Below are 72089 nucleotides of genomic sequence, written 5' to 3' on the forward strand. Positions count from 1 at the left end.
GACAATTGTAAGTGGTGTTTTCAACTCGCACGAATATGGTCGAGTCTGGTATCTATGAAACGCAAATGACGAGTTTAGTAAGTGCGCGCAGTTTCACTGTGCTAACTTAAACCGTTCGTTTGTTATGTGGGTTTTTCATCTGTACCCACGGGTTCCATCTTAGATACGGCACCCATTTTGTTTCTTGCCCTCAAGTAGCCAGCGAACGGACGTTGTCCGCTTCGCGACCCTGGGACTCCCAAGATATTTGCGGAAGACACGTGTTCTTTGTAAGTGTCTTTATGACGAGGGGGATGCTACTGTAAGGCAGATGGCGCCGCTTGAGGCTCATCTTGCCGCACGGACTTATTGTCTCAGCCGTGCATCTCATTAGGCACGTCCCTTTGATGCCTGTATCTCGTGTTTCCCGATACCTCCCCTTTTACACCCTTTCCGATCTCCCCACTGTCTCCGTCTTCCTCTACACCTGTCCTTGTTCCTATTTCGATCTGTTTTACTGCCGATTGGAATTTGCTAATGGTGGGAAGATGGGTTTTTACAGTTGGGAACCGCCAAATGTTTCCGCACTTATGTTCCGGACCTCATGTGTTTCAAAGTGACCAAAGCGACCCCTCTGGGGGATAATGGTGGGAACCGGGTTGTAAACTTTTGTGTTCAATGTAACTCTATGGGTAAAAACTGTATAAAAGGAGCGATCCACAGAACCAATTTGAAGCAGTCTCCCCGAACTACACTCGATGTACTTCCTGTGACTTCTGTGTTCCCTGCAGCAAATAAACCTTGAATCTTTGACGCCGAAGGAAGTGTCCCGTGTCTCTGTGATTCGTACGCCGGAGCAGGTTACCCACGAAGGTTTCAGGTGTTGTGCCTTGGCACCGCTGGGTCTTAAAGAACCCAGTCCTTCACCACGGATTGTATGGTCTGATAACGGAAGTGAGTTTGTGGGGAGTGTGATGAAGAATGTGTGTAAGGGCCTTGGAATTACACAGAAATTCCATAGCGCCAATCATCCCCAGTCAGCGGGTTTGGTTGAAGGGTAAAATGGCACCCTTAAATTGAAATTAGCGAAGATTCAGGCTACGACTGGTCTCTCGTGGCCTGACGCTTTGCCCTTATCTCTTCTGTCAACTAGGGCGACTGTGCACTCTCGAGTAGGGCTTAGCCCATATGAGATTGTGTTCGGTCGTCCTGCCAATGTTTGGGGGGTCCCTAGACCCAGTGTGTTTTCTGATCTTGAGTACCCAATGTTGATCGATTATCTTCATGATCTGACTGCTAAACTGAGGTTAATTCACCAACAGGTCTTTGAAGCACTGCCGACGCAGACGGAGGGTCTAGGCCACCAGCTCCAGCCAGGAGACTGGGTGGTTACGAGGAATTTTGTCCGCAAAAGAAATTTGGAGCCAAGGTTCACTGGACCCTACCAGGTGCTCCTTGCCACAAGGACTGCTGTTCGTTTGGAGGGTCGCAAGCACTGGGTGCATGCCACCCACACCAAGAAGGTACCCATCCCTTTGCCAGTGGACTCGTGGGTGAGGAAGGGCATCGCCTCGTCTGAGGGTGAGGTTTTGCCGAACTTTGTCCCATTCAGTGACGCTCAGCCTGTCGGAGATACATCAGTGCAGCCGAACGATATTGTTGAACATTTGTCATCAAAGAACTCAAGATCTGAACAATTGTCTGGTCGACAGGATTCTGTTTCATCATCGGACCAACTGTTTGAAGATCAGACACGACCTGGGAGGAGCAGATATTTCCTTCGCTCCAACACTAGAGACTAATAAAAAAATATTTTTGCTTTCTCCCCTGACATCCACGTTACCCCATTGCCACTATTAAGTCTGAACATTTTTGAATAATTGTGATTTCTGTAAATTCTGGTCCTTTTCGGCATATGTCTTTGTTTCCACAGCTAGGAGATTTTGTATATATTGTCTAAATTAAGGTACCTTACATCCGGGTGAACCGTAGGGCCGTGCGGGTACTTCCTTCTGGTTAGTAGGTCCTGACACTAGGTTGGAGACCGTCGGTTCCTAGGAACTCCTGGGGATTGACCATTGCTACACAGAACAAAGTGCGTCAAGAACGTTGTTGACGGTTTTAGAGGATGGCTTTTTCGAAGCTGTCGGAATTGGAAAAGACTCAATCTCAAAGATTCAAATTGCATAGAATTGCACGAACAAAATGCTTCATGTTTCAGGTGTTCCTTCTGTTCCTAACTGTTTCTTCGTCATTGGTGGGTGGGGTATATTATATGATACAGTCGTTGTTGCCTTCTGCATCGCCTACCCCTTCTTCTGAATCTAAACTTACCTCCACTGTTTCTCCTCATTCCTTCCACATCTTACCACAACACGAGCAGGTTAGACGTGCGGAATTCATGAACAATTCCTTCGTTCAGCTCCTTCATCAGCATTAGTTGGTAATGAACACTACCAACTGTTGGGTGTGTGGGTTAATGCCACATACCACCGATAAGGGAATTCCGTACTTGGTCCTTTCTTACAGTTCCCAGGGTTCAGCTCGAGCATTCCAAACAATGTTTCGTAGCGCACTAGATTCTTACCCCAATCGAGAGCCACGTTCTCCAAACTTTGGTCCCGGCCCGTACCATAAGTCTTTGGCAATAGCGATTGCTGATTTAGATAGGGATATCTATGATTCATCGCTTATCCCAGATGAAGAGGTGCAAGCCTACAGGGATCTGAGTGAGGTTGAGTATAGCGTGCTAGTGGATGATAGACAGCTCAAAAGTTCATCTCCTATATGGATCATACCCCACCTTGGTAATTTCTGTTTGGAAGGTCGTGGCCGAAGCCCGAGAGCTCACCTTGGGGAGAGTGCTTGCACTGAAACATGTTTTACCAATGCTCTCTTCCCCTGTTCTCCTGACTGCTAAGGGTACGTACTTTGTCTGTTATGACCGTGCATATACATGGTTGCCCCTTGACTTCTCGGGTACCTGTTATATTGCAAATTTGTTGTCTCCGACTTTTACAGTCGCCTCCGATTATCACAAGACCAGAGTTGTGAGAGGCGTAATTAGCGAAGAGGATACTGCCGGTCAAGAAGCAGGAGACTTCTTTAAGGGTTTCCTGCCGTTTTGGGGACCTATGGTCAATAGTAGGAACCTGAGACAGTTGACTCGAGTGGTGGAATCGACCGCTAATATCACTGCGAGTGCCCTTGGCAACATTACAGCAGAGCTTCAGGCGGACAGGCTTATGACGTTACAAAACCGTATGGTTTTAGACGTTGTCTTAGCAGATAGAGGTGGAGTATGTAAGGTGATCCATTCGAGCTGTTGTATTTTCATTCCTGACAACGCTCCAACTGTCTATCAAGCCATCTCGAAGTTGCATAAGATCTCTGAGTCCATACACGTGGGCGTAGGGGATTGGACACTACTCGGATGGTTTTGGGGCTTGATGTCGACTTGGGGTTGGAAGATTCTGATGATCATTGGGGTTGTTGTAGCATTTCTGTTCACGTGTTGTCTTTGTGTGCAGTGTGGTCCTGCCTTATGAGGCCTCTGTGCTATGACGTGTATAAGGCGGCCGCCTGTTACCAAAGGAACGCTGATGGATAGAATGATGTTGCAGCAACATCTGGATGGTCTGATGAATATCGAAATCGATTCTGATTGCGACTAGTGCTTGCCTACATGAGGGCAAAAGGAGCGTCTGAGGTTCCGTGACAATTGTAAGTGATGTTTTCGAAAGCACGAATATGGTCGAGTCTGGTATCTATGAACCGCAAATGACGAGTTTAGTGGGTGTACGCGTTTTCGCTGTACTAGCCTGAACCGTTCGTTTGTTTCGTGGGTTTCTTCATCTGAACCCACGGGTTCCATCTTAGATACGGCATCCATTTTGTTTCATGCCTTCAAGTAGCCAGCGAACGGAGGCTGTCCACTTCGCGACCCTGGTATTCCCAAACTCTTGCGGAAGACACGTGTTCCTTTGAGGGTGTCTTTATGATGAGGGGGATGACACTGTATGGCAGATGGCCCCGTTCGAGGCTCATCTTGCCGTGCCGGTCTATTGTCTCAGTTGTGCATTCATTAGGCACGTCTCCTTTGATGCCTGCAACTCGTGTTTCCTGATACCACCCCTTTTACACCCTCTTCGATCTGTTCGCTATCCTCGTCTTCCTCTGCACCTGTTTCTGTCTCTTCCTTGATTCGTTTACAACCACACGGAATGCACTAATGGTGGGAAGATGTACTTTTACAGTTGGGAACTGCCAAATGCTACTGTAATTATGTTCCGGGCCCTGAATACATGAAAGCGACCCCCTATGATATTTACTGTGGGAAGTATGTATGTATGTATTTATTTTTATAAAGCGCACATATCACCGGTAGGTCTCACAGCGCTGGCAGAGGATATGAGTCATGCGAGAGAGAGGAGTTGTTATGCTGGTGCCTTGAATAGTAGAGTTTTGAGATCTTTTCGGAAGATTTTGTGATTTTGATTGGATCTTAAGGCCATAGGCAGGGAGTTCCATGCCATGGGGCCCACCTTCGAGAAACTCCTGTCTCCATTTCTGACAGTGCGGACTCTTGGTGTCTTTAGGAGATATTTATTTGAAGATCGTAATGTTCTTTCCGGGCAGTATTCCTGAAGTTTATTTTTTAAATATTTCGGGCCTTGTCCATTCAAAGATTTGTGCACTAGGCAACAGATCTTGAATCTTATGCGCTTTCGGACTGGAAGCCAGTGCAGTTTCTTGAGGCAAGGGGCAGAGGGGGTGCGTGGGGGTAGGTCAAGGGTCAGTCTGGCTGCTGCGTTTTGAAGTGTCTGCAATTTACTTAGTGTGCCCTCGTTTGCGTCCGCAAGGAGAGCGTTACCATAGTCAAGGCGGCTGGTAATTAAGCCTTGAATCAGTGGTTTACGATAGGACAAGGGCAGCCATTTGAATATTTTCCTCAGGCTCCTCATGAGGCCTATACAAGTATGTACTAATTTGTTCGTATGGGGGGCCATGGACAGCTTGTCATCGAGGATGAAACCCAGGTTCTGAACAGTGTCTTTTGGAGATGGGCAGGGTCCAAGTTCCCGTGGCCACCATTCTTGGGACCAGATGGATTTGGCCGCTCCGAAAAGCATTATTTCGGATTTGCCTGCGTTTAGCATTAGAAAGTTGTTGGTCATCCAGCTTTTTATTTCTAGCATACAATTGCTGAATCTCACTTTGGTCGCTGCTGGGTCAGAGCCAAGGGTTATAAGAATTTGGGTATCATCGGCATACGACAGAGTGTTGAAGCCGAAGTCCCTAATTATTTTGGCCAATGGTGATACGTAGACGTTGAATAAGGTTGGGCTTAATATTGAGCCCTGGGGCACTCCCTTGTCGTTATCAATGGCATCTGATGAAAAAGGTCCTGATTTGACCCTAGAGCTACGGTCTGTGAGATAGCTCTGGATCCAGCCCAGGGCTTTGCCCTCGACACCTATCTCCGCCAGTCGTCTTAATAAAACTCTGTGGGAGATGGTGTCGAAGGCCGCCAAAAGGTCTAGCAGGATGAGAACAGCCGACTGTTTGGAGTCTAGTGCCAGCCGGATATTATCAACCACCTCTATCAGTGTGGTCTCAGTGCTATGGGAAGCTCTGAATCCTGACTGAGAGGAATCTAGTAGCGAGTGTCTTTCAAGGAATTTTACTAGTTTTGCATTGATGATAGATTCCATTGATTTACCAAAGAGTGGTAGCAAAGATATGGGGCGGTAGTTCACCAGTTGCTTGGGGTCTGCGTTATTTTTCTTAAGGATTGGCCTCACAATGGCTTCCTTCCAGGGGGTGGGAAACAAGGCACGCGTTAGGGACATATTAAAAATAGAGGTCAATGTGGGAGTCAGGGCAGGTGCTAGTTTGGCTAAAATTGGTGCGGAAGTGGGTTGTAACCTTTTGTTCGTAATGATATCCTATGACAGAAAACTGTATAAGAAGAGCGATCCACAGATACAATTTGAAACAGTCTCCGTGAACTTACATGCTATGTACTTCTCGTGACTTCTGTGTTCCCTGCAGTAAATAAACCTCGAATCTTTGACGCCGAAGGAAGTGTCCCGTGTCTCTGTCATTTGTACGCCGGAACAGGTAACCCACGAAGGTTTCAGGTGTTATCCCTGGCACCGCTGGGTCTTTGAATAACCCAGTCCTTCAATGACAAGATTGTCTGTCTAATACGTTTTGTTCCTTAGAACTTTCTCCCGTTTTTAGGTCATCAATCGTCGTATTTATTGTTATTCCTTGGTCAAGCGGTAAGGTTATGATTGGTGAGCATTTAATTTAAGGTCCTTAGGGGCAGCGCCATTCTCGAATGGGGTCGCCAAAGTGAAGGACAAGTGGTCTCTCCAAGAACTCCAGGGGCAGTTACAGCCGGTTGGCTACATGGGTGCGGGGGAGGGGAGAGTCAAGCTTTCTCTAGGCTGGTTTGCCACCCTGCACGTGCACAATGATTCCAGTAAACGGCGCAGAGATGCAAGGGCCCCCTTTAATGGACTTAATAGAGCGTACGGGGGTAACCGGATGGGCAATCGGGGGGGCGGAAGTACACTCACGCTAGGCGGGACCCTTGCGCATGCGCACTTCTATGGAAGGGCGTGGGTAATGGGGCGTACGTGGGTAACCGGGGAGGGGTGTACCCCCTTGGTAAACAAGCCCTGTACACAGGTGCACTCCAACTGGAGGGCATGGTTCATTGGGTGTAGCCGGGGAAGGGGGTGTACCCCCACGGTAAACGGGCCCTCCGCGCACAGTGGAGAAGTGTGGCTCAGGGGTTAGAGGCGGCAGACCTGGAGCTTGAGTTTGGGCCGGGACCAGGGTTCAATTCCCCGCCTCGGCGGGTCTTGGGCTCAAAATTCCACGGACTTGTTAATTCTCGCTCCGGTGCCTTCTCGACTCACGGGTTCACACTCTGTGACTCTGGGCAATAGCTTGCTTAATCTCCACAACAGCCCCTCGCGGTGGGATGCCTGGCTTTCACCTTGTGGATACCCTGCCAGGGTATCTCACAGGGGAATACCAGGACGGGTTCCCTAAGCAATCGCTGAGATGCCCCAGGGTAAGTCGTGCGCTATATAAGTCTAATTCATTTCATTTCATTTCACTCCGACTGGAGGGTGTGGTTTAAGTGATAATGATCTGACACCAGTTAGTGACCTTGCCGTAGGCCCAAATAGGATACGCAGAAACAATTATTGTATAATGTGACTGTTACGTTAGATTCGGATAGAAAATACCTTCTACTAGAAGTATGTTAAGGTTAGCCATCTGATATCTGTCTATATCAAATGTAATAGAAAGTCATGGAATGTTTTCTGTGTAATTGTATAAATATTGTTTATTTAAATTTTTTATTTTATTTGAATGATTTAATAAATACGGCCTCCAAAGAAATCCCTCTCATGTCCTGTTTAATGATGTTGGTTAACAGAAGGGTTCGGGTCCTCCGGCAGTCCCTGGCCATACCAGCACCCACCCCTGCACTCTGCACCTGGCTGTATTAGTTGGAGACATCTTGCCTGAAGACTTCTCCAGTCATGGAGAGGGTGTTGCACGTGGCTGTGGCGGAGGGCAAACCACACGTTGCTGTGGCAGAGTGCAAACCACCCACCTCCATCTCACTGCCTTCACAGGAGAACTGGGCAAGGTGGCTGAAATGCCTAAAGGGTGTCGTCAGAGAGGTCATACAATACAGCCTGCGAAGACGGGAAGTGTACCCAAAGTACGTAATCACGGAGAGAAGGTCCATTCTTCCCAGCAGTGTGTGAGGCTGAATCCCATGTTCCTGAGGTCCTGAGGGAACACTGCCAGCCCCCCACATACTCTTTTACACTAGAGTGAATATGAAAGTGGGGGGCCAAATCAGGGGTCCAAATACCCAGTGATACTGACCACACTGAAGCTGTCAAGACCCACCCTAATTACTGCTGCACCTTGGATCACTGTGTAACTGAAACAAATGATGAACGGAATGATGAATGATTCAAACATTGCCCCCCCCCCCTCCCCCAGTCAAGAGATCTCGGCACAACCCATCATTCTTTTGCCCACCATGCCACCCCAATTTGGACCCAGTCATATGCAAATCAGTCTTAACCCTGTGCCTCATGGAAACAGTCCAGAAATAACTGCATGCCAGGTCCTCCCTGTACCAGAAACAAGCATCCTGGGACTGGTGTTGGGGTATGTCATCCTTCAGCAGCCAGGCTAGCTTGAATCGAGTGGCACAGTGAGCAAGGGACTCACATCTGGACATACCCGTCCCATTAAGGGCAAAAAGGGTAACTGCAACGAATGATGGACGAAATGCTGAATGATTCAAACATTTTCCCCAGTCAAGAGATCTGGGTTAAATCCATTGTTCTTTGCCCACTACGCCACCACAGTTTGGACCTAGCCGTATGCAAATCAGTCTTGACCCTGTGCCTCATGGGAACCGTCCAGACCGAACTTCCAAGCCAGGCCCTCCCTGGACCGGAAACAAGCATCCTGGGACTGGTTTCGGGGTATGTCACCCTTCATCAGATAGGTTAGCTTAAATATACTGGCACAGTGAGCAAGGGACCCACGCCTGGGCATACCCGTCCCATTTAGGTCAAAAAGTGTAACTGCAACAAATGATGGACAGAATGCTGTATGATTTAAATTTTCTCCCCCAGTCAAGAGATCTGGGTTAAATCCATTGTTCTTTTGCCCACTACGCTACCCCAGTTTGAACCCAGCCGTAAGCAAATCAGTCTTGACACTGTGCCTTATGGGAACAGTCCAGAACAAACTGCCTAGCCAGGTTCTCCCTGGGCTGGAGAAAAGCATCCTGTGACCGGTTTCGGGGTATTTCACCCTTCATCAGCCAGGCTAGCTTGAATCCAGTGACACAATGAGCAAGGTACCCACGTCTGGGCATAACCGTCCCATTTAGGGTGAAAAGTGTAACTGCAATAAATGATGGACGGAAAGCCGAATGATTCAAACATTCTCCCTCAGTCAAGAGATCTGGGTTAAATCCATTGTTCTTTTGCCCACTAAACCACCCCAGTTTGGACCCAGCCATCAGTCTTGACCCTGTGCCTCATGGGAACAGTCCAGACCGAACTGAAAAGCCAGGTCCTTCCTGGACCCGAAACAAGCATCCTGGGACCGGTTCCGGGGTATGTCACCCTCCATTAGCCAAGCTAACTTGAATCCAGTGGCACAGTGAGCAATGGACCTATGTTTGGGCATACCCATCCCATTTAGGGTGAAAAGTGTAACTGCAACAAACGATGGATGGATTGCTGAATAATTCAAACAATCTTCCCCAGTCAAGAGATCTGAATTTAAATCTGTTATTCTGTTGCCCACTATGCCACTTCAGTTTGAACCCAGCTGTGTGCAATTCAATCTTGACCCTGTGTCTCATGGGAGCAGTCCAGACTGAACTGCCAAGCCAGGTGCTCCCTGGAACGGAAACAAGCATCCTGGGACCGGTTTGGGGGTATTTCATCCTCCATCAGCCAGGCTAGCTTGAATCCAGTGGCACAGTGAGCAAGGGACCCACGTCTAGGCATACCCATCCCATTTAGGGCAAAAAGTGTAACTGCAACGAATGATGGATGGAATTCTGAAGGATTCAAACATTTTCCCCCAGTCAAGAGATCTGCATTAAATCCTTAGTTCTTTTGCCACTACGCCACCCCAGTTTGTACCCATCCATATGCGAATCAGTCTGTGCCTCATGGGAACAATCCAGTCCAAACTGCCAAGCCAGGTCCTGCCTGGACCGGAAACAAGCATCCTCGGACCGGTTTTGGGGTATGTCACCCTTGATCAGCCAGGCTAGCTTGAATACAGTGACACATTTTCACTCTTATTTTGCATTTTGGGGCATGTATTGATGTCAAGGTGAAAGGGGCAGGCAGCTAAATACCAGTATGCTATAAATATTAATATATATATTTTAATTTCTTTTCTTCATTTTAAATGTTTAGAGCATTTTCTGCTGCTAATGGCCTCTGCCGAGTTCACAGACCAAAATCTAGATTCGAACTGAAGGCATAGACAAACACTATGGGAAAGGGCAACTTGCAACTAATTATGCCTAGCACCATAAGCGGACAGCCAGGCCCATTACTCCTAACTTCTCTCTGCAACCAATTCACACTTTAAGAGAGCAGGCAAATATCATTAGTTTGTGTCAGCATTCTGCTAGGAAGAGGCTCTTTCAGCTTTTGATGCAGGGTGCTAATGTGTTTTGATTTGTATGACCAAGCAAATCTTTCCTTTTCTCTTAAAATCCGACACTTGCTTAGCCTTAGTAGTCATCATTTTCAAAATACATCTTACACATCAGACAAACGCTTTTCTAAAGGTCAATTGATTGACCTTTTCATTGCTAATATGTATGCATTGTTTGTCTTCCCAGCTGAATTTCAGAAATACCAAGTGTATGCATATGCAATGCAGAATTTGAACTTTAATTGTGCACATCTGTTGTAAAACCTTTGTAGGAATCAAATAAAGGCAGAATTGTTTACCAGGAACATTGCCATGTTTATTCAGATGAGTAAAGGAAAGTCCAACGGAAAAGAGAACTAGAGATACACACATATAGAATGGAGAATAATGCTTTTATTTTATTCATTTGTTTTTTTTATTTGTGTGTATTAGAAAATGTAACCCCAGGAGATTTCAGAGGATTCTACAGCACATCGGTATTATTACAAACTCTGGGGCAGATTTACAAGAAACTGACGCATCTGTAGAGATGCAAGCCTATACTTATTGAACTGCGACAATTCTCACGCCTGCTTGAAGCAGGCGTAAGGTTATGATGCAGTGGTGTCCTAGAAGTGGCGCTGTGAAATCTTGTAGATTTGACTGCATCACTTTTACGGGGCTTTCCTGTTTGCAAATGCCCACCCTGCATGCATTGTAACTGACGCAGATATAATGTGATGCAGGGCTTTACAACATCTCCCTAGATGTGTCACATAGTAAATTGGCCGCAAAAGTGACACAGCAGCAGTGCAAAAGTGTCATAAGGGGTTTGAAAATCTGCCTCTTAGACCTCTTCTTTTACAAATCATTGCAGGCTTTATTCATTAGTCGGTTATAAAAATAAAGCAATACAGTTTGGTTTTTTCAGAGTTGGAGAACATATTATTCCATCGGGCTAAAAGCACAATTAAACATAATCGGCCAGATGTAGGAACCCTAATACCGGTCGGAAACGGACGATTTTGGCCGTTTCCGACCGGTATTAGGGTTTTCAGATGTAGGGCATGCATTTACAGAATCAGTATTTTACCGATTCTGTATTTACTGATTCAGTAAAATTACCGAATCGGTAAATATAGACTCGGTAAAATACAGATTCTGTAAATGCAGATGTAGCTGGCACATGTCAGAGTGCCACAGTGCTTTAAGAATTGGTATTTTACCACACAGTAAAATACCGATTCCAGGTGTGCATGCACATCTGTGCATGCACTAAGCATGAGCGGATTTTGCGGATTGGCAATCCGCGAATTTGCGGATTTGCAAACTCGCAATCCGCAAAATCCGCGAATTCCCGCGAATTTGCGGATTTTTTTTTTTTTTGTGTTCGCCCGTGTTTCTGCCAGTTCGCGAGGGTTTTTACAATTTCGCAATTTGCGAACTTACCTGTCGGGTCGCAAGTTTTGCGAACTTGTTGTTTCTACGTGTCCAACCTGTTTGGGACACTCTTCTTCATCACTGCCACTCTCTGTCACCACTGCCACTCTCTGACTACTCATGCCACCCTCTGGCCCACCCATGCCACCCTCTGTTTCATCACCACACCCTCTGGTTGTCCAGTGTACATTATTTTTGGCAAAGCAAAGCACACCTTCCCTGCCTCAAGTGACCTGAATTAATTTGGGGCTGATTAATGTGTCACAGAATATTTTTTTAGCTGGCACCTGCTTCCTTAGTGCGCCCTGATTAGTGATCTTTTGCACTTGCTAAGTGCTTTCATTGTTGCAAAATTAGTTACAACACCTGCCCTGCCCCAACTGACAATAATGAATTAGGGGCTGATTAATGGATTTTAACTTCCAGCCTGGCTCCTGCTTGTCTCCCTTAGCTGTAATTCAGGATCTTTGTGGCATATGTGTAACTATTCTGAGGTTCAGAGCAGGGTCACATAATAGTTGCAACTGGCAACTGAACTCTGGAGGGGCCCCTCAGGAAGCACTACAGGAAATGGCTACTAATGATGTGCCTGAACTTTTGAACCTGGTAAGTAGTTACTTTCAGTTTTGCTTAGATCGTATTTCTGCAATTTCGCACTTATTCGCGGGGCGCGAACTCACGCGAACAGTGCGAGCAGTGCGAGCAAAATCCGCTGCTCGCGGATTTGCGGATTTTTCAGGAAATTCGCAAATCTCGCGGATTGCGGATTTCCCGAAAATCCGCAAAATCCGCGAGCGGAACGGATTTTCCGCCCATGCCTAGCATGCACACCTGTGCCATGTGACACACAGACATGCCCATAGGGCATGTATGTGTGCCACATGGCACCCAAGCCTGTAATTGGGGTGCCAGAGGGTGTCAAAGTGACACCCCCTGCACCCTTGCAAGAATAGGTAATTACCGAATCGGTAAATACCGATTCGGTATTCCACATTGATTCCTATGGGCTTCAAGGCCCATAGGTATCAATGGGGGATACCGATTCTGTATTTACAGAATCGGTAAATACCGAATCTTACAGATTCGGTATTTACCGAATCAGAGTTACCTACATTTCCCCCCCTCTAATTTACCACTTCTTAAATACCGAATCGGTATGATTCGGTATTTTAGAAGTGGTAAATTAGATTTACCTACATCGGGCCCAATATGTATACTGAGTATTAGGTATAGACACAAATAAGGTAGGGATATCATGAGATATAAGTACAAGTGCTTGTATACTGTTAAAGTTATAAACCTGAGGAAATTATTTCATGTGCAGAAGGTGTTATCAGAGATACCATGTGTATGACAGGGCACACACTTTTAGGGGCTAAAGGTTACCATTTTATTTTTTTCATTCAGCTTTAAATAGTGGTTCAGCATTGCTGGTTGATTGAAGAGTAGAACCCAAATAAAAAAAGTGAGGGCCCATCATAAAGACACTATTACACTTGCAAATAATTCTTGGGAAATGGACAAATGGTTAACTCAGTCTACAGCAGTCAAAGATATGAAAGTCTTCTAGGACATCGTAAACACAGGTAGTAGCAAGGTAAAGGCGGCTTTGGAGCAAAACATAGTGGCTGACAGTTGGAAAGAGCATTTCCAGCCCCTTTATTCCCAGTTGGAGGCAGAGGAAAGTACTCAGAGCCTAGTAACCCAGCCATCACACCACTCCTACCCAGAGACCCCTGAAATAACTCTGACAGAAGTTATTAGAGCATTAAGAGAAAAAGCTCCAGGCAAAGCCCCAGGATTTGACAAGATATCTTATATCTGGAGTTTCCTACCTGTGGGTGCTCTTCAATGCTGTATTCAAAGGAATGGAACTTCCTGCACCAAGGGCTGGTGCTGAGATTTTTACAGTACACAAAAAAGGGTCCCCCTTACTACCCATCAACTATAGACTGATCGGTTTGATATATGTATCACAAAAAGTTTTTGCCAGGATGCTACTGGATCGTTTGGTTGGAGGAACATAAAGTTATGAGTCCCTTACAAGCTAGCTTCTGGGAAAAAACATCCACTATTGACCAAATCTTTAAGCTCCAACATCTTTACTGGAAATCAGTGTATGTGGAAGGTGGTAGTCTTTACTTGGTCTTTGCGGATCTCAAAGTGTGCTTGAACTGGTTCCCAGAGATGCTTTCTGGGTGGTATTGAGTGACCTTGGCATCCCATATTATCTCTTGAACATGTTCAGAAGACTGCATGAAGGTAATTATGCCCAAATCAGGTATGGGAAGCATGGGGCCTTTACTACACCCACCTCGATTAACAGAGGAGTTAGGCAGGGATGTGTGCTCGCCCCTACCCTGTTCTGTATTTATATCAATGGACTGGTTGGTGCACTGATTGGATTGAAGGACCTAGAAACCCATAAGTTAGCGCACATGTTTATTCCAGCAATGATATTTGCAAATGACACTGTCCTACTATCCAAATCTCCGATGGGCATCCAGAGAATCCATGATGGTTTCTGTACATTTTGTAGAAATAGGGGTCTGGAGATCAGTATCCAAAAGACGAAATACATGGTCTTCAATCCCGCTAGCACAACCCGCACATGACTGGCACACAACTTGAGGGGTATCTGTTTTTGACTACCTAGGTCTCATTCTAACAGAAAAAATTAACTGGGGTCACAAATGGACAAGTCAAGTCTTAAGTTACCACAGACCACTGGCAGATTGGCCAAGCTATATACTCTTTTCAAAGCCTGTAGGACCTGTTATAGAGATCTATAAAACCCAATTAATGAGTGCTGCTTTGTATGAGGCCAAATGTTGGGGGTATTACCATTATTGAAACTGAGAATAGCTTACTCAGACAGCAGTTTGGTCTACCATTGAGTTCCCTACTTGTTCCACTGCGTCCAGATTTAGGGGTGAGATCCATTGCAAATTGTTTGTAGACCCCTACTATTCGGGTGGCAACTATGGTTGACCCCTGAATTGACTGAATATAGGTCTGAGCTACAGGAACTACTGAGACTCTCTTGTATAGGCAAACTGGCTTGGTTTGCATATATCAGGTACCATAGGTAGAGCTACCCTATGGAGAAAACCGGAGATAGCTTGTGCTTCAACCTCACGCAAACAACTAGTCAGCAGCTACAGGGTGAGAAAACTTGATTAAGTCCATGAAAACACTGCCATATAGAAAAAAAGGATACCTAGAATTTGGATCCATGCTTAGATGAAATACAACCGGCCCTAGCTAAGAAACTGTACGTACAATTCAGGCAAGGCTTTCTCCCTCTGTATGCATTTACTAATAAATGGTCCGGCAGCCCTGCCCTGGGGTGCCCAGCATGCAGCAGGGGAGAGGGTACTGAACTCCACGTATTTTTCTACTGTCCATGATATCAAAAAAGTAAACAAATATGGTTGGTACAATTGTGCAGGAACTTAGGTACACAACGCTGTGAAGAAGCATTCAGGCTCCTAAAACACAACACTCAGGGCCAGATGTACGACGCCCAAAATAGCACCTCGCAAATTGCAATTTTTTTGCGACTCGTAATTTACAACAACAGTGAGCAACACACTGTTAGCGATTCCCAATGGGGTCGCAAATTGAGAGGCTCATGAATATTATTGCGCCTCTCACAATTTGCAACCCCATTGGGATTGGCAGACCCTCCCAGGTATGGTGGCCTGCTGGGCTCAGCAGACCACCATGTCTGTGAATGCTTTTAAATAAAGGAGTGTTTTTTAATGTAGCCTGTTTTCCTTAAAGAAAAACGGGCTGCATTAAAAAAAAAAAATGAAACGTTTTCGTTTCATTTTTTATTGGCAGGCAGTGGTCCCTAGTACCACTGCCTGCCCTTAAAAAATATTTTCCCCTGCATTTGCAAAGGGGAAGGGTTCCCCAGGGGACCTCTTCCCTTTTGCGAGTGCATTACCAGCCTCTTGAAGAGGGTGGTAATTTGCAAGTGTTTTGCGCAAGTAAGGTTGCGCTCGCTATTAGGAAGGGAACACCCGATCCTAATAGTGAGTGGTAAATACCTATTTTGCGAGTTGCAAAAAATTTGCGACTTTCGAATTAGAGTTTGTACGTTCCCCATGCTATTTTACATGCGCAAATGGGTTTGCAAGCCTGTTTGCGCATGCAAAAATGGTCGTACATCTGTCCCTCAATTGTCAATCATTTATGCTGCATCCCGATTTTTTATCTATGTGGTGGGCGTGAAAGGCTTTTTTAGGATCCAGCTATCGATTCATAACTGTCTGATCTTTTATCTGTTACCGTAATATTCTTATCTCATTTTATCTGGGTTTTAGCTTTTTAACCTGTTTTTATATCTTGTATGCATTTGTGTAAATTCATTTATGGTCCATGGACCAAAATAAAGAAATGTTGGATTGGATTGGTTTTATTTTTCATGATAGAAGTGTTATCAATCATTGTTAAAATTATTTTACTCCTTCCAATAAGTGTATTTCACACCTCATGTAGCAAAATAAATATCACATTTGTTTTATGTATATAGATTCCATCCTATTATTCATAGTATAATATCTGCAGTTTCCTGATGCCTAGTTCTTAAAAATATACGCACAGAAATGGTACTATGACATAACAGATGTTAGGGAGGAGTAACAAGAATCGCTCCCTTAATACATGTCCAATTTCATATTAAATGTAACAGCTACAGAGTGCAATTCCTATTTACTGAGAATGCCTCTGACACAAGTACCCTACCTGGCACAAGTTTTTGAAAATATTTTGAGAATTTGACACAAAGTGCAAGTTCTTGATACATACTTTGACTTTGTGCATTCTTTGACTTGCTAGGACTGAGGTTTTCCTTACTTCGCATTGCTGAACCCAATGAAGGATTAATATTTGATGACAGATACCAGTTCTAAGGGCTTAGGTGTGGTGCTTCTCCAGAACTCTGGAGGTGAAGAGAAAATGATAATGTTTATGGCTAGACCCTTGAGGGGTGCAGAGTGTAACTATTCAGTTGTGGAGAGGGAAGCTCTTGCAATCTTTTGGGCCATCAATAAGTAGCGGAAATTTATTTGAGGAAGTGAGTTTAAGGTATTGACGAACCATATACAGCTGAAAGAGGTGTTTAGCAGGAAAGGTATTGATTTTCTGTCCCACCGCATACAGAAGTGGGTGGTAACATTGCAAGAGTTTGACTTTGTGGTCTCCTACGTTCCTGAAGCCAGTAACACTCTGGCTGACTGTTTATCTAGGTTGAGTGACATGCATAATAAGGTGTCTGAAGAGGGGAATGGTTTGGAGGAGAAGAGCTTGAGGAGGATGCTGATGTGTATCTGATTAATTATGGCATTGTTTCTGAAGTCGAATGGATAGAGATTTTAGTGAAGGAAAAAGTTTTTCAAAAGGTGGAGGCAAAGGTATTGGAAGGATGCTGTGAGAAGGATTGTTGTCAGGGCTTGAAGGGCTTTTGGCAGGTCAAAGGGAAACTAGCTGTTGTTGATGATATCCTCTTGAGGGGCATAACGTTGGTTCCCCCTCATGCTCTATGGTAACGATTGCTGAAGAGTGCACATCCTAACTATATGGGAATTGTCAAATACAAAGAGAGGATTAGGGAAGCATATTGGTGGCCGGCCATGGACGTCTATGTCGAGAGGGAGGTTAGGAATTGTGCACAGTGTGCGTGCAGCGATAAGATCTTAAAATGTAGAACACAACTCATGGTACTGAGGGAACAGTATAAAGAGCCTTGGTAGGATGTTTCTGTGAGAATTTGGCCTGGCATATGATGTCCACTAGTCTAGATGGCACCTTGTACCAGTCCAAACAACCCTTCTTGATGGTAGGTTAAAGACAACCTTATAGAAAGCTATCCTAGTTGTAGCTGTGGAGACCAGGCTTCAGGCTAGGTCTTGAAGGAATGTAAAGCAGCTTGTTTTACCAGTCTATAATCTCTACAATGATCAAATGAAAGAACAACACACACGGTATATATATATAAAATATATGTATTTATTCTAAAACACACCCCTCTAGTCTCTTTATGAGGCTAGAGGCCAAAGTACAATACAAGGACTTAAATAGCACACAGTAAATAGCATGGTATATGTTTTGCCCTATGAACCTCACAAAACTTATACTAAAATAGTGGTATAAGAACCACATGACGGATAGAAACAAGGCCTAGGGCCTGTAGAACCGCTGGGGGAACCATGATTCACCCAAGGCAGGGACGCAGGACACCCACGGGGGTTGCCTGCAGTGTCTAAACGCAGCTGTGAATCACCATTGACTTCTACTGAGGAAATTCAAGTTAGCGTTTTAAAGTTTTAGGACACATACGAGTGGACTGTGGTGAAACCCCTTTAGAACTAGACACTTCGAGAGTCAAGACCCATGGGAGCACCGAAGTATTCGTGTTACCCCAACCAGGGAAGCCGGGTGCATAGGTGTGTTTTCGTGGCGGGTTTCGTCGTCGATTCCAATGGAGAGCTGGGAAGAAGTGATGTAGGCGATCAGAGGAAAAGTGTCCGGATGGATCCAAGGGTGGATTGGAGATCTGAAGAACTTGAAATCAGAGGGGACAGCGTCTGGGTTACTAGCCAGTGACCAGGATGGCGACAGGAAGATACAAGCCAATGTTGGGTGCTTTAAGGTGAAGTAGGTGAAGCTTGACTCTTTAGCCACGAGGTCCAGGAGGTGTTGACGACAACCAGGAGCTGGATTCGATCTGTCCCATGGCGGTTATGTAGAGTCCTGCGGCATTGGTTTCCGGATTGGACCCAACAAGTCTTGGCAACAGCAACCCATGGAGGGGAGTCAGTGGACGTCTGGGGCAATCAGGAAAATCCAAGAAACAAAGGATTGTCCTTTGTGGGGACCCACTAGCCAATGCACTAGAGATTGCAAAGGAGCTTCAAGCTGCGGTGAAGAAAGCGGGCCCACGGAACACTCGTGGAGTGTAGGCCTCTCAGTTTCAATGCAAAAGGTGCCTGGGGCAAGTGATAAAAAATAGCCCAGTGTACAACTTTGGGAAACTTCGGGAAGTAGGTGCACTTGCAAACTCGCAGGTTGTCCAGGAGTTCCAGTCCCACGTCTCTCATGTTAGCTACAGGTCTAAGCTTCATTAGGGACTTGTGTCAGTCTCGGAGATGTCTGGAAGTATGTGTCCTGTGTCACAGATTCTTCGCGAGCCAGCGGGAGCCTCGAAAATGCAGACCGGCAAGATACTTCTTTGGACTAACTCTAGGGTCCCACCTATGGGAGGACCTGGGAGGGGGTGGTTACAACCCTTCCCCTTGTCCAGTTTCACACAAGAGCTGGGGCTGAGTGCCCCAGCAACGAGTTTGAACTGGGAAATGCATGGAGCACCTTGTGTGCCCCAGGCAGTTTCTGAAAAGCATTCACTGAATGCAACCCACCCTGCCCCAATACACTAAAGCCTGTCTGGGAGTTGCTGGGACCTCCCTGGACAGGAAACTTATTGTCCAGGATTCCCGGAGTTTTGTCTAGCAGCAGGAGGTCAGACTCGTGTTGGTGGCAGCAGAATCTATTTTGTGATGCTGAGGCTCTTTTAAACAATTACCGGGTAAGTAAGTGTGTACATGTCTTCTCCCTCTGGAATGGTGGTATGCTACCCCTGCCACCAGAACTGGTGGGGGGTAGTATTCCAAAGTGTTTGACACCAAACATGAGATGTTTTGATAAAGCCAAACCAAAGTTAGTATTAACTGAGAGGATTATAATGCACTTAATAGTATATGGTATGGCCATATCACAAACCAGCTCTAAGTAAGGGATTCCAAAAGCTGCAGAGGGGCTCAGCTATGCAAGGTCACCCTCTCACACAAAAACAAGCACTCTGCCTTCAGGATTGTCAAGGCCTGCCATGGGAGTGACTTATAGGTTAATATGTGTCTATTTTAAATGGTGGATATAGGTATACTATATCCCAGTAAGGGGTGCTTACACCACCTTACCCAAGCTGCAAGTGCAGACCTGTGGTGCCATTTTGGAAGGCTTCCCAGGGGTGGCATAATGCTTCAGCACCGGGTAGGCCTCTGGGGTACCTATGCCCTTGGTACCTAAGGTACCATAGACCAGGGACTCATAAGGGTGACCCAGTAACCAATCTGGTATGTACCTAAAGTACATGCAATCAATTTAGAGAGAGAACAGCTAGGCTGTGGTCCTGATTAGCAGGGCCACAGCCAGACTAAAGTCGAAAAACCAGTGAAACACAGCAAAAAGTGGGGGTAACCATAGGAAGCAGATCCTACTCTGCTACAGTTTCCATTGACATTTTCGGTCTGATAAAACTGAATACTCGAGACCAGTATGTTCTAGTTTGCAGAGACATGTACTTGCGGTGGCCAGAACTTAAGGTGGTGAGCTCTGTGGAGTCCAGTGGTTATTGATTTTTTGGATGATCTCTTTGAGAGGGAGAGTTTTCCATTATCAGTGCTCTCGGGCAATGGCATTCAATTTACCTTAAGGGTGGTTGAGGAGTTTTTGTGTTGGAGGAAAAACAAACACAAGAAGGCAGCTCATTACCATCCTGAAAGCAATGGCATAGTTGAGAGATTTGTAAAGGTGTTGAAGGAGACTCTGCAACAGGCCGTTGCGACAGGAGCAGACTGTGGCCAAGAGAAGGAAACTGAGAGAGTACAGGTTTACCCTACATTCTTCTACGGGGTTGTCTCCTTTCTGCTTGTTCAAGAAAAGGGTGGCGAACACAGAGGTTTGCCCCTCATGGGTCATTGCCAAAATATCTTTGGTTGACTGTAATGTTTGTTGTGCAGAAGGTTAGAGAGAATGAGAATGAGTGGTCATGGAAAAGAGAAGAGTTAGTTGATGAGTGAAGATCTGTCAAGGACACCGGGGTGTCTGTGGGTGATTGGGTTAAGATCAGATCTCGCTGCTTGGGTGAAGGGAACTCGAAGTTCAGCAAACCACTCAAGGTGATAAAGGTTATTAAGAATGCTATCAAAACTAGCGACCATAGGGTGTGGAACTTGATTAGAGTGGCCAGATGTCACCCCACTGATGTGATTTAGCTTTCTAATTCTGTCTCTGATTCCACCTCACAAGCAGAGGTCTCCAGGCTTCGCAGGGTGGTTGGGCGGCCTGTTAAATTACATGAAAATATTTAATATGCTATGTCTTCTTTGTTGTGCTGTGTATGAATGCAGTGTGTTTGGTTTTCTTTTACCATTTCTTTTCCTTTTTCTTTCTTGTTCTTTGTTAGTATTGAGGGTTGGAGGGGTGATGTAGTGTATTGGTCCTATGCTGGAATGCAGCTCTTGGTTACTAAGTGACCATCCGAGGAATGTGGAAACTGGGTGTTGCCTATGGAGGCTGGCGACTTGTCAGTTGATAGTTGCCAGGCTTGGGTGCTGGAGGGGTCTCAGTTACCTGCAACTGACTAAAGACTACAACAATCCTACCTTGGCCTCCCAACCTCTATTTGCTGGTGTAATCCTGATCATACACCCTGCAAACGTTTGGGGAACCCCTATAACCACCTAGTGGCAATACAATATGCAGAGCCAGCTTACTACACCTTGTGTGATGAATTCAGAATTATGTTTCAGTCTCCTAGTTTTTAAGGGCGTAGTTTGAAGAACAACTCATTAAACTACTGTTATTCTTCTATACATTTTTACCTTATTGTGAGCATTCCATCACTTAGGGATATTTTGAAATGTTTTATCTTTCGTTTTGTGTACGTTATGGCACACATTTACACAAACTTCGCTTTTTAAATACTGAGGCTTCACCTAGACCCTCCAGATTCTCTACCTAACAATTCTGAGCCCTTTGTGCACAGTGCATAAGTCATACAGGCTTCAAGGGGTCCTTCTTGGGAACTTGGAGTACGGCGGCGCCCCGTTAGTCTTTAGGTTCAGAAAAGGGGGTGGTGATGAACAGAGTGTCTGAATTAAGCAGACCACTCTTACCCAGTCCAAAGATCAGGGCTTGATCCATCACCGTTATTTATCTCACTGCACCATCCCAGCTCAGAACCTGGCTATATGCAAATCAGTCTGTCCCTGGCCCAGTGCATCATGGGAACAGGGCAGACTAAACTACCAAGCCAATTCTTCACCAGAAAGGAGACAAGCTACCGGGGACCGGTTTCTGGCATTTCAGCCGTCTTCGGCCTGGCTTGCTTGAATCCTGATGGTGCAGTGAGAAAGGGACTCATGTCTGAGTATACCCTGCCACACCTATAGTGGCCAAAAACGATACAGAAAAGGGGGTGGTGATGAACAGAGTGTCTGAATTAAGCAGACCACTCTTACCCAGTCCAAAGATCAGGGCTTGATCCATCACCGTTATTTATCTCACTGCTCCATCCCAGCTCAGAACCTGGCTATATGCAAATCAGTCTGTCCCTGGCCCAGTGCATCATGGGAACAGGGCAGACTAAACTACCAAGCCAATTCTTCACCAGAAAGGAGACAAGCTACCGGGGACCGTTAGTCTTTAGGGCGGTTGTAAACCTGAACAACCGGGGGCTTGCTTTATAGGCTCCTCCCAGCAGGAGAAGGTGTGAGTCACACTCCCTTCTTCAGGGGACGGGGTGGGTGGACGATAGGTTCACCGGTGGGAGGAGTAAATCCTCCCAGGTACCACACCGGGCTATGGCCGCAGGTGTCATTCTTGGCTGAACTTCAGGTGCCCTGCAACAAGGGGTTGCGGGGCGAGCGGGATCGCCTGTAAGATAACCCACCTTTTATTTGTATACAAATAAACCTGCAATTTTATACTTCCAATAACTTGGTGTCTGTGTATTATTGTAGAGTTTTTTGTGGGGTTGCGGGCGGCGGAGTAACGATGGAGATACTATGTGAACTGCCCTTTCTCTTCTCCGCCCCCCACACAGGGGAAAGTCAGCCGGCTGGACGTGAAACCTCGCGCCCACGGGGCCCGAACCCTGGATTCCAGCATCAAAGTCGGCATTTTAGCCAATGAACCACATCCTCCCCCCCTGCCATGCGATACAAGAACCACACTTTTACAGTGGGACCGTTTTGGGGTGACATTAGGGGCACGGAGGGACTTGAACCCTAACCATGAATGCATTAACCATAGCTGCCTCCATGAGCTGTGCTACCCTGGGCCCACAGCTGCTGTTCACCGCCCAGCCCCTTTGCTATCAATAAGTAGGGCCAGTAGCGTTGCAAGGGTGTCCTTCGCCCCACTGTACCTGTGTGGCCTGCCCCTTCACTAGGCACACTGATCGTAATGGCTACGCGATAACGCGGGCGACCTATAAAAACATCCGAAGGGTGACATTCTTAACTATGTAACTCACTTACTTCTGCACTGCCCAAATAATTCCTTTCAATACCTAGATGGAGAGAAAATAATCTACATATCAAAAGTCAAGCTTTATCATAAAGCGATTTGCGCTGCACATGCGGCTTTTTATGCGAAGGAGATCAAGCTGAGTCCCAATCCGACTAAATGTATATTTAAAATCTTTAATGAGCTAAGGCAGAGGTCTTCAAACTTTTTGATGCCGAGACCCCCTTGTAAAACCTTTTTCAATCAGTGACACTTATAAAGCGCGCTACATACCCGTAGGGTCTCAAGGCGCTGGGGGGGGAGGTGCCGCTACTACTCGAACAGCCAGGTCTTCAGCTTCTTCCTGAAGGAGAGGTGGTCTTGGGTCAGGCGCAGGTCGGTCGGGAGGGAGTTCCAGGTCTTGGCGGCCAGGTAGGAGAAGGACCTTCCTCCTGTCGTCGCTCTTCGGATGCGGGGGACGGCGGCGAGGGCGTGGTAGGCTGATCGGAGGTGGCGTTTGGGAGCGTAGAAGTTGACTCGGCTGTTGAGGTAGCTCGGGCCTTGGTCGTGTAGGGCTTTGTGTGCGTGGGTGAGGAGGCGGAAGGTGATTCTTTTGTTGACGGGGAGCCAGTGAAGGTCTCTCAGATGTCCGGAGATGTGGCTGGTTCGTGGGATGTCGAGGATGAGTCTGGCTGAGGCGTTCTGGATCCGCTGGAGTCTCTTCTGGAGCTTGGCGGTGGTGCCGGCGTAGAGGGCGTTGCCGTAGTCCAGTCGGCTGGTGACGAGGGCCTGGGTGACGGTCTTTCTGGTCTCGGTGGGGATCCACCAGAAGATCTTCCGTAGCATGCGTAGGATGTTGAAGCACGCCGAGGAGACGTTGTTGACTTGCCTGGTCATGGAGAGGGAGGAGTCCTGGATGACGCCCAGGTTTTGTGCATGGTCTGTCGGTTTGGGTGCGGTGCCCAGGGCGGGAGGCCACCAGGAGTCGTCCCAGGCGGAGGGTGAGGAGCCCAGGATGAGGACCTCCGTCTTGTCCGAGTTCAGTTTCCGGCGGCTGGTCGTCATCCACTCGGCTACCTCTTTCATCCCTTCGTGCAGGTTGGCTCTGGCGGCGGCGGGGTCGTTGGTCAGGGAGAGGATCAGCTGGGTGTCGTCGGCGTAGGAGATTATGCTGAGGTTGTGTTTGCGTACGATGGCCGCGAGGGGGCTCATGTAGACGTTGAAGAGGGTGGGGCTCAGAGATGATCCTTGGGGGACGCCGCAGATGACTTCGGAGGCCTCTGACTTGTAAGGTGGTAGGCGGACTCTCTGTGTTCTTCCGTCGAGGAAGGAGGTGATCCATTCCAGCGCCTTGTCCTGGATGCCGATGTTGCTGAGGCGCCGTACTAGGGTGCGGTGGCAGACCGTGTCGAATGCCGCGGAGAGGTCTAGGAGGATGAGGGCCGCTGTTTCTCCATTGTCCATCAAGGCTCGGATGTCATCGGTGGCGGCGATGAGGGCGGTCTCGGTGCTGTGGTTGGCTCGGAAGCCGGACTGTGAGGGGTCGAGGGATCCGTTCGTCTCGAGGAAGGCGGCCATCTGCTTGTTGACGGTCTTCTCGATGACTTTGGCTGGAAACGGGAGGAGCGAGATGGGGCGGTAATTCTTGAGTTCGGTGGGGTCCGCTGTGGGTTTCTTGAGTAGAGCGCTGAGTTCGGCATGCTTCCAGCTCTCGGGGAAGGTGGCTGTGTCGAAGGATGTGTTGATGATGTCTCGCAGGTGGGGTGCGATGACAGCGTCGGCCTTGTTGAAGACGTGGTGAGGGCAGGGGTCGGTCGGTGATCCGGAGTGGATGGAGTTCATCGTGCGGATGGTGTCTTCGGTGCTGATCGGGGTCCAGGCGTGGAGGGTGGTGGTGGGGGGGGGGTGGTTGTTCGGTCATGGTGTGCGTTGGTTGGTTGTTGAAGCTGTTGTGTATGTCCGTGATCTTGTTGTGGAAGTATGAAGCGAGGGAGTTGCAGAGGTCTTGCGATGGGATGATGTCGTTGTTTCCTGCGCTGGGGTTGGAAAGCTCTTTCACGATGTTGAAGAGTTCCTTGCAGTTGTGTGCGTTGTTGTCCAACCGGTCCTTGAAAGCTGTTTTCTTGGCGGCGCGGATCAGCTGGTGGTGTTTCCGGGTGGCAAGTTTGAAGGAGGTCCTGTTGTCCGGTGTCGGTTCCCTTCTCCAGTCTTTCTCGAGGGCTCGGCAGTTCTTCTTGGAGCTCTTGAGTTCGTCGGTGAACCAAGGGGCCTTCTTGCTGCCGGGTCTGCTAGGCGGGGTCCTCAGTGGGGCGAGTTCGTCCGCGCAGTTGCTGATCCACTTCGTGAGGTTGTCGGCGGCCTGGCTGGGGTTCGCTGAGCTGGCAGGAGGGTGCTGGCTCAGGGAGGTGGCGAGCTCGTCTGCTGTGATCTTGTTCCAGCTTCTGCGGGCGGTCTGTTTCTGGTGGTGGTGGGTCGTCGTTCTCTTGAAGGTGAAGTGGACGCAGCTGTGGTCCGTCCATAGAAGCTCAGTGGCGTGGCTGAAGTTGATGTCTGTGCTGGAAGAGAAGACTGCGTCGAGTGTGTGTCCGGCGAGGTGGGTGGGGGTGGACACCAGTTGCTTGAGTCCCCGGTTGGCGAGGTTGTCGAGCAGGGTGCTGGTGTTGCGGTCGTTGTTGTTCTCCAGATGGAAGTTGAGGTCTCCCAGGAGGATGTAGTCAGCGGAGGGGAGGGCATGCGGGCTGACGAAGTCGGCGATGTCCTCGCTGAATTGCGTGCGTGGTCCCGGGGGTCGGTAGATCAGGGTGCCTCTGAGGGTGGTGTTCGGGTTGGTGTGGATCTGGAAATGCAGGTGTTCGGCGCTGGTCAGGGTGTTGTCGGTGCTGGTCGTGAGACGGATGGTGCTCCTGTGGACGATGGCGATGCCTCCTCCCATCTGGTTGGCGTTTCGGTCCCTCCGGACGATCTTGTAGCCCTCTGGGATAGCGATGGCGATGTCGGGAGCTGAAGAGGTGTTCATCCAGGTCTCCGTGAGGAAGGCAACGTCAGGGGCTGTGGCGTCTAGGAGGTTCCAGAGTTCGATGGCGTGTCTGTGGACGGAGCGGGTGTTGAGCAGGATGCACTTGAGGTGGGTGCTGCTGGTGTTTGACTTGGCGGGTGTTGGTGCGAGGCAGGTCCGGGTGCAGGAGAACTTGCAGGCGTGGCAGCTGAAGGGACCGTGGGTGCGTCGTGGAGTGGCTTGGTGGCACTCTGGGAGTCGGCCGGTGTTGAGTTCGTTGAGGGTGGCGGCGGAGTACGTCAGGTGGGTCGGTCGGGGTCTTCGGGGCCAGGGGTCCTGGTGCTGGTCGCGATCCGGTCGCGGACGGGCGCAGACGGGCTTACCTTTGGCGCGCCTTCGGCGCACAATCGGCGCGCCCGCTGCGCGTGACCGCTGCGCGTTCGCACGGTCACCATTTAAGGCGAAGTGCGCGGGTGGGCGGAGCAGCTGGGAGGCGGGAGCGGGGAGGGTTACAGAAGAGAAAAAGGGGCGGGGACAAGCGGCGGTGGCGGGAAGGGAGGGCGGGGGCGGCTAGGTAGGCGGACAACAAGGAAGGAAGGTCAAAACACGGGCCAAATAAAATTCGGCAACACAGGCACAAAAAATCGGCAAAACAAGGAAAAAACAGAGGTTAAGCACAACAGGCACAAATGCTTGACAAAACAAGGCAAAAACAATCCCCGCAGCGGAGGCAGCCGGCAACCGGCAAAACGAGGCAGCAGCGAGGCAGAGGGCAGGCAGGGGCACACGCAGCAGCTGGTGGCCGTGCGGCGCGGGGGTGTCCCACAAGTGGGTCACACTCACCTGCGTCGCACGGTCGCCATTTAAGGCCAAGTGCGCGGGTGGGCGGAGCAGCTGGGAGGCGGGAGCGGGGAGGGTTACAGAAGAGAAAAAGGGGCGGGGACAAGCGGCGGTGGCGGGAAGGGAGGGCGGGGGGCGGCTAGGTAGGCGGACAACAAGGAAGGAAGGTCAAAACACGGGCCAAATAAAATTCGGCAACACAGGCACAAAAAATCGGCAAAACAAGGAAAAAACAGAGGTTAAGCACAACAGGCACAAATGCTTGACAAAACAAGGCAAAAACAATCCCCGCAGCGGAGGCAGCCGGCAACCGGCAAAACGAGGCAGCAGCGAGGCAGAGGGCAGGCAGGGGCACACGCAGCAGCTGGTGGCCGTGCGGCGCGGGGGTGTCCCACAAGTGGGTCACACTCACCTGCGTCGCACGGTCGCCATTTAAGGCCAAGTGCGCGGGTGGGCGGAGCAGCTGGGAGGCGGGAGCGGGGAGAGTTACAGAAGAGAAAAAGGGGCGGGGACAAGCGGCGGTGGCGGGAAGGGAGGGCGGGGGCGGCTAGGTAGGCGGACAACAAGGAAGGAAGGTCAAAACACGGGCCAAATAAAATTCGGCAACACAGGCACAAAAAATCGGCAAAACAAGGAAAAAACAGAGGTTAAGCACAACAGGCACAAATGCTTGACAAGGCGTAAGGACCCCCTTCCGACAAAAGATTCTAGAAACTGGTACTCCTCATCATAAACAACTATTGACAACCATAAATGCGCCTGTTAGACCTCATCACATCCATCCATCCATCATTCATCCACCCACACTTCCACACATCCATCCATCCTTCATCCATTCACCCTTTCATCCTTCCATCCATACATCCATCCTTTACCTATCCACCCGTCCATCCACACACCCACCTTTTCACACATCCATCCATCCATCCATCATTCATCCATGCATCCTTTTATCCATCCATACATCCATCATCCATCCACCCTTTCATCCTTCCATCCATACATCCATCCTTTACCTATCCACCCGTCCATCATTCTTCCACCCACCTTTTCACACATCCATCCATCATTCATCCATGCAACCTTTTATCGCTCCATCCATCCATCCATCCATCCTTCATCCATCCACCCTTTCATCCATACATCCATCCTTCATCCATCCACCCTTTCATTATTCCATCCATATATCCATCCACCCTTTCATCCATACATCCATCCTTCATCCACCCACCCTTTCATCCATCCATCCACCCACCCACCCATCCATCATTCATCCCCCACCTTTTCACACATCCATCCATGCATCCATCATTCATCCATGCAACCTTTTATCCATCCATACATCCATCCTTCATCCATCCATCCACACTTTCATCCTTCCATCCTTCCATCCATCCTTCATCCATCCACCCTTACATCCATCCATTCACCCATCACTCATCCACCCACCTTTTCACAAATCCATCCATCATTCATCCCTGCAACCTTTTATCCAGCCATACATCCATCCCTCATCCATCTACCCTTTCATCCTTTCACCCACCCTTTCATCCATCCATCCTCCATCCACCCACCTTTTCACACATCCATCCATCCTTCATCCATCCATCCACCCTTTCATCTTTACATCCATCCACTCATCATTCATCCACCCACCTTTTCACACATCCGTCCACCCTTTCATCCTTCCATCCGTCCATCCATACAGCCATCCACCCTTTCATCCATCCATCCATACATCCTTCATTCGTCCACCCTTTCATCCATCCATCCACCCATCATTCATTCACCCACCTTGTCTGTGCCTCTCTCATGGGGGGTCAGTATCTCTCTGCTTCGTCTTCCTCTCTCATGGGAGGGCATCTCTGTGCCTCCCTGCTTGGGGGGTGGGGGGTGGCAGCCGGCTGTGAAAACATCTCACCATGAAGAACAGACTCTCAGCCACATTTCTCCTGCACAGGCACCAGGTATGAGGGCTCGTGGGACTTGAACCAATGATATGATTGTAATGTCCTTCTGCTGTCCTTCTGCTGTTTACTGTGTATTTGTAAAGCGCTCTGATACCTACGGGTTAAACTAGCGCTATATAAAACGTTGAAAGTAAAAATAAACCCACAGCTAAGTCCATTGAACTCAAAGGGCTACAGCCTCCTCCCCCACCCAGCTCCTGTATGTCAGCCTGGCTGAAACAGCTTGGACACACACAAAGGCACACCAGAGTACTATCACAGGTCTTTAAAAGACCTTTACTTGTTAACGAGGCTTTGATGTTTTTCACACCTCGGTGTGAATTAGGCGGCCTCCGTCTTGAGCACCCTCGATCAGCCCGACGCCAGGAACTGCACTCTGGCAGAATCTGCGACCCCCTTCCCAGGACTCCACGACCCCCCTGGGGGTCGCGCCCCACAGATTGAAGACCTCTGAGCTAAGGAGTAACAGAGCGGCCCGATCGAGTGTTACATCTACACAACACTGTGAGGAACTTGCGACTTTCTTCGTGGAGAAAGTGCAAAAGATCTACCAATCCTTTCCACAAGTGGCCCCAGATACCATCCTTACTCCTGTCAGGGAGGAGTTCTGCCCTACGTTATCAGTTATACCAGAGATTTCGGAGATGAAACTCCCAAAACCTGATAATTTTAGACCAATTTCTCTGGTTCCTTGGACGGCCAAGATTGCTGAAGGCCACATAATAACACCTTGTCACAATTCTTGAGTACCCATAACATTCTGGACCCGTCACAGAACGGTTTTCGGCCGGCCATAGCACGGAATCGGGCCTGCTAACCACCACGGAACATCTTCGGAATGTCTTGGATGCCGGTCAATGTGCAGCGCTGATTCTGTTAGACCTGAGCGCTGCCTTTGACATGGTTTCACACCGCATCTTGCTCCATCGTTTGGAGGCGGCAGGGGTCATCGGTACGGCCTTGGAATGGTTCAGGTCCTTCCTTACGGAGAGATCCTTCCGTGTGTCGGCCCCGGCGTTCCTTTCTCAATCCCACTCTATTGGCCAGGGGGTACCCCAGGGCTCAGCATTGAGCCCCTCGCTGTTCAACCTTTATGTACAGCCTCTGGCCGCTGTCACGAAAAGCTGGGACCTGACGATGGTGTCTTACGCGGATGACACCCAGCTTGTTATCACCTTAGCTGAGGGACCATCAGAAGCGGCTACCAGATTTAGAGAAGGGATGACAACAGTGGCTCAATGGATGACAGAATATTATCTACAACTGAACGCCAGCAAAACTGAAGTTCTGCTGATGGGTAAGAAGGCTGCCCTGTGGAATGAACACTGGTGGCCGATGCCCCTTGGTCCTATGCCCAGCCCTACGGCAGCGGTAAAGAACCTTGGAGTCTGGATGGATGCTACGCTTAGTTTTCAGACCCATACTAAGAGAGTTGCGGCCACTTGTATTGGATTACTAAGAGGTCTTAAACCCCTTTTGATATGTTTTGATCCGGTAGTACGTCAGCTCATTGCGCAAGCTACTATTCTGACTCGCTTAGATTATGCTACGGCTTTTGGGGGCTAATAAGGCAGAGATACGGCGACTACAACGAGTTCAGAACTCTGCAGCCAGAATCTTGGTAGGTCTCCCTCGCCACTGCCCGGCTGGGGCTACAATTCAAGGGCTGCACTGGCTTCCGATTTATAAACAGATCCAGTTTAAAGTCCTCTGCTTATCTTTCAGGATCTTAAAGACGAGTAGCCCAGCGCCTTTGAGTGATTTTTTGATTCCCGTATGTCCCTCACCAACAGTTGCGTTCCTTGGGTCAGCAACTGGTGACTGTCCCGCGGTTCAAAAGTAGCAGGGCGGGAGGGCGTTCATTTCACCATCTGGCTGCCAAGCTATGGAATTCCCTACCAACATCTGTCGGCAGTATGGAGAACTTGCTTGCATTTCAAAAAGCTATTAAAACATTCCTGTTTGTGCCAGTATAGACTATAGGCTGGGTTGTCAGCGCTGTGCCTTGTTGGGGCATATTACCAAGCAATAGCGATAATTATCGCTATTGCTTGGTTAGCGTGAAAAAATTATCGCTGAGTTGCGGCGATTTTTATCGCAGATAAACCTTGGTATTACCAAGGTTTATCGCAAATGCGATAAAAATCGGCCGCAATGCATGAATATCGCTGAAAAGTCAGCGATATTCATGCATTAGCGAGCTAATGCTCCTATCCATGTTATCCACCTCCCATTGGATAACATAGCTAAGAACTGCTCAGGGCAGGTGTTAGCTTTTGGAGATATTCGCGCTTAGCGCGAATATCTCCAAAAGTTGGTAATAGGAGATAGCGATGTTAGCGACTGTTTCCAGTTGCTAACATCTTGGCACGCCCACTTTGCATGTCATTAGGGATAAATATCACTGACATGCAAAGTGGGACCCAAGATGGTCGCTATCTCCTACTAGCTGTCGCTAACTGGTGTTAGCGACAGCTAGGTAATAGGGAGATCATTTTATCTCCGGTGTCTTGGCTTTTAAAGCCAAAAAAGCGGAGATAAACCCCCTTGATAATATGCCCCGTCATTTTTTGTGTATGTAAATCCGATAGCGCCGGGACGCCCCTTCGCTGGGGCAGCTGCGCACTTTAGGAAAATCTCTAACATAACAGAAAATCTCTAACATAACATAGAAAATCTCTAACATACCAGTCAAAACCAACAAACCCTGAAGTCAATCTGGTGTCAATGAGGTCTTCAAATGGTTACAGTCTCGATCTATTTCTATAACATGCATGAGACCTTCCAACACACAGGCGGAATTGTTTTCATTCAAAAGAAGCGACGGACAGCAGGTGATAAAACTGAGCCCAAGTTTCTGTCACATAAATATGAAGAAATAGTCTTTTTCACCCATATTTGATGTATGCAAGTCACTCTGAGTAAGAAAACGTGCTAGCATCAATGCAAGCTACACCACCCTGGATTCCCCTGATGTCCCTAGGGTTCATAAATACCCATGGTTTGTATGGTTCCCTGATTGCTGGCTGAACCGAAGCACAAACAGTGCACACATTCACCATGGCAAGTAAAAAGAAATTGGGATTTCTTTGGGTCTACTGTTGACATATGGGCTGGAAGAGAGAGGTTAAAGCCCTCATTCTGCCGTCCTCTGGGGCCTGAAAAAACTGATTGGTGTCCGGGGGTGAGGCCTGTTGCTGAATGGAATTAGATAGCATCCATTGTTTCTCACTTTTTCCGCTGGTGCTCTGGTAAGATTTGTTTACCTCTGGACATGGATGAGAAGATTGAGGAAAAAAGTGAGGGACATTATGTGGTGCAAAGCTTTATTATCCAAGCATTGTACTGCAACCAAAGTTTCTAATCTGCCCTGCATGAATGGATGAGAGAAGAACAGCGACATATCTAGATATGGCCCTGATTTCTTCTATGCCGGTGCGGTTTAAGCTGCATGTGGCAAAGTACACAGTCTTGCACCAGAGTGCAAGGGTGTGTAAGTTATATCAGGCTCACACTTTTCATTGGAAGAGGAACTTTTCTAGCAGGGTTAGAAGATATAGAGTTGCATTAAAGTCCATGGGTGTTTAAATGCCCATGCCCCACCCATGGTAGGACATTTGATGTATAGTACCATCTTGACTATGTCCAACGTTTTTAAAGATGCCTGGTACAAGTGTGCTTCCCTGCTAAATGATGTTACACTTTTACTTTGTCATGGGTGACTGTTTGCACTGAGGCCCGGGGTGTACCCTCTTTGTCTCTCTCTTCCCACACTGATAACCGCTGTGTTGGTGTAATGTCTTCTGTCCCATTTGTGTGGTAGAAATTACTGTGGCTGCAAAGAGCTGCATGAGCCTCCAATGGAGACTGTGTGAGCGCCTTTCCCTGCGGTGTGAGTAGACATGCAGGCACCAGAGCGACTGAGACTGCACAGAGAGGGGCACACGTTCTGACAACAGTGCATGTGCTAAGAAAACCATAGGAAGCTCTAATGCATTCATTTAATTAATGAATCAATTATCAACTCTGGGGCAGACATTAATTCACATGGGTTGCTGAGAGCTTGCAAGCTTACCAAATGTAATAAAACACATGGAGAGTTATGAGTAGAGATGTGTAAAATGTGCATAATTTGCTTCAGTGTAAGTACAACAAGCTTGTAGAAAATGATGTGAAATTACACGTATTTTCAAGATAGTAATACGGCATGTAATGCTGTATTTTAGTATGAACTGTGTCCTTGCATCTATTTTTGACGTGTGGACACATTGTATGCTAAGTAGTAGCGCGGAAAACACAGGTCATTTTCTAGTTGTTCGCTATGATCTTGCCCCTGAGTGCTATAATTTGTTTTAAATAGTGGCATAATTATGTGTGGTGGCTAATTGTATCCGTGCATAATTATGACAACAACATTGAGTCTGGCTGGTGTAGGCTTGGTCTGTTTAGTGAGATACCTGGTATTTTATTGTAATGCTTGGGTGGATTTTGCTTGGCCTCACTAGTCAGAGGCTTCTTGTAGAGGTAGGCTTAGGGTTAAAGGAGAGGCGGACACTACATATGTCTTTCATGCGATTTATTTAACTTCAAGTTATCTCCAGGAGAACGCCAGGAGAACGTCCTGTCCCCACCGCTGCCTGCGTCCTAAGCTCCTACCTGCGCTCCTGGCATTCCCTGCCACACACGTAATCGGGAACACTAGAGCGCAACACTACATATCTCCCTCCTTTATCAACATGATAAAGTCAATAATAAAACAACTGCATACCATATCCAACGTGGTACCGCTGGGTGGGAAGTCATGTGTTCATGTCAATCTCTTGATATCTTCTCTGCACCACTACAACTCTTCCAGAGCGGGTGTGTCTCAGTGGTGTACTTGCTCTCATGTCTAATGCACCACTAAGCGAGGGGTCGCAGATTGATTCTTGCGTTGTGCTTCCCCCTTCTGATTCCCCCACCTTTTGATCTTCCTGCCACACTCCTCGCCCTGTGCCGTCTAGCTCCTTCTGAGTCCTTCTAAAGCTAGTTTCTTCAGGAGCTGTGACTCTGGTGCTGCTGCTCAGTGTTTCGGTTTCTGCCATCCTCTCCTCCTCCTCTCGGTTCTCTTTGTTGCTCCTTGCTGATGTCTTGTCTGTCTTTTTGCCGCAGTTCATCACTTCATTACACTTGTAGATCGTCTGCGCGGCTTCCAGGTTTCACGTACCACCACCGGGGACCACTTGCTCTGCACTGTCCATTGTTTCCAAGCTATGTTATCCCAAGTGAAGGGATCTCGCCCTCTCATATCTTGAAGGGGCTGTATCCCATTTTGGTGGGGGTGATGCGGTAGGCTAATGCTGTGTGTTTAAGTTCCGTCTCCCTGTTTTTTCCTGTGCTGATGGCTGCTTGCACTGACCCAATCATCACACGATTAAATCTTTCGGCCAAACCATTGCCAGCCGGGTGATATACCGGGGTGTGTTTTACCTGTATACCATTCCTGTTCATGAACACATTCCACCTGTTGGATGTGCTGTCGCAGGTTATGATTCTTGGAATTTCTTCTTGAAGGAATGTGGAGGTGAGGAATGCCAGTACTGCATCCGTGTCCACTATTTCACAGATCTCGAGTTCTGGCCACTTGGAATACCTGTCGACCAGCACAATGACGTATTTAGGTATGCTCTGCGCATCTAGGATGGGGCCTAATAGGACCACTGACAGCTTATCCCACAGGTTGGCAGGATTGGTAAACTTTCCCATCGGTGGTCGTAGCTTGGTCTGTGTCTTGTCCGCATTGCTGCACTGTGTGCATTCTCTAACATGCCTCTCCACACAACTGTCCATCGTTGGCCACCAGTACGCCTGCTTGGCTCTCAGTTTAGTTTTTACTATACCCAGGTGTCCTTCGTGTAGTTTTGCGAGTTGGCTGGGAGGAGAGATCTTGTCCCCTCGTAGAATAAATGTGTCCTTGTCTCCTACTGACAGCTCTTCATGAACTTCATATAATTTCCTTAGGTCAGCGTCCAAGTGTCTCTTCTGCAGCCATCCCATAACTATGAATTGTTTGAGTGCCGTTAGACAGGCATCAGTGTCATATGCAGCCTTCCACTCCTGTGCACTGATTACTTTTTCGTGATCCTCGGTAAAGGCCACAGTGTAGGACAACTCCTCCCCCTCCATAGGAGCTTCCTCCATAGCCGCTGCTCTACTGAGGCAGTCTGCTACCTTGTTCTTTGCTCCGGGGATGTAATCGACATTGTACACGTTGTCCAGAAGTTTTAGTGTTATCTTGGCTATTCTGGGCGTGGCACTTGCATGGATACTGGAAGTAAGCCCTTTCACTAACAGCTTGTGGTCTGTTCGGAGTAGGAATCTAGAGCCCCAGAGGAATTGTCGGACCTTCTCCATGGCCCAGGCTGCCGCTAGCATCTCTTTCTCCACCACGCTGAATTTCTCTTCATTCGGGGTCAAGGACCGTGACACAAAACTGACTGTTGTTGTTGTGCCTTCCTCTGTTCTCTGCATGAGGACTGCCCCTAGTCCCCTGTCGCTCGCATCCGTGGTGAGGATCGATAATGCCCATTGATCAAATCCATGTAATGGCACTGCTTCGCATATGTCTTCTTAGAGTTGTTGAAACTCGCCTTGGGCTGCGTCCGACCACATGAAGGTGATCTTTTCCTGAATGAGCTATCTTAGATTGTGCGTTTTGGTGGCAAAGTGGGGAAAAAACTTACTGTAGAACTCCCCCATTCCGAGGAAGGAACGGACATCGTCCTTGCTTCTCGGTGTGGGTGCGTCTTATATTGCTCTCACATTCGCCTGTTTCGGTGCAACACCTTTGTCACTTATTTCATGGCCCAGGTACGTGACTCAGGTCACTCCAAATTTGCACTTGTCCCACTCTCCCGTGATGCCGTTCTGTGCTAGGATACGTAGTACAGTGTCTAGCTTTGTGTCATGATCCGCTTTGGTCCTGCCCATGATCAAGATGTCGTCCTGAAATTACTGCAGTCCTTCTGTGTCCTTGAACATTTTGTGCATCAGCTTTTGGAAGACCGCCGCGGCGGATGACAAGCCAAACGGCATCTGCCGGAACTGGTAGCACCTGAAGGCCATGATAAATGATGTGAGTTTCTTGAGGTTCAATGCAATCCTGTGGTATGCCGAGGTTAGGTGTACGGTGGAAAACCACTTGATGTCCTTCGTCTGGGCCAGCATCTTGTGTATTCTTGGCAAAGGGAACTTGTCTATCAGTGTGTTCTTATTCAGTTCTCTCAAATCAATGCATAGGCGTACTTTGCCATTGGGCTTCCTGGCCACGACCATGGGCGCCAGCCACTCAGCGCTCTCGATTGGTTCTATGATTCCGTTGTCTTCCAATCTCTGCAATTCTTGCTGTACTGCTTCTCTGCACTGAAACAGGATATTCCGCACTTTGTGGCTCACTGGCTTGGCACCCTCCTTGAGGCATTTCTAATGCATGAACTTCGTTAGTTTTCCAATGGTGCCCCTGAAGACCGTGGGGAATCCCATCTGTTGGCTTTGTGCTCTTGTGCCAAGACTGTCATCAGCACTTGCTTCGTGCCCCTGGGATTTAGTTGGATCCCCAGCTCTCCTTGGTCTACCCATCCTAATACCAAGGGCCCTTTCTCCACTGCATATAACTTTCCCTTTGCCTAGCGGCCTTTGAATTCAAATTGGAGTGGGCGAAACCCCACCATGGGAATCGGTTCTCTAATAAAGATGAGGGGGTGGATGTCTGCAGCCCGGAGGTGTGTCCCTATAATCGGTACAAAGTCCCTGTCCCAAATGCTGCATTGTATGATGATGTATGGTGACCCCGAGTCGGCCACCATGGAGACTTGGATAGCCCCTATGAATATGTCACACAGCAGTTTGCATGATCGGGTGCAGTCTATACCCAACACCTGGTCTTCTATGCACAGTACCTTGCTCTCTTCATCGTCTGTACCTCCTTCTTGTTTCTTGTTCTTGTGCGACATATTTCACAAAGTCTTCTGAGGTTTGCATCTGCATACCTTCTTGAAATGCAGAACATGCATTTAGCTCAGAATGCCCAGCATCGTTTTTCATTGGATACTTGTACTCTGCTCCTACATCCGTAACACGTATTCTTGTCTTCAGTTTGGGTTTTCTGGGTCATGGCCATTCTGGGAGCGTGTTTCTTCTGCTGGCACATGCTCCTCATCTCTGTGTGCTTCTGCTCTTGGAGATTGGTGTCCGCCATTTTGCTCACAATGGGTGTACTGGTGTGTTCCTTTTTGCGGCTTCCCTACATCTCTTCAAGAGTTCCGCCTTTTTGACTATGGCCACTATCTCTTTGAGGGGAGTCTCCCCACTGACCCACAGTTTCTCCTGTATTAATGTAGTTACTGTGTGCATGATGATTTGATCCCTGATGAGGTCGTCATTTAGTGCTCCGAATTTGCAGGCAACCACTAGTCTTCTCAGTGCTACTACGTATTCATCTACGAACTCTCCCGCCTTCTGTTTCCGGTGACAGAAGTTGAACCGGTTTATGGCCGTGCAGACTACGGGTTGAAAATGGCTGTCCAGGTCATCTAGGGCATGTTGGAACACGTCTTCATCGTCGGCCTGTCTGGGTTTTGGGATTACGTCTTGTACACTCCAATGCCTTTTGGGCCTAAGTTGTGTAGCAGTATCTTCTTTTTCCACTTGCTGGGAAATTCTGTGCCCCCTTTGTCCTCCAATGCCGATATATAGTTCAGAAAATACTCCTTCCAATCTTCCCATTTCATGGTGGGTTCCCCTGGGGTTGGTAGGAAGGGAACCAGGTTGGTGAGGGAGAAGGTTTGTGCACATATGGCCGCCTGCTGTTGTGGCGATTCTTCCTTCGCTCTTCGTCTCCCACCGGCGTGCTTTGTTCCTGTTGACCTGCCGCCCCTTCTAGGGCCGGGAGACTTTCTCCTCCCCTGCCTTGACTCTGGTGCCTCTGCTGGGTGCTCTGCATTGCTGCGAGGTGTGGACAGGACCGCTAGGGCCACCTGGACAGGCGTGGCCTCTGTAGCCGCCTGACTGGTTGTACGTGGTAGAAGTCACTGGGCCGTGGAGCTGTCTGGCTTGGTGACCGCAGTGCTCTACTCCTGTGCCCGGGTGCCAGTATTCCTGATGGCGGTACGGGACTGTGGGGAAAACTGGTGCAACCTCCCGCTGAGCTTTGGCGCTGCTGGCATGGTGAGGGACCAGCTGGGGCAGACAGGGGAAGCGTGGTGTGGCTCCTTCCTCACCTCTGTGCTGGTGGTGGTCCCTCATGTGTGTTGCTCCTTGTCAGCCGTTCAGCAGGATGGGGGGGCACCGCGCAGCCTGATGCCTCTCTGCTAGGATCGCTACGAATGGCTGTGCGCGTGCTCTGGGCTTCTGGTTGAGCTCCACTGGGGCGTCCACCGCCTCCCGCCTCCGTCTGCTACCTCGTTTGAGGGGACTCCCGCTACTCCTGCTGCCGTGCTCTCCTGGTCGTGTCGTCCGTACGCATGGCAATGGCGACCAGGACGCGCTGGTATGTCGGTCTCACCCCCCAGCCTCGCCACCAATTTGTAGAGGTAGGTTTAGGGTATGTCTTTCATGCGCTTTATTTAACTTCAAGTTATCTCCAAGAGAGCGCCGGGAGAACGTCCTGTCCCCACGGCTGCCCGCGTCCTAAGCTCCTCCCTGCGCTAGCTCCTCCCTGCGCTCCTGGCGTTCCCTGCCACACACGTGACCGGGAACACTAGAGCGCAACACTACACTTCTCTGCACAGAAACTTAGTTCTAAAAGACGGTTTTGTTTTGTATTGGGTTTTTTCTAACAGTTTTTTTGTTTATCACTGACATCGTCAATGGTGTAAATGGAACGGTTACATCAATGGCAGATGGCCTGATTCTGTTTTCTGTGAAAAGTCAATGTCAAAGGCAATAGGTCTGATTCTCTGTTCAGTGATAAATTTGTGTCGAAGGAAGGGGGTGTGGTGTTCTATATAGCAAAAAGCCAATATCAAAGGAAATGGGCATCATTTTCTCTACAGTGTAAAGTAGATGACATATATTCTAGACCTGATATTTGTATTGGAGAAAATCAATTTCATAAATTGTGGGGCATGGCTTTTTATTTATTTATTCTTTATGTGTCATAGATCATTCTTTTTTCCAGAGTAAAACCACTGCGTGGACATTACTTTAACGAGTACTATTAGTTTGCGTTGTTGAATGCTGATGTCCTAGACCACAGCGCCTACCTGAGCCACATTTGGACTTCTCTAGCTCACTCTCCAGAGGATGCTAAAAGGGATACTTTCTAGTTTGGTGATCCATAGAAGGTGGTGTAGGAGGAATCATGCTTGACTTTTGCCTGTGTATATCAGGGCCTCCAGGAGGATGTTGTTGTTAGGTAAATTGGATGGGTTGGTAATGCAGTGAGATATGCAGGACATAGTGATTAGACAACCCTTTACTGCGCCTAACGCTGTGACAATTTAGCGCTGCTCGATATTTTAATTCCCCGCTTTGTCTAATTTTGATTTAAAAATATTTTACTGCCTACCCTTGCTTTTAAACTTCCCCCACATACTTGCACTATAATTGTATCCCACATTGTAGTTTTAGTGGTTTACCTGCGCGCTCCCTCGGAGTCTCCTCGCCATCTTGGTGGGTCGGAAGAGGACGGTGGCCGAACGCCATTGCGGTTAGCGCTCTAGCAGTCAGGTTGACTGGCTAGAGGAAACCGATAAGCTTACTTAAGGCGGAGTAAAATACGAGGTCAGTCTTGACAAGGCAACCCTTTACTGCGCGTAATGCTGTGACAATTTAGCGCTGCTCGATATTTTAATTCCCCGTTTTGTCTAATTTTGATTTAAATATATTTTACTGCTTACCCTTGCTTTTAAACTTCCCCCACATACTTGCACTATAATTGTATCCCACATTGTACTTTTAGTGGTTTACCTGCGCGCTCCCTCGGAGTCTCCTCGCCATCTTAGGGGGTCAGAAGAGGACGGCGGCCGAACGCCATTGCGGTTAGCGCTCTAGCAGTCAGGTTGACTGGCTAGAGGAAACCGAAAAGCTTACTTAAGGCGGAGTAAAATACGAGGTCAGTCTTGACAAGGCAACCCTTTACTGCGCGCAATGCTGTGACAATTTAGCGCTGCTCGATATTTTAATTCCCCGTTTTGTCTAATTTTGATTTAAATATATTTTACTGCTTACCCTTGCTTTTAAACTTCCCCCACATACTTGCACTATAATTGTATCCCACATTGTACTTTTAGTGGTTTACCTGCGCGCTCCCTCGGAGTCTCCTCGCCATCTTGGGGGGTCAGAAGAGGACGGCGGCCGAACGCCATTGCAGTTAGCGCTCTAGCAGTCAGGTTGACTGGCTAGAGGATACCGAAAAGCTTACTTAAGGCGGAGTAAAATACGAGGTCAGTCTTGACAAGGCAACCCTTTACTGCGCGTAACGCTGTGACAATGTAGCACTGCTCAATATTTTAATTCCCCGTTTTGTCTAATTTTGATTTAAATATATTTTACTGCTTACCCTTGCTTTTAAACTTCCCCCACATACTTGCACTATAATTGTATCCCACATTGTACTTTTAGCGGTTTACCTGCGCGCTCCCTCGGAGTCTCCTCGCCATCTTGGGGGGTCGGAAGAGGACGGCGGCCGAACGCCATTGCGGTTAGCGCTCTAGCAGTCAGGTTGACTGGCTAGAGGATACCGAAAAGCGTACTTAAGGCGGAGTAAAATACGAGGTCAGTCTTGACAAGGCAACCCTTTACTGCGCGTAACTCTGTGACAATTTAGCACTGCTCGATATTTTAATTCCCCGTTTTGTCTAATTTTGATTTAAATATATTTTACTGCTTACCCTTGCTTTTAAACTTCCCCCACATACTTGCACTATAATTGTATTCCACATTGTAGTTTTAGCGGTTTACCTGCGTGCTCCCTCGGAGTCTCCTCTAAGGATGGGCGTAAAATCTGTTGCGCGGGCGAATTTGCGGATTTTCCGCGATTTCGCGATCCGCGAATCTCGCGAAATCGCGGTAAAATCAGCGAATCAGCGGGGACGAATTTTCAGCCAAGCAAGGGTTACAGCAGCAGGTGCAAAAGTTGAACCTAATTTCTTTGTAACCTTTTACAAAAGGGTTACAAACAAATTAACTTCAACTTGGACACCTGCTGCTAATTGCTTCCTGGCGCCTCGTTGTCTACTTGCAACTATTCTCTGACCCTGCTCTGACCCTTGAAGCAGGGTCAGAGAATAGTTACAAGTAGGCAAAAAGGCACCTGTCCAAGGAATTAAACCTCATCAGGAAGCACTTACAGACATAAAAAACAGGAAGAAGGGAGAGGATGGCAAATACACCCATTTTGAGTTGTCAGGAGGGGTTAAACTAAAAGAGACCTTTACAGCACAATTTTCATATGCATTTTGCTAAAAATAAAAAGCTGTATGTTCTGTAGGGGCAACTCAGGAATCTGGCCCTTCAGAGATATAGCCTCTCTTTCTTTCTCTCGTTCTCTCTCTCCCTCTCTCTTTCCCTCTCTTTCTCTTTCTTTCTATCTATCTATCTATCTATCTATCTATCTATCTATCTATCTATCTATCTATCTATCTCTCCCTCTCCCATAAACGACTGCATGGGTAACTTCGCTATGCAAGCGGCTCGCGAAGACGCAAAAAGCCCTGCGAACAGGCAAAAAACCCCGCAAACACGCAAAAAACCCCGCGAAAACGCAAAAAACAAAAATCCACAAATTCGCACAAATTCGCGAATTTTGCGGATCGCGAATTCGCAAATCCGCAAATTCTCGGATGGCGACTTCGCAAAATTCACCCATGCTTAGTCTCCTCGCCATCTTGAGGTGTCGGTAGAGGACGGCGGCCGAACGCCATCGCGGTTAGCGCTCTAGCAGTCAGGTTGACTGGCTAGAGGAAACCGAATAAAATACGAGGTCAGTCTTGACAAGGCAACCCTTTACTGAGCGTAACGCTGTGACAATTTAGCGCTGCTCGATATTTTAATTCCCCGTTTTGTCTAATTTTGATTTAAATATATTTGACTGCTTACCCTTGCTTTTAAACTTCCCCCACTTACTTGCACTATAATTGTATCCCACATTGTAGTTTTAGCGGTTTACCAGCGCGCTCCCTCGGAGTCTCCTCGACATCTTGGGGGGTCGGAAGAGGACGGCAACCGAACGCCATTGCGGTTAGCGCTCTAGCAGTCAGGTTGACTGGCTAGAGGACTATTTAATTCCTCACATGCATGTGCACGGCGCATGCGCACGGCGTGTGTGCCGTAGTAATGCCGGAGTCACGCCAGAGTCCAGCCCGTCTGTGCCCGTCCGCGCTAAGGACGAGCTGGACGAGGGGGCGCCCTGTCCCACGGGCAATGGCGGCGGCCGCCTTAGGTACTCATATCAGTTCCTAAGGAAATGTAAACCTTTCCGGTTACCGTGCCACTACTCGTTTACCCCCGAGGCCCTCCAGGATTCGCATGTCTGTAGGTGTTCTAGGTCACGCCCCACTGGAGCTGTGCTATCTCCTGGATCCTTGAAGGTATGCACTACAGGCCAACTCTCCACTAGCATAAGTATGGACCATGGTTTCTTGATCAATGCGAGATCCCTGATTAAGAATAATAAGGCATAATTATCGCTATTGCTTGGTTAGAGACAAAAAATTACCGCAGAGCTGCGGCGATTTTCATCGCAGATAAACCTTGGTATTACCAAAGTTTATCGCAAATGCGATAAAAATCGCCCGCAATGCATGAATATCGCTGAAAAGTCAGCGATATTCATTCATTACCGAGCTAATGCTCTTAGCCATGTTATCCACCTCCCATTGGATAACATGGCTAAGAACTGGTCAGGGCAGGTGTTAGCTTTTGGAGATATTCGCGCTTAGCGCGAATATCTCCAAAAGTTGGTAATAGGAGATAGCGATGTTAGCGACTGTTTCCAGTCGCTAACATCTTGGCATGCCCACTTTGCATGTCATTAGTGATAAATATCACTGACATGCAAAGTGGGGCCCAAGATGGTCGCTATCTCCTACTAGCTGTCGCTAACTGGTGTTAGCGACAGCTAGGTAATAGGGAGATAATTTTATCTCTGCTTTCTTGGCTTTTAAAGCCAAAAAAGCGGAGAAAAACTCCCTTGATAGTCTCCTTTAAGGATTTCGTTTTGGATAGAAGACCCTCTTGGGTCTTCATCACAGAAACATGGGCTCAGGAATCTTCGGGACCTGACTTAGTAGAGGCAGTGCCAGAAGGCTACACCCTAGTTAGGCAGGATAGAGTGGGTCGTATAGGTGGGGGGCTGGCCATCCTGTATAGGGACTCTCACTCGTGTCGCATTACCCCTCTATCAGCCCCTCGCGATTCCTTTCAGGCTCTACATTTCTCTATAAATGCTTCATATGCTGCTCCATTTATGGGCATTCTTATATACAGACCTCCTGGGTCCAGAGTAGACTTTGGACCGGATTTGCTTAGTATTTTAGAACCTTATTTTGGTTGTGACCATGTCACGGTTCTGGGAGACCTGAATTTCCATCTTGAAAATCTAGAGGTGAAAGAAACCCTCTCTCTCTTAGACACCCTATCGTCCTGTGGCCTGCAGCAACTAGTTAAGGGCCCCACTCACCAGGCGGGCCATACATTAGATGGATTTTTTTCAAATGATAGTCGGCTGACCACAGAAGCCCCTATCCCGCTCACCTGGTCAGATCACTCGGCAGTCCCCTTGAAACTGGATACTACTCCTATCAATAATATCCCGAAGGGCCCTAGTAAAATGGAATCTAGGCGAAACCTGAAGAGGATAATGACCTATTGGCCCCCCTTATTCCCACTACAGCGATCTTTTTGGAGGAGGATGTGGGCTCAGCGGTGAGCCAGTTGGAAAACGCCCTCACAGTGGCCATGGATGAACTAGCACCTGCCTCCCTACGCTACTCGGCCAGAAAAAGGCCGTCGTCCCCCTGGTATTCGGAGTCGTTAAGACATCTAAGACAGAGCTGCAGGAAGCAGGAACGACTTTGGAGTGCCACTTGGAACACACAGGATAGCAAAACCCACAAAACTCTTCTGAGGGAATATAAGGCTGAGGTGATAAAAACAGGTGTACTTCTCGAATCTCACCGCTGCCCTTACATCGCCGAGAGAGCTATTCAAGACTTTAGACTCGTTGACCACCCTGCAGACCCCGGAACCCGTCACCTACACTCAGAAGCTGTGTGACGATATTGCCCTTTATTTTCACACCAAGATTGCTGATATTGTCTCGGCCTCAGAGCTACAAAGGGCCTCAATATCTTCCCCCACCGCTCAGGTTACCACATCTCAGGCTTTTCCCTCTTAAGTATCTGTTAGACCCGTTACCACGGTCCATCTGTCTAACTTTCCCCCCCCTTTCTCTGCAGGAATTGGACGCCCTCCTGGTCAAGACTCGGTCGGGTTCTCCTCTCAACCCTTGCCCCCTCAAACTCCTTAAGCAGTGTAAGGATACTCTCCTGCCCTCCTTATTGGAGATCATGAACAAGGCAATGCGGGATGGCATTTTTCCTTCACAATGGAAGAGAGCGGTGGTCAAACTCCTCTTGAAAAAGCCTACCCTAGACCCGGAGGTTTTCAAAAACTTTCGCCCCGTTTAGTTTTTATTATACCCAGGTGTCCTTCGTGTAGTTTTGCGAGTTGGCTGGGAGGTAGAGATCTTGTCCCCTCGTAGTATAAATGTGTCCTTGTCTCCTACTGACAGCTCTTCATGAACTTCATATAATTTCCTTATGTCAGCGTCCAAGTGTCTCTTCTGCAGCCATCCCATAACTATGAATTGTTTGAGTGCCTTTAGACAGGCATCAGTGTCATATGCAGCCTTCCACTCCTGTGCACTGATTACTTTTTCGTGATCCTCTGTAAAGGCCACAGTGTAGGACAACTCCTCCCCCTCCATAGGAGCTTCCTCCATAGCCGCTGCTCTACTGAGGCAGTCTGCTACCTTGTTCTTTGCTCCGGGGATGTAATCGACATTGTACACGTTGTCCAGAAGTTTTAGTGTTATCTTGGCTATTCTGGGCGTGGCACTTGCATGGATACTGGAGTAAGCCCTTTCACTAACAGCTTGTGGTCTGTTCGGAGTAGGAATCTAGAGCCCCAGAGGAATTGTCGGACCTTCTCCATGGCCCATGCTGCCGCTAGCATCTCTTTCTCCACCACGCTGAATTTCTCTTCATTCGGGGTCAAGGACCGTGACACAAAACTGACTGTTGTTGTGCCTTCCTCTGTTCTCTGCATGAGGACTGCCCCTAGTCCCCTGTCGCTCGCATCCGTGGTGAGGATCGATAATGCCCATTGATCAAATCCATGTAATGGCACTGCTTCGCATATGTCTTCTTAGAGTTGTTGAAACTCGCCTTGGGCTGCGTCCGACCACATGAAGGTGATCTTTTCCTGAATGAGCTATCTTAGATTGTGCGTTTTGGTGGCAAAGTGGGGAAAAAACTTACTGTAGAACTCCCCCATTCCGAGGAAGGAACGGACGTCGTCCTTGCTTCTCGGTGTGGGTGCGTCATATATTGCTCTCACATTCGCCTGTTTCGGTGCAACACCTTTGTCACTTATTTCATGGCCCAGGTACGTGACTCAGGTCACTCCAAATTTGCACTTGTCCCACTCTCCTGTGATGCCGTTCTGTGCTAGGATACGTAGTACAGTGTCTAGCTTTGTGTCATGATCCGCTTTGGTCCTGCCCATGATCAAGATGTCGTCCTGAAATTACTGCAGTCCTTCTGTGTCCTTGAACATTTTGTGCATCAGCTTTTGGAAGACCGCCGCGGCGGATGACAAGCCAAACGGCATCCGCCGGAACTGGTAGCACCTGAAGGCCATGATAAATGATGTGAGTTTCTTGAGGTTCAATGCAATCCTGTGGTATGCCGAGGTTAGGTGTGCGGTGGAAAACCACTGGATGTCCTTCGTCTGGGCCAGCATCTTGTGTATTCTTGGCAAAGGAAACTTGTCTATCAGTGTGTTCTTATTCAGTTCTCTCAAATCAATGCATAGGCGTACTTTGCCATTGGGCTTCCTGGCCACGACCATGGGCGCCAGCCACTCAGCGCTCTCGATTGGTTCTATGATTCCGTTGTCTTCCAATCTCTGCAATTCTTGCTGTACTGCTTCTCTGCACTGAAACAGGATATTCCGCACTTTGTGGCTCACTGGCTTGGCACCCTCCTTGAGGCATTTCTAATGCATGAACTTCGTTAGTTTTCCAATGGTGCCCCTGAAGACCGTGGGGAATCCCATCTGTTGGCTTTGTGCTCTTGTGCCAAGACTGTCATCAGCACTTGCTTTGTGCCCCCGGGATTTAGTTGGATCCCCAGCTCTCCTTGGTCTACCCATCCTAATACCAAGGGCCCTTTCTCGACTGCATATAACTTTCCCTTTGCCTAGCGGCCTTTGAATTCAAATTGGAGTGGGCGAAACCCCACCATGGGAATCGGTTCTCTAATAAAGGTGAGGGGGTGGATGTCTGCAGCCCGGAGGTGTGTCCCTATAATCGGTGCAAAGTCCCTGTCCCGAATGCTGCATTGTATGATGATGTATGGTGACCCCGAGTCGGCCACCATGGAGACTTGGATAGCGCCTATGAATATGTCACACAGCAGTTTGCATGATCGGGTGCAAACTATACCCAACACCTGGTCTTCTATGCACAGTACGTTGCTCTCTTCATCGTCTGTACCTCCTTCTTGTTTCTTGTTCTTGTGCGACATATTTCACAAAGTCTTCTGAGGTTTGCATCTGCATACCTTCTTGAAATGCAGAACATGCATTTAGCTCAGAATGCCCAGCATCGTTTTTCATTGGATACATGTACTCTGCTCCTACATCGGTAACACGTATTCTTGTCTTCAGTTTGGGTTTTCTGGGTCATGGCCATTCTGGGAGCGTGTTTCTTCTGCTGGCACATGCTCCTCATCTCTGTGTGCTTCTGCTCTTGGAGATTGGTGTCCGCCATTTTGCTCACAATGGGTGTACTGGTGTGTTCCTTTTTGCGGCTTCCCTACATCTCTTCAAGAGTTCCGCCTTTTTGACTATGGCCACTATCTCTTTGAGGGGAGTCTCCCCACTGACCCACAGTTTCTCCTGTATTAATGTAGTTACTGTGTGCATAATGATTTGATCCCTGATGAGGTCGTCATTTAGTGCTCCGAATTTGCAGGTAACCACTAGTCTTCTCAGTGCTACTACGTATTCATCTACGAACTCTCCCGCCTTCTGTTTCCGGTGACAGAAGTTGAACCGGTTTATGGCTGTGCAGACTACGGGTTGAAAATGGCTGTCCAGGTCATCTAGGGCATGTTGGAACACGTCTTCATCGTCGGCCTGTCTGGGTTTTGGGATTAGGTTCTTGTACACTCCAATGCCTTTTGGGCCTAAGTTGTGTAGCAGTATCTTCTTTTTCCACTTGCTGGGAAATTCTGTGCCCCCTTTGTCCTCCAACGCCGATATATAGTTCAGAAAATACTCCTTCCAATCTTCCCATTTCATGGTGGGTTCCCCTGGGTTTGGTAGGAAGGGAACCAGGTTGGTGAGGGAGAAGGTTTGTGCACATATGGCCGGCTGCTGTTGTGGCGATTCTTCCTTCGCTCTTCGTCTCCCACCGGCGTGCTTTGTTCCTGTTGACCTGCCGCCCCTTCTAGGGCCGGGAGACTTTCTCCTCCCCGCCTTGACTCTGGTGCCTCTGCTGGGTGCTCTGCATTGCTGCGAGGTGTGGACAGGACCCCTAGGGCCACCTGGACAGGCGTGGCCTCTGTGGCCGCCTGACTGGTTGTACGTGGTAGAAGTCACTGGGCCGTGGAGCTGTCTGGCTTGGTGACCGCAGTGCTCTACTCCTGTGCCCGGGTGCCAGTATTCCTGATGGCGGTAAGGGACTGTGGCGAAAACTGGTGCAACCTCCCTCTGAGCTTTGGCGCTGCTGGCATGGTGAGGGACCAGCTGGGGCAGACAGGGGAAGCGTGGTGTGGCTCCTTCCTCACCTCTGTGCTGGTCATGGTCCCTCGTGTGTGTTGCTCCTTGTCAGCCGTTCAGCAGGATGGGGGGGCACCGCGCAGCCTGATGCCTCTCTGCTAGGATCGCTACGAATGGCTGTGCGCGTGCTCTGGGCTTCTGGTTGAGCTCCACTGGGGCGTCCACCGCCTCCCGCCTCCGTCTGCTACCTCGTTTGAGGGGACTCCCGCTACTCCTGCTGCCGTGCTCTCCTGGTCGTGTCGTCCGTACGCATGGCAATGGCGACCAGGACGCGCTGGTATGTCGGTCTCACCCCCCAGCCTCGCCACCAATTTGTAGAGGTAGGTTTAGGGTATGTCTTTCATGCGCTTTATTTAACTTCAAGTTATCTCCAAGAGAGCGCCGGGAGAACGTCCTGTCCCCGCGGCTGCCCGCGTCCTAAGCTCCTCCCTGCGCTAGCTCCTCCCTGCGCTCCTGGCGTTCCCTGCCACACACGTGACCGGGAACACTAGAGCGCAACACTACACTTCTCTGCACAGAAACTTAGTTCTAAAAGACGGTTTTGTTTTGTATTGGGTTTTTTCTAACAGTTTTTTTGTTTATCACTGACATCGTCAATGTTGTAAATGGAACGGTTCCATCAATGGCAGATGGCCTGATTCTGTTTTCTGTGAAAAGTCAATGTCAAAGGCAATAGGTCTGATTCTCTGTTCAGTGATAAATTTGTGTCGAAGGAAGGGGGTGTGGTGTTCTATATGGCAAAAAGCCAATATCAAAGGAAATGGGCATCATTTTCTCTACAGTGTAAAGTAGATGACATATATTCTAGACCTGATATTTGTATTGGAGAAAATCAATTTCATAAATTGTGGGGCATGGCTTTTTATTTATTTATTCTTTATGTGTCATAGATCATTCTTTTTTCCAGAGTAAAACCACTGCGTGGACATTACTTTAACGAGTACTATTAGTTTGCGTTGTTGAATGCTGATGTCCTAGACCACAGCGCCTACCTGAGCCACATTTGGACTTCTCTAGCTCACTCTCCAGAGGATGCTAAAAGGGATACTTTCTAGTTTGGTGATCCATAGAAGGTGGTGTAGGAGGAATCATGCTTGACTTTTGCCTGTGTATATCAGGGCCTCCAGGAGGATGTTGTTGTTAGGTAAATTGGATGGGTTGGTAATGCAGTGAGATATGCAGGACATAGTGATTAGACAACCCTTTACTGCGCCTAACGCTGTGACAATTTAGCGCTGCTCGATATTTAATTCCCCGCTTTGTCTAATTTTGATTTAAAAATATTTTACTGCCTACCCTTGCTTTTAAACTTCCCCCACATACTTGCACTATAATTGTATCCCACATTGTAGTTTTAGTGGTTTACCTGCGCGCTCCCTCGGAGTCTCCTCGCCATCTTGGGGGGTCGGAAGAGGACGGCAGCCGAACGCCATTGCGGTTAGCGCTCTAGCAGTCAGGTTGACTGGCTAGAGGACTATTTAATTCCTCACATGCATGTGCACGGCGCATGCGCACGGCGTGTGTGCCGTAGTAATGCCGGAGTCACGCCAGAGTCCAGCCCGTCTGTGCCCGTCCGCGCTAAGGACGAGCTGGACGAGGGGGCGCCCTGTCCCACGGGCAATGGCGGCGGCCGCCTTAGGTACTCATATCAGTTCCTAAGGAAATGTAAACCTTTCCGGTTACCGTGCCACTACTCGTTTACCCCCGAGGCCCTCCAGGATTCGCATGTCTGTAGGTGTTCTAGGTCACGCCCCACTGGAGCTGTGCTATCTCCTGGATCCTTGAAGGTATGCACTACAGGCCAACTCTCCACTAGCATAAGTATGGACCATGGTTTCTTGATCAATGCGAGATCCCTGATTAAGAATAATAAGGCATATTACCAAGCAATAGCGATAATTATCGCTATTGCTTGGTTAGAGACAAAAAATTACCACAGAGCTGCGGCGATTTTCATCGCAGATAAACCTTGGTATTACCAAAGGTTATCGCAAATGCGATAAAAATCGCCCGCAATGCATGAATATCGCTGAAAAGTCCGCGATATTCATTCATTACCGAGCTAATGCTCTTAGCCATGTTGTCCACCTCCCATTGGATAACATGGCTAAGAACTGGTCAGGGCAGGTGTTAGCTTTTGGAGATATTCGCGCTTAGCGCGAATATCTCCAAAAGTTGGTAATAGGAGATAGCGATGTTAGCGACTGTTTCCAGTCGCTAACATCTTGGCATCCCCACTTTGCATGTCATTAGTGATAAATATCACTGACATGCAAAGTGGGGCCCAAGATGGTCGCTATCTCCTACTAGCTGTCGCTAACTGGTGTTAGCGACAGCTAGGTAATAGGGAGATAATTTTATCTCTGCTTTCTTGGCTTTTAAAGCCAAAAAAGCGGAGAAAAACTCCCTTGATAGTCTCCTTTAAGGATTTCGTTTTGGATAGAAGACCCTCTTGGGTCTTCATCACAGAAACATGGACTCAGGAATCTTCGGGACCTGACTTAGTAGAGGCAGTGCCAGAAGGCTACACCCTAGTTAGGCAGGATAGAGTGGGTCGTATAGGTGGGGGGCTGGCCATCCTGTATAGGGACTCTCACTCGTGTCGCATTACCCCTCTATCAGCCCCTCGCGATTCCTTTCAGGCTCTACATTTCTCTATAAATGCTTCATATGCTGCTCCATTTATGGGCATTCTTATATACAGACCTCCTGGGTCCAGAGTAGACTTTGGACAGGATTTGCTTAGTATTTTAGAACCTTATTTTGGTTGTGACCATGTCACGGTTCTGGGAGACCTGAATTTCCATCTTGAAAATCTAGAGGTGAAAGAAACCCTCTCTCTCTTAGACACCCTATCGTCCTGTGGCCTGCAGCAACTAGTTAAGGGCCCCACTCACCAGGCGGGCCATACATTAGATGGATTTTTTTCAAATGATAGTCGGCTGACCACAGAAGCCCCTATCCCGCTCACCTGGTCAGATCACTCGGCAGTCCCCTTGAAACTGGATACTACTCCTATCAATAATATCCCGAAGGGCCCTAGTAAAATGGAATCTAGGCGAAACCTGAAAAGGATAATGACCTATTGGCCCCCCTTATTCCCACCACAGCGATCTCTTTGGAGGAGGATGTGGGCTCAGCGGTGAGCAAGTTGGAAAACGCCCTCACAGTGAAGGACTGGGTTCTTTAAGACCCAGCGGTGTCAGGGCACAACACCTGAAACCTTCGTGGGTAACCTGCTCCGGCGTACGAATCACAGAGACACGGGACACTTCCTTCGACGTCAAAGATTCAAGGTTTATTTGCTGCAGGGAACACAGAGATCACGACAAGTACACCACGTGCAACTTGGGGAGACTGCTTCAAATTGGTTCTGTGGATCGCTCCTTTTATACAGTTTTTACCCATAGGATAACATTGAACACAAAAGTTTACAACCCGGTTCCCATCATTATCCCCCAGAGGGGTCGCTTTGGTCACTTTGGAACACATGAGGTCCGGAACATAAGTGCGGAAACATTTGGCGGTTCCCAACTGTAAAAACCCATCTTCCCACCATTAGCAAATTCCAATTAGCAGTAAAATAGATCGAAATAGGAACAAGGACAGGTGCAGAGGAAGACAGAGACAGTGGGGAGATCGGAAAGGGTGTAAAAGGGGAGGTATCAGGAAACATGAGATACAGGCATCAAAGGGACGTGCCTAATGAGATGCACGGCTGAGACAATAAGTCCGTGCGGCAAGATGAGCCTCAAGCGGCGCCATCTGCCTTACAGTAGCAACCCCCTCGTCATAAAGACACTCACAAAGAACATGTGTCTTCCACAAATATCTTGGGAGTCCCAGGGTCGCGAAGCGGACAACGTCCGTTCGCTGGCTACTTGAGGGCAAGAGACAAAATGGATGCCGTATCTAAGATGGAACCCGTGGGTACAGATGAAAAACCCACATAACAAACAAACGGTTTAAGTTAGCACAGCGAAACTGCGCACACTTACTAAACTCGTCATTTGCGGTTCATAGATACCAGACTCGACCATATGCGTGCGAGTCGAAAACACCACTTATAATTGTCACGGAACCTCAGACGCTCCTTTTGCCCTCAAGTAGGCAAGCACTAGTCAGAATCATATTCGATATTCATCAGACCATCGAGATGTTGCTGCAGCATAGCTCTGTCCAACCGAGTCCCCTTGGTAACAGGTGGTTGTCTCATACACGTTGAGGCACAGATGCCACATAAGGCAGGACCACACTGCACACAAAGGCAACACGTGAACAGGAACACTACAACGACTCCGATGATCATCAGAATCTTCCAACCCCAAGTCGACATCAGGCCCCAAAACCACCCAAGTAGCGTCCAATCCCCTACATCCACGTGTATGGATTCGGAGATTTTATGCAACCTCGAGATGGCTTGATAGACAGTAGGAGCATTATCTGGAATGAAAATGCAGCAGCTCGAATGGATCACCTTACATACCCCACCTCGATCTGCTAAGATGACATCTAAAACCATACGGTTTTGTAACGTCATAAGTCTCTCCGCCTGAAGTTCTGTGGTGATATTACCAAGGGCACTGGCAGTAATATTAGCTGTCGATTCTACCACCCGAGTCAACTGTCTCAGGTTCCTACTATTAACCATAGGTCCCCAAAACGGGAGGAAACCCTTGAAAAAGTCTCCTGCCTCTTGACCGGCAGTATCCTCTTCGCTAATTACGCCTCGTATAACTCTAGTCTTATGATAATCGGCATCTACAGTAAACGTCGGAGGCAACAGATTTGCAATGAAACATGAGCCCATGAAGTCAGCGGGCAACCATGTGTATGCACGATCATAACAGATGAAGTATGTACCCTTGGCAGCCAGAAACACAGGGGACGAGAACATCGGCAGAATGTAATTTTCAGTGCAAGCACTTGCTCCAAGTCGGGCTTGCGATCTTCGGCCACGACCCATAAGACAAAAATTTCCAGTGTGGGGTACGACCCATATCGGAGGCAAGCTTTTAAGCTGCTTTTCACTAGTGAACGCACTATATTCACCTCTACTTAGGACTCTATAGGCTTGTACCTCTTCTTCGGGAATAAGCGAGGGATCATAGATCTCACTATCTAAATCCTCTATTGCTATCGACAAAGGTTTTTGATACGAGGTAGGACCAGAGTAGGGAGAACGTGGTTCTCGAATGGGGTGGAAACCCAGTGCGCTTCGAAACATTGTTTGAAATGCTCGAGCTGACCCTTGGGAACTATACGGTAACACCAGATATGGAATTCCCTTATCTGTAGTATGTGGCATCAACCCACACACCCAACAATTAGTAGTGTTAACCACCAACTGGTGCTGATGGAGGAGCTGAATAAAGGAATTGTTGCGGAATTCTACACGTCTAGCCTGCTCGTGTTCCGGTAACATGTGAAAGGAATGAGGAGAAACAGTAGAGGTAAGATTAGGGTAAGAAGTAGGAGTAGGTGTAGCAGGTAAGAAGTAAGACATCGTGTAATACACCCCACCCGCCAATAATGCAGAAGCAGTCAAAAACAATACAAACAGTTGGAATATGAAACATTTGGTACGACTAAGTTGCTGCAGCTTGAATCTGTGGACTTGAGCTCCCTCCAAATCATTCAGCTTCGAGAATGCCATTCCCTACGACCGTCCGCAACGTTTCTTGACGCACTTCGTTCTGTGCAGCAATAGTCAATCCCTAGGAGTTCCCAGGAACCGACGGCCTTTAACCTAGCGTCAAGACCTACTGTCCAGAAGGAAGTACGCGCGCGGCCCTACGGCCTTCAATGCACAATATGTATGTATGCAAAAACAAAAAGTCTCTCAGCTGTAAAGGCAAAAATACAAGGAATGAAGCTCAATATATATACAAAATAATTACAGTAATATAAATGTTCAAAACTGATCACGGAAAACGGGATAATGCAGTTGTCGATACAGAAAAGCAAAATTTTTATTTGTCCTTAGCGCGAGATCGCAAAAAGTATCGGGTTTTCCCAGGACGTGTCTGCTCGTCAAACAAAGGATCCGTTGAAGAGACAGCGTCCTGCTGATCAGTTGAGTGTTCTGGTCTTGAGTCTTTTGATGCTAATTGTTCAACAGTGTCTTTCTGCTGCGCTGAGGGTTCTTCAACAAGCTGTGCATCGCTAAAAGGCACAAACGCCGGCAATGTTTCTGTTTCAGATGACGCAATGCCTCTCCTTACCCACGGGTCTGCCGGCAAAGGGATGGGGACTCTTTTGGTGTGCGTGGCATGCACCCAATTCTTACGTCCCTCGAGACGAACGGCAGTCCTCGTGGCCAGGAGCACTTGGTAGGGTCCGGTGAACCTCGGGTCCAGGTTATTTTTGCGTGAAAAGTTCCTTGTCACCACCCAGTCTCCGGGCTGGAGCTGGTGGCCTGGACCCTCCGTCTGCGTCGGCAATGCGTCGTAAACCTGTTGGTGAATTAACCTCAGTTTAGCAGTCAAGTCATGTAGATAATCGATCAACATTGGGTACTCAAGATCAGAAAACATTCCTGGCCTAGGAACCCCCCACACATTCGCATGACGGCCGAACACTATTTCATAGGGACTAAGCCCTACTCGGGAGTGTACAGTCGCCCTAGTTGACAGTAATGCTAAAGGTAAAGCGTCAGGCCACGAAAGACCAGTCGTAGCCTGAATCTTCGCTAACTTTAGTTTAAGGGTGCCGTTGTACCCTTCAACCAATCCAGCTGACTGAGGATGATTGGCGCTGTGGAATTTCTGATTAATTCCAAGGCCCTTACACACACTCTTCATCACACTTCCAACGAACTCACTTCCGTTATCTGACCACACGACTCTAGGCATTCCATACCGAGGAAAGTATTCCTTCAGTAGGATTTTCGCAGTAGACAAAGCAGTGTTGTCTTTGAGAGGATAGGCCTCAATCCATCGGGAGAATGCGCAAACCACAACTAAAACGTATTTCAGGTTATTGCATCGCTCCATATGGATGAAGTCCAGTTGAATCACCTCAAAGGGATACGAAGGGGGAGCAAAACTGCCAGGAGGAGTTGGGGTTCCTTTGCCAGGATTGTACATTATACACACCATACAATTCTTCACCAGTCGTTCAGCACATTTCGTAATGCCATCATTCTTCCACACAGGAGACAATAATTTGCAAATACCTTTCGCGCTAATATGTGCTAACCCATGCGCCATTGTCACAACGGCCAGCACATACGCATCCGGCAACATCCATCTTTTCTGATCCGACAAATCAATCCAACAACCATTCGCATCCAACTTTCCCGTACTTTCTTTCCACTTCGTCTTTTCAGTCTCGGTGGCCTCATTCTGAATTGCTTTGACACTCTCGATAGTGTCTTCACACATACTTGATTCTGTAGGCCACCTAACCGAACTCGTCACATACATCCGAGTGCTAAGGTTCCGGGCAGTCTCCTTAGCAATCTCATCCGCAAACGCATTACCACGACCAACATCATCCATCACCTTGCGATGCGCACTACATTTAACAATCGCAACTTGCGTAGGCAAAGTCAATGCGTCCAAAAGATCATTCACAAGCTGGCCATGCTGTATCTTTGTACCGTGCGACGTCAAGAAACCTCTCTCTCTCCACAATCGTCCAAAACTGTGAGCGACACCAAACGCGTATTGGCTGTCGGTAAACACATTCACACGTTTCCCTTTTGCTAACACACACGCTCTAGTAAGAGCAATCAATTCTGCAGCTTGAGCAGAATTTTGATTCAACCTTGCAGTCTCAACAACAGTATTCAATGTTACAACAGCATAAGCAGTAGTCACATCGCCATTCGGCAACTTAAAACATGACCCATCCACATACAAAGTACCATCCGGATCTTCCAATGGGGTGTTTTTAAGGTCCACTCGACCTTTTGTTTCCTCTTCAGTCCTCAAGTAGCAGTCATGTTCTACTACTTCATCTGACTCTGTACTAATTGGTAACAGAGTTGCCGGGTTCAGAACGTTACAACGTTTTATCTGAATGTGGCTTGCCAAGAGCGTCAATTCGTACCCAGACAACCTCGCACTCGTCAAGTGCTGAGTTTTCGTTCGATTCAAATAAGTATCGACTGCATGCGGAACCATCACCGTAAGCATATTATCCATGACCAATCCTGCTGATTGTCGGATGGAGACCGCAGCTGCCGCTGTTGCTCGTAAACATCTCGGCAATGCTCTAGCTACTGGGTCCAAGGTCGAGGAAAAATATGCACATGGACGTTGCTTACCACCAAAAGGTTGCGTTAGAACACTCAAAGCACAACCCTCTCTCTCGTGAACATATAACGTAAACGGCTTACTGTAGTCAGGAGTGCCCAACACAGGAGCCGAACACAATGAATCACGCAGTTCAGAAAAACTTTTCTGACATTCTTCCGTCCATGGTAAAGGAGTTGAAACATCCTTGCACGTAAGAGCCACCAATGGTTTCGCTAGCAATGAAAAATTAGGAATCCATTGCCTGCAGTACGACGTAATACCTAGAAAGGCACGCACATCTCTTTGGGTTTTTGGCACAGCCATTCGCGCAATCGCTGCAATTCTCTCTGGGGTCAATCTCCTTCCCTCCTTTGACAATAAGTGACCTAGATAGGTTACTTCTTGACAACAATATTGGAGTTTAGAAGGTGACACCTTGTGATTTAACTCACAGAGATGTTGCAGCAACGACACCGTAGCAATTTTGCAAATGTCCTGAGTATCGGCAGCCACCAATAAGTCGTCGACGTATTGGATCAAGGCCGCACCGACCGGCAACCTAAACGCATCCAGTTGACCCTTCAAGGCTTGGCTGTAAATAGATGGACTTTCACAGTAGCCCTGAGGAGCGCGTTTGAACCGGAAGCTACGTCCACCGAGAGAGAAACCGAAAAGGTCCCTGCTCTCCTCGGCAATCGGGATGCTGAAAAACGCATTTTTCAAGTCAATCACCGAAAACCATGATGCATAAGCTGGAATCAGAGTCAGTAGCGCCGTGATGTCAGGCACAACGGGAAATTGAGGAACCACAATTTTATTCACCTCCCGTAAATCGATAACAAAGCGATAAACAGGCGGTTTTGAAGGATCAGTACGTTTAAGAATGGGCAGCACAGGGCTGTTGCACACGTTTCCCCGAGTCTCTTCAATAACATCTTTCTCGATCAAATCATAGATGATCGCCAACAGTGCTCGTTCACCATCAAGGGAGATACGATATTGGGGAATACGTGGCAGTCGCACATTAGATTTCAGCTGTACAACATAAGGGGAGATATCAAGTAGGCCCACGTCATTTGGACCTGTTGCCCACAAGGACGCAGGAAGAGAACTCAATTCCGGTGGAAGCTTATCGAGGGACAAATACATAGGAGAGACAACCCTCTCTCCTAACGTAAGCTGTACACCCGCAGGAGAACAATACAAAGTTGCGTACAAACGTTTAAGCAAATCCAGGCCCAAAAGATTTTCACCACAACCCGTAGTCAAAATCAACGGAGCTTCTAGCTCACGTGGCCCAATTTTAAGGGGCAGAGGGCGCGAAACTGGATTGCTAACGGGGGCGCCAGAGAATCCAACGGAAACATTTGTTAAGCCAGACAAAGGTGCGCCAGGGAGTTTCGAATGCATGATAGAACTTTTCGCTGCACCAGTGTCCAACAGAAAAGGCTCAACGACGCCCGATGTAGCAACTGCGACGTAAGGCCCTCTCTGATCAACCGGAACTGATACCACTCCCTCTCCTTGTCTATGGCTGTCCTAGTAATTACTGTCGTCAGTTCCCTGATCGACGTAATAATCGTCTACATTGTACTGCGCAGATCGTCCTTGCGATGATCCACGTTGATCGAAACAATTATTAGAATTAGACGAGTTGTCTGAGCGATCATTCTGCGCACCACGACCTCTACCACGTGATGTTTGCTGTGAACCACCACGACCTCCTCTAGATGAGTTACCATTGTTACGTTCATTCAAAACGGGGCAATTGAATTTAATGTGTCCCTCCTGTCTACAATAAGCACATTGATTGTACCCTAACGATGATCTTTGGGAGGAGGAGTCATTACGAGTTTGGGATCTGTTCGATTGTGGCTGTGACCTATTCTGTTGCGAATTATTCTGATTTGACCGCGGAGGATACGCTTGCTGCAACAACACTTTAGTTTTGAGCTCTTTCGTCTTTTTATCAGCACGGTCGTTCTCTTCTTTCTCTCTATTCTCATAGTATTGTGCCGTAGCCAATATCTGAGCCGAAGTAGAAACGGCCCATGCACTTTCCGAATTCTTTAATTTATTGCTCAAATCGGGCAACAAATTCGAAACAAATTTATCCACAAACAATCGCTGACCACCCTCGGTACCCATATCCTGTCCACTATGGTCAATGAATGCTTCCTCGAACCTCGTAAAGAAGTCGGAAACACTCTCATCCTTCTTTTGCTTACAAGCTGACAATTTGTCCCAATTCACTTTCATAGCTGGCATAAGAGTTTTCATTAATGTTATTATTCTTTGAGGGAGAGCAGCAATCAACTGTTCAGGCTTAGCGCCACCAACTTGCAACCCATCTGCCGCTACAATGGCCGCCCAATCACCACCTAGTTCATTTGTGTGATTTTCCTGACGAATCTTAGCCCATACCGGTTGCGGTACGACATTGCCAAACAACATGTCGATATCGGCAAGATTCATTACCGTAGCATCTACGAGCTGCGATAATTCTTTGTAATACCCTGCAGGATTTTTGCGGGGGTCAGGCAAAGATTGCTTCACCTGCAACACTTCCGATCTTTTCCATGGGAGATGTATCCATACTCTCTGGAAATACGGCGGGACCGGAGGGGCAGCTGCGGGGTTACCTGGCATCCAAACCGGTGGAACTTCACGCATAGGATATTGGCCAGACTCATCTGGTTGTTTTTCAATATCCTCGACAAACAATGCATGAGGTATCGGAGCGGGACGAAGAGATAGCAACCGCTCAACAGCACGTCGAACATTAGTATCCACTATCAGTCCATTTGCGAACTGAAGCTGAAGATCAGACAAAACGGTGAGCACCTCGTCAGGCGCATCAGCCGCTATCTGATCATGAAGAAACTTACACATTTCATTAAACACATATCTCTGGGTTGGTACATTGAATTGACAAAATGTATCGAGGACAACACGGGGTGGACACCTAAGAGGATTTACCATCCAACCCATCGCCATATTATATAACGCAACGCGTTCTCTGTTTCCAGGAAGCTGACTACGTCTCTGAGGACCATCAGAACCAGCGGACCCATGAACAGGTCCGAGCGAATGAAAGAAGCTAGCCGCAAGAGGAGAATTGCGACTACGAGTAGAGGGAGAAGCATACGATACAGGACTAACAAGAGAAGGGGTAGAAACAGTAGCAACGGCAGGGGTTAACAAAACAGGAGCAGTAGCAGGAGCAGTAGCGGGAACAGGAGTATGTGGAAGCGGAGGAGCAGTAGGATTAGAAACAGACAAAGGAGCAGGAACAGTCGGAAGGGCGGGTGCAGGTTGAGGAACAGGCGGAGGAGGAATAGGTGGAAGAATAGGTACGGCAGGGACCACAGGAACTGCGGTACCCTGTAGGTACGGAGGTGGCGACTTCATAAGATAAGACATTAAGGGATCCTCAACTGACTCTTCCTTCTTTTCCGACTCCGTAGGCAAAGCGGGGTAACATTTATCTACAGTCATACGCTGTAATCGGTTAAACACTTCCTTATCCTTAACCTCCTTATCATGCTGAAATTGCTCTGCTTTCTTCACTATGGTAGCAACATTATCTCGCTGATTACGTTTAGTCTGTCTGATTTCTTTCTGTCGGGCTTCTTTGCGCCACAACCGAAAGGCATCAAACATGGCCGGCCTTGACTTTCTTTCGAACAATTTAATCTCTAGATTATCTAAGATCGGAGCCTCGAAGCTACCATGAGGTGGCCAACGAAGGTCACCGTCCTTTTTCGTGTATTTAATCCAGTAATCGTTAAAGGTAACTGGGCCTAGCCCATGCTTGCTATAGAGCTCATACGTGGGAGTTCCAACCGGAGGTATTGGACACGAGTCCTCCAGTCGGGAATCCGTACCACAAGGTCTGAAACAACTAAACAAAGTACTGCGACCAGGCATCTTGCACACTAGCCGAGTTTCACAAACTTCAAGGGTTACGGGATTTACCAAGTCCCAGCAAAGAACAAAAACCCTCGGTTTTTGGCGGCTGCAGTCGTCAAACAACACAACAAAGTACGCTAGCAAAGTGTCACCGACAAAAACACTCATACAGCGCTAACAACAAAAACACTCGCTAAAGTGTCAACAACCAAGAACTATGGGAGCGACCCACAAATACTTAACTCAAAAATCGATGGCGTCACCAGGAAGGCCCGTCAATCGTCTCGCTATACCAAGGTCTACGCCAGGCGCCAAAACAGGTCTACAGTCAGGGCAGCAGTCCGTCGCAGCCGTCCGGAGGCGGGAATCTTCGCGGGAAAAGTCTTCGGGCCACTTATTTCGACAACAGGATCGATGAAGCGGAGTGCACCTTCCCTCGGAGATTTCACACGAAGTTCCTCACGATCGTCGGGCTTGGACCGGTACCACTGATGCAGCCCCACGTTGGGTGCCAACTGAAGGACTGGGTTCTTTAAGACCCAGCGGTGCCAGGGCACAACACCTGAAACCTTCGTGGGTAACCTGCTCCGGCGTACGAATCACAGAGACACGGGACACTTCCTTCGACGTCAAAGATTCAAGGTTTATTTGCTGCAGGGAACACAGAGATCACGACAAGTACACCACGTGCAACTTGGGGAGACTGCTTCAAATTGGTTCTGTGGATCGCTCCTTTTATACAGTTTTTACCCATAGGATAACATTGAACACAAAAGTTTACAACCCGGTTCCCATCATTATCCCCCAGAGGGGTCGCTTTGCTCACTTTGGAACACATGAGGTCCGGAACATAAGTGCGGAAACATTTGGCGGTTCCCAACTGTAAAAACCCATCTTCCCACCATTAGCAAATTCCAATCAGCAGTAAAATAGATCGAAATAGGAACAAGGACAGGTGCAGAGGAAGACAGAGACAGTGGGGAGATCGGAAAGGGTGTAAAAGGGGAGGTATCAGGAAACATGAGATACAGGCATCAAAGGGACGTGCCTAATGAGATGCACGGCTGAGACAATAAGTCCGTGCGGCAAGATGAGCCTCAAGCGGCGCCATCTGCCTTACAGTAGCAACCCCCTCGTCATAAAGACACTCACAAAGAACATGTGTCTTCCACAAATATCTTGGGAGTCCCAGGGTCGCGAAGCGGACAACGTCCGTTCGCTGGCTACTTGAGGGCAAGAGACAAAATGGATGCCGTATCTAAGATGGAACCCGTGGGTACAGATGAAAAACCCACATAACAAACAAACGGTTTAAGTTAGCACAGCGAAACTGCGCACACTTACTAAACTCGTCATTTGCGGTTCATAGATACCAGACTCGACCATATGCGTGCGAGTCGAAAACACCACTTATAATTGTCACAGAACCTCAACAGTGGCCATGGATGAACTAGCACCTGCCTCCCTACGCTACTCGGCCAGAAAAAGGCCGTCGGCCCCCTGGTATTCGGAGTCGTTAAGACATCTAAGACAGAGCTGCAGGAAGCAGGAACGACTTTGGAGTGCCACTTGGAACACACAAGATAGCAAAACCCACAAAACTCTTCTGAGGGAATATAAGGCTGAGGTGATAAAAACAGGTGTACTTCTCGAATCTCACCGCTGCCCTTACTTCGCCGAGAGAGCTATTCAAGACTTTAGACTCGTTGACCACCCTGCAGACCTCGGAACCCGTCACCTACACTCAGAAGCTGTGTGACGGTATTGCCCTTTATTTTCACACCAAGATTGCTGATATTGTCTCGGCCTCAGAGCTACAAAGGGCCTCAATACCTTCCCCCACCGCTCAGGTTACCACATCTCAGGCTTTTCCCTCTCAAGTATCTGTTAGACCCGTTACCACGGTCCATCTGTCTAACTTTCCCCCCCTTTCTCTGCAGGAATTGGACGCCCTCCTGGTCAAGACTAGGTCGGGTTCTCCTCTCGACCCTTGCCCCCTCAAACTCCTTAAGCAGTGTAAGGATACCCTCCTGCCCTCCTTATTGGAGATCATGAACAAGGCAATGCGGGATGGCTTTTTTCCTTCACAATGGAAGAGAGCGGTGGTCAAACTCCTCTTGAAAAAGCCTACCCTAGACCCGGAGGTTTTCAAAAACTTTCGCCCCATTTCGTTGCTCCCTACCCCAGGAAAGATGCTGGAAACCCACCTTAACCAGTATCTTGCATCCTTTCTGGAAGCCTCTGGTCACCTGGATCATTCGCAGCACGGTTTTCGGAAGGGACACAGCACTGAGTCGGCCCTTACTGTGGTGCTTGATAACATCCGCACCACAGTTGATAAGGGCACGAGCACCCTGCTGATCCTGCTAGATCTCACGGCTGCGTTTCATACCCTATCTCCCTTTGTGCTAACATCTCGACTGAAGGAGATAGGGGTGGAGGGGCCTGCCCTTAGCCTCTTGGCCTCCTTCCTGGGCCAGAGGGAACAGAGAGTGAAGCTGGGGGAGTTCCTATCTCCATCCCTGCCGGTTAAGTATGGGGTCCCACTGGGGTCGGCGTTAAGCCCGACCCTGTTTAACATCTATGTGACCCCTCTGGCCAGGCTTATTAGATCATTCGGGATGGAGGTAGTCTCCTACGCCGATGACACCCAGATCTTGCTGTCTCTCACCCAGTCTGTCAGCTCTTCTGCCTCCAATTTTAGACACTGTATGGAGGCAGTTGCTCAATGGATGATTGACAATTCATTGAGGCTAAACGGCGAGAAGACGGAGATCCTCGTGTTCGGCGGGAAGGATGACATCTGGTCGACGGAATGGTGGCCTACATCCCTGGGGACCTACCCTGCGCCTACCCTACTAGCGTGAAACCTGGGGGTCATGATTGATCCGGCCCTTGCGTTGGGTCATCAAGTCAATAGGACAATCTCCACTTGTTGGGGCACCCTTAAGATCTTGCGGAAGATCAAGCACTATTTGTCCACACAAGCCCGTAAGCAAATTGCGGTTGCATTGATAGCCTCTCGGCTTGATTATTGCAATGCCATATATGCGGGAATAAACAAGTGCTTGCTACAGCGACTGCAGATTGTGCAGAATGCTGCGGCTAAGTTTGTTTTAGACTTGCCTAGGAGGTCGGCAGCCACTGCCGCCAGGAAATCCTTGCACTGGTTTCCAATTGAAGCCAGGATCTCCATCAAGGTCCTCTGTTTGGTATATGGGGCCCTGACCAGAAAAGAGACAGGAGGAATAAAGGATCTGTTGATTCCCTATGCTCCTTCCAGAAAGCTTCGTTCCTCAAAGAAGTCTCTTCTTCTGGTTCCCCGAGTGCGAAGAGCCAAGTGGGGAGGCAGAGCCTTTTCTAGCCTTGCTCCGGGGATTGTGGAATTCTGTACCTTGTGACATTAGGCCATCGATGCAGTCTTTCAGAAAGGCCCTGAAGACTTGGCTTTTTGCCAAAGCTTACCCTTAGTTATTGGACTGCCTTTTATGATCTTTTTATAGGCCCCTTGATGCCTTTTGGCAAAGTCGTGCAATATAAGTTTCTATTCTATTCTATTCTATTCTATTCTACATTTGTTACTGGGGTGTCAACATCATGTTCCACTGCATCTTTCTATTGGACTCCACCTAACTGCAGAGATAGAAAAAGGTAGATTGTTTACTGTGCAATATATGGGCAATAGGAAAACAAATAGCAACACAGCAGACTTACAATGTTGCTGCCCATGCTACACCTCTCTACTCTTATTTTAACATTTCAGAACAATGCATCAGACAAAAAGAACACAAACCCTTTACATGCCTGGTGCAGAAGATGACTTGTTTGAGGTGATCCATTTCCCATCAGAGCCTCCTTCATGAAGAACATTTACTAAGCCTGAACCACATTAGTGCCGTTGGACTGTAGACTCTTCTGCTTTTGGTTTCACTAGAGAGGGGGGAACACTGCTTGCCTAAAGTGATCCATGTATCTGTTGTTGTCAGGACTACTGGATTTTCAACTTCTACTGTTATTTTGGCCTATTGAACAGGAAACTTTCAGTGAAGCATACCCTACTATGAGATTTGTGTGATTTCATATGAGAACACCAGGATGGTAATTGGAGTTTGTAAGATAACTAAGACATTGTAAGATAATTATAGAATTGTGATCTTCTCTAGAGACCAGCTACATATGTGGATTGTATGGCACATAGCAAAGTGTAATCTTTCCAACCTTTTAAAGACCTGCTACATTCATACTGTGATGGATACAGATGACCATCCAGAGAGCTCATCTTTGATATCCTCAGCTCAGACGAGGAAGACATCTTTCACAGATTTCCCATCAGCATGTTGCCATACAGAGCACTCAGAGCCTTTCCCACCCTAGTCGCTGCATTGCTTTTACACTCTCAGTGACAGGAGGAATTGGCAGCGGGCTGAGGGGAGCATGCAGCATGCCGGGTGGCAAAATGACTCTGGATTCTATGCAACAGAACTCTAGATTTCTATGTAGCCTGCAGGATGTTAAGTCTTTTCTTTTTCTTCACAACTAACCCATTCCAGGATGGTAGACTGTTCACTGGAAAGTGATTGAGCCACCCAGTTCACAAAGTTGCAGAGTCTCTTTGAGTAGTGTTGGTTCCTGTTTGAAGCAAATATGACGGAGGCTTACGAGAAGAAGATCCATCTCAACACATTTTGTTCTCTGATTTTTTTTCATGCCTTTCACTTAATACTATTAAATGTGTCCTTCAGTCTCGCTTTAAATAGTTTGATTTATTTCCCTCTGGGACCATATCTTGCCATAGTATGGATATGTTCCCATTTCTGATGTCAGGCGGAATTTTGTGCCCTACTGATTTCTTCATCAATCTATTCAGTCACCAATGTCAAGATTTCTCCTTTACTGTATTTTCCTTTTTACTCTGACCATGTAAAGGACACACTTGCACCCTGTCATCTGTATTATTTCTGTCCAGGTGGCACCCTGGCTCCTGTGGGAGCTCCCAGTTTCTCAGGCATTCTAAAAGGATCTTTAACAGACCTTCTTGGCATCCAGTCCTTGACAAAAGCTGTCTCATCTTGCTTTCTCAGTCCCATAAAAATAGAACTAAAAGCATTGATTGTTGCTATTCCTCTAAAAATTTAATATTACATAAATCTAAATTCAAGCTGATAGTAGTTGGTAATAACAGTGTCAAAATGTGGGTCTGTCTAGTTGGGAGATGAATGCACCCTATCCAAGTATGGGCCACCATCCTAGTTAGGGTAAGCCAGAGACGCACCCTGATTTTAACCTGTGCTCACCCTTTGGTAGCTTGGAACAGAACAGTCAGGCTTAACTTAAGAGGCACTGTTCAAAGTATTTGTGCAATACTTAATATAGTAACACAGTGAAAACACCACAAAAGACTCCACACCTGTTTAGAAAACGAGAGAATTTTTTGTTGAGAAAAACAGGAACAAAACTGAAAAAATTCAATAAGTAGAATAAACAGTTTTGTAGTCCTTACAGGCAAATAGCGCCAACCAGGGCTGTCTGGTACTGATTGACTGGGGCAAACCCAAATTTCAGTCCGACAGCAATGGAGAGCAGTGGGATACTGGGACCAGCCTTGGCTCGCTGAGCAGTACCTTGGATGCATGGGCGTAAAGGCGATGTGTGGGGTAGCTGAGGCGGATTGTCGCTATCGATTCCCGCATATGTAGGCAATGCATCAGTTCCAAGCTGCAAAAAGTCAAAGATGCATAGAGAGTCAAGAGGTGATGGACATTGGAGTAATGTGTCTTCGTTGAACAGCTGGACTATAGGTGATGCAAGCAGCACAAAGTGATGCAAAGGCGCCAAGCCACGCAAAGTTGGAGATGCGCCTGAAAGAGGGGATGATATATTGTGCCGTTGGGGCTGCGGTGTCCGCGGCTTGAGTAGCAGCGGCGATGTGTCAGTGTTGTGGTGAATGTACAGGTTCTGATGCATTGATGCATGGATTTTGCAAACAACCCTTGTCCAAGGGCCAATGACCAGGGCAGGACTCACATTTGGCTCAGGCTGTAGCAGGGTTGTTGGAAGTCTTTGATATCCCTGAGATTTCATAACAGGAGGCAAGCCAGCAAACCCTTACTTCTGGAGATGTAAGAAGAAGGTCCAGTTCTTCTCACTTCCAGGCAGGGAAGGCAGCAGGCAGGCACAGCAAAGCAGGAGTCCAGCAAAGTCCAGCAGAGTCTAGCAGAGTGGCAGTACTTTCAGCAGCACAACACTCCTTCTTGGCAGAATGTCCTCAGGTCTGGACGTGTACTGAGTTGGTGGTGTCAGGGGTCCAGTACTTATACCCAGTTGTGCCTTTGAAGTGGGAGGTGGCTTCAAAGAGAGGTCTTTGAAGTGCACAAGGCCCATGGCATTCCTGCCCCAGCTCCAGACTTACTACCGGGGGGTATGGAGCACTTTGTGTGGGGACAGCTGCAGACGATTCAAGTGCAAGTGTCAGCTCCTCCTTCTCATGTCCCCCAAGGTGACCCATCCTGATATTAATGGCCCATCAGGATTTGGATGGCCCATGAGCCATACTTAAGGTCCCATTGTTTGTGGCTGTCAGGAGGGAATGCATAAAGCCCAGCAGTCACCCACCCCAGATGTGTATTCAGAGACAGACAGAGGCGATGAATATCTAACATAAGAAAATGCAAAATTTGTAATAGTAGCATATTCAGACCAGCAACTTAAAAATGATTAGAGCGGCAGACCCTGATGCAGAGGTCTAGCCCGGGACCGGGGTTCAATTCCCCGCCTCGGCAATAGCTTGCTTAATCTCCACAACGGCCCCCACAACGCTAAGGATGCCTGGTGTCCACCTTGGGGGTGCCCAGGAGTGGACGCCTCACAGGGAAAGCCAGGATGGGTTCCACAGCGGTATTCGTACAAGCGCCTTGAGACCCTTGCGGGTGAGTAGTGCGCTATACAAGTATCAATTTACATTTTACCATAAGTTGTGATTTTAAATTGTGAGTGCAGAGGCACTAAATTCCAATCCGCTATCTTTTTCCAATTGGAAACTACACTTAAAAAATATAATAAGGTAATCTGAATGTTAACCTATGGGAGAGATAGGTCTTGCAGTAGTGAAACATAAATGTAATCGTTTTTGACTACCAGGACATGTAAAACTTAAAAAAACATATTCTACAATACACTGCACTCTGCTCATTAGGCTGCTAAGGCACTAACCTAGGGGTGACCTATTGTAATAAAATGGAAGGTTTGACCCTGGCAAGAGGGTTAACTTGCGAGGGCGACATGGCAGTTTAAACTGCACACATAGGCTTTGCACTGGCAAGTGTTAGGCATGGTTAAATGGCTACTGAAGTGTGTGGCACAATCAGTGCTGCAGGTCCACTAGTAGTTTGTAATTTGCAGGACCTGGCACATGGTATGTGCTTTATTAGGGACTTACAAGTAAAGTAAATATGCCAATTGTGGATAAGCCACAATTAGCACATGCACTTCAGCACTGGTTAACAGTAGTAAAGTGCACAGAGTCCTAAACCACACAAAAACAAATTCAGCAAAAGTGGGACGAGGAAGGCAAAACGTCAGAGGACTGACCTTGCAGAAAGGGCCAGGTCAAACACAAACCCCCTCTAGCCTAAAGCCTTGGTATACTAATCAATACCTTGATGGACTTCCTTGCTTAGGTGATAGAATGTTGAGAATGGCCCACTACTGGAGGGGCACTAGTCAGTTCTATTCCTCACTGAAATAAGTTGGATTCATGTGTCCATACTCTCCTGAGCCAATGAACTGACCCATAGGGAACCCTGATCCTCATCGAGGGACCCCTTCTGTGCAGCACCTAACCCTAATTTGCTCCCAGGTGAATCCCAGTAGTCAGACAGTACCACCATAGCCAACAAAGTGATGGGGCCCTTTCCATCCCTTGGGTGTGACGTATGTCCCCAACCCAGTGAAAACTCTGTTCAACCAACAGAGGCCACTGACAGCTTTCAGTGTCCAAAGCCAGGCACCAGAACATCCAGGGCACTCCAAGCATTGTGTACCCTTTCTTCCCTCTACCTCCCATCCGGAAGGTTTGGGCTTAGCATGGGTTAGTTTGCCAATCAACGTGGCAGTTTAAATTGCGCACACACAGGCTCTGCAGTAGCAGGCCTGAAACATGTTCAAAGGGCTACTGAAGTGTGTGGCACAATCAGTACTGCAGGCCCACTAGTAGCATTTATTCTACAGGCCCTGTGCATATGTAATGTGCTCTACTAGGGACTTATAAGTAAAATAAATATGGCAATTGTGGATATGCCAATGATCCCATGCTTAAAGTAGAGAGCACAGGCACTTTAGCACTGGTTAGCAGTGGTAAAGTGCTCCGAGTCCTAAATCCAACAAATACGAATTCAGAAAAAAGTAGAGGAAGAAGGGAAAATATTTAGGGGTGACCAAGGAGAAAGGGCCAGGCTCAACTGAAAGTTTCAAAACGTATACATTTTTAATTCACAAATGAGAAGCCATATTATGATTTTTTCAAATTAGGAGAAATAGAATATTTTCAGCAAACAAACATTAAAGCAATATCTATCCTGATAAAGGGTAATCATATTTGCATCTGTTAGTTGTGGCTGGCAATGTCAGCCAAGACTATGACAATATTCAGGAGAGAGGTTTCAGGAGGTGGCTAGGAATATATGCGCTCTATCACCTAGAAAATAACAGTGACTGCAGTTATGCAGTTCTTTGTAACTGTTCTCACATCTAGGGCCAGATGTAGCAAAATCAGAAATACCGACTCTTAATTACCGAATTTTACCGATTCGGTAATTAAGAGTAGGTATTTCTAATGTAGGTACCAATTCGGAAAATGTTACCGAATCGGTAAAAATCGGTATTTACAGATTCGGTAAATGCTGAATCGGTATTTGCTATTGAATCCTATGGGCCTTGAAGCCCATAGGATTCAATATCAAATACCGATTCGGTATTTACCGAATCTGTAAATACCGAATTTTGCAAGGGTGCAGAGGGTGTCACTTTGACACCCTCTGGCACCCCTGTTTTAGGCTTGTGTGCCATGTGGCACACATACATGCCCTTAGGGCTTGTACATGCACAGATATGCATGTACACCTGAATCGGTATTTTACCATGCAATTGTATTGTATGGTAAAATACCGATTTTCAAAGCCCTGCGTCAATGTTAAAATTGGCACCTACATACCAAACATGCATTTTCGGTAATTTTACCGACCGGTATATTTACTGATTCGGTAAAATATACAGAATCGGTAATTTAACCGATTCTGTAATTTTACCGAATCGGTAAAATTACCGATTCGGTAAAATTATCATAAATGCATGTTTTTTATCCCCCTACATCTCCATGGCCATGTACCGGTCGGGAACGGCCGGCCGGTAAATGGCCAAAATCTCCCACCTACATCTGGCCCCTAGTCCTTCGTGTTGTCCCGTTTCTTTACATATCTTGCTGGAGTTATACAAGAATGCACAGTCCAAAACTAGCTGGTAGTTTACAGTGATGAGAAACCGCTTTATCTGATAGGGATCCCCAGCCAGGTATAGATGATCCACAAACCAAACAGGCTGAAATCGTAGTCCAAACAGAGAGCTTTATTGATTAATTGAAAAAAGAGAACAGCACAGGCCTGTCCATTTCACCCAGCCCTATGCCTGGGCTCATGCTTAAGCCAAGATAGTGACTAACAACATCAAAACAGTAGGTGTCAAGAAGCTGAAACCTAACAACCCACTTATCAGTAGTATCACCAACATACCAATTTTGATTGACATGAATCATCGGGGGCATGTTTAACACACCTTAGCTGGGCTAATTAACCAGGACAGACTGACTAGGATACGACTATGTGACCTAAGAGCTTGTGTGCAGGATTTCAGAGCATTTACACAGAAAGACTAGGTTAACATTGTAAGAATATAAGAATTGTGCTTGGCTTACTGAATAGCTAACATTTGTGACCCTAACCCACCTACATTTGCATACCATACATCCCTTGAATTCCCGGAAGGAGCTTATTTAATTGACCTCAGACTCTCCTCGACCTAGTCATCCTAGCATCTCTCTTTCAACTGTAATACAAAGATGGTTCCACATTAGCTCTGCTCTATACTCAACCCTCGATCCCACTGTGCATGTACACTCCAGCCCACATGCAACAAAGGGAGCAGACACAACGAGAGTCACTACAAATTTGAAATAGTTGCATACAAAATGAAGAGGGTCGTCGGTAACAAAAGGGAAGGACTGGGTGGGTGGGTGGAGGGGGTAGAAATCTGTCCCACCCATCTCTCGCTTAGTGAAGCTGACTGATTGGTCTTGCACTTAGATGCTCCTCTCAACATCTGCCTACATTCCCACCCATTAATTAAAGTATTTCCCAAATAGAGCTAGTCCAGGCCAGCTTTTATTTGCAACCCCTCTATTTTAGGGACGAATCATTGGTCTGACGTACATATACATACAGGGAATCAAACCACAGATTCAACCAAGGGCCGGTATTATGCGTGTACTGGGTGAATGAATCAATTCCCCTCCCCTACACTGACATTAGGAAAATATTTGCTAGTTGCGCGAGCAATCTGTTACACCTTTGTGGTTCGATCAGTGGCAGGATATGTCTGGAAACCCAAGGTGATGTCATCAAACAGCAAGATTCTAGAATGCATATTGTTGGTGACTGTTAGTGATTGGACGGAGTGAGAAGGACGGATTTTTTTCTCTTCTCTGCAGCCCTTTTAAGAATGAGTTGCTTTTTAATGAGATATTATTCGGCTATAGGTGCTATATTTAACAAGAAAGCATGTTGAAATAATAACCTGCGCCTTGCTCAGCTTGGGTCAAGTACCCTTTCGCTTTGCATACATTTGTCATGCAGTGCACTGGAAGTAATTTGCTTTTCATCCTACTCGCTAATGATAAGAGCTTTGTATAAAGTTTTCATGAAGGTCGCGACGACTGTGAAAAGCTGTTAAAAAGTGCCCGACGCACGGTCAGGTATGTGACTAATGCAAGGGATGAGCAGAGAGGCGAATGAACGTTGCCCCTTTCAGCATATATATTCTTAATGCAGAAGGGAAGCACTTACCGCCACAAAAACCTGCAATCGCCATCACAATTATTTGTTCTGTCGGGTTAAAGGATGCCTTGATAAAAGGGAAAAAGTACTCCGCAGCACTCTTTTGTGCCACAAGCAGTTTTGAGTGCAGCGCCGCGTGAGCAGTCGCGCGGTTCATAATGCCAATACTTATGTCGCTTATTCAGGCCTCTACCACTAGATGGTATTATTGCTAATTGCTCTAAGACTCAAGACTGACAAGGCAAATAAGCCTTCAAAACATTTCTTTATACATAGTCCATTTAAATCTAAATGCTCTTAACTGTACCAAAGCTTTATTTTAGTTTGGTGTAAGTGAGCGAGGCTTTTAAAAAATATTTTGTGAACATTTTATAAGTTAAAATGTGTCCATGTATTGGCCTCCACCAGTGTGTCTGTGTGCATGCGTGCATTTGTGTGCGCACGAGTGTGACAGGGAGAGAGGGAGAGGGACAGAGGCATGTATGCCTGAATGTTTTAAATGTTTGCATGTACCTATATCAATCAATCAATCAGTGACACTTATAGAGCGCGCTACATACCCGTAGGGTCTCAAGGCGCTTGGGGGAGGAGGGGTGCCGCTACTGCTCGAACAGCCAGGTCTTCAGCTTCTTCCTGAAGGAGAGGTGGTCTTGGGTCAGGCGCAGGTCGGGAGGGAGGGAGTTCCAGGTCTTGGCGGCCAGGTAGGAGAAGGACCTTCCCCCTGTAGTTGCTCTTCGGATGCGGGGGACGGCGGCGAGGGCGTGGTTGGCTGATCGGAGGTGGCGTTTGGGAGCGTAGAAGTTGATCCGGCTGTTGAGGTAGCTCGGGCCTTGGTCATGTAGGGCTTTGTGTGCGTGGGTGAGGAGGCGGAAGGTGATTCTTTTGTTGACGGGGAGCCAGTGAAGGTCTCTCAGATGTCCGGAGATGTGGCTGGTTCGTGGGATGTCGAGGATGAGTCTGGCTGAGGCGTTCTGGATCCGCTGGAGTCTCTTCTGGAGCTTGGCGGTGGTACCGGCGTAGAGGGCGTTGCCGTAGTCCAGTC

This window comes from Lissotriton vulgaris, chromosome 3_2 (genome assembly GCF_964263255.1).
Source record: "Lissotriton vulgaris chromosome 3_2, aLisVul1.2, whole genome shotgun sequence".
Classification (NCBI taxonomy): Eukaryota; Metazoa; Chordata; class Amphibia; order Caudata; family Salamandridae; genus Lissotriton; species Lissotriton vulgaris.